This window comes from Stigmatopora argus, chromosome 6 (genome assembly GCF_051989625.1).
Source record: "Stigmatopora argus isolate UIUO_Sarg chromosome 6, RoL_Sarg_1.0, whole genome shotgun sequence".
In the NCBI taxonomy this organism is placed as follows: Eukaryota; Metazoa; Chordata; class Actinopteri; order Syngnathiformes; family Syngnathidae; genus Stigmatopora; species Stigmatopora argus.
The window spans coordinates 15,469,562-15,530,509 of record NC_135392.1 but is presented as its reverse complement, the minus strand read 5'-3'; the positions used below and the strand labels follow the sequence as shown (position 1 = coordinate 15,530,509).

At 39.9% G+C, this 60,948-nt stretch overlaps 2 protein-coding genes across 3 annotated transcripts in view; one reads left to right on the top strand and one right to left on the bottom strand.

The window, feature by feature from the left end:
- The first annotated feature begins 693 nt into the window (after window positions 1-693).
- Window positions 694-53,661, top strand: erc2 (ELKS/RAB6-interacting/CAST family member 2). 2 transcript variants are annotated; one of them, XM_077602338.1, is made up of 22 exons: window positions 694-838; window positions 6,871-7,706; window positions 17,896-17,919; window positions 20,780-21,214; window positions 22,314-22,388; window positions 25,244-25,399; window positions 26,915-27,082; window positions 27,518-27,685; window positions 28,806-28,943; window positions 30,823-30,963; window positions 31,057-31,197; window positions 36,060-36,095; window positions 38,772-38,974; window positions 40,646-40,765; window positions 44,529-44,540; window positions 44,857-44,980; window positions 46,142-46,302; window positions 48,539-48,686; window positions 48,766-49,476; window positions 50,168-50,235; window positions 50,300-50,473; window positions 51,753-53,661. In XM_077602338.1, the coding sequence occupies exons 2-20, from the start codon at window positions 7,026-7,028 to the stop codon at window positions 50,192-50,194; spliced, it is 3,669 nt and encodes a 1,222-aa protein (XP_077458464.1). In that variant the 5' UTR covers window positions 694-838; window positions 6,871-7,025; the 3' UTR covers window positions 50,195-50,235; window positions 50,300-50,473; window positions 51,753-53,661. The 2 variants fall into 2 exon arrangements, with proteins under 2 accessions (XP_077458464.1, XP_077458463.1); XM_077602337.1 differs by lacking the exon at window positions 694-838 and adding an exon at window positions 4,723-4,956.
- Window positions 53,662-58,875: 5,214 nt separating this feature from the next.
- Window positions 58,876-60,948, bottom strand: part of il17rc (interleukin 17 receptor C) — a 12,166-nt gene continuing 10,093 nt past the window's right edge. Inside the window, exons 11-13 of the mRNA XM_077603714.1 lie at window positions 60,925-60,948; window positions 60,759-60,839; window positions 58,876-60,594 (exon numbers count right to left, since the gene is read on the bottom strand). The exon at window positions 60,925-60,948 is cut by the window's right edge and continues 28 nt beyond it. Of these exons, the coding sequence (XP_077459840.1) occupies window positions 59,945-60,594; window positions 60,759-60,839; window positions 60,925-60,948 (755 nt within the window). The 3' untranslated portion in view covers window positions 58,876-59,944. The remainder of the gene's footprint in view (window positions 60,595-60,758; window positions 60,840-60,924) is intronic.

The window sequence follows — 60,948 nt, the reverse complement described above, 5'->3', positions numbered from 1 at the left end:
GTTAGCGTGTCGGCCTCACAGTGGGGGACCTGGGTTCAAATCCAGGTTGGTCCTCCTGTGTGGAGTTTGCATGTTCTCCCCGGGCCCGCGTGGGTTTTCTCCAGGTACTCCGGTTTCCTCCCATATTCCAAAGACATGCATGGTAGGCTGATTGGACAGTCTCAATTACCCCATAGGTATGGGCTTGAATGGTTGTTTGTGTCCTTGTGCCCTGCGATTGGCTGGCCACCAATTCAGGGTGTCCCCCGCCTCTGGCCTGAAGTCAGCTGGGATAGGCTCCAGCTCCCCCTGCAACCCTAGTGAGGATAAAGCGGTTGAGAAAATGAGAGATGAGATGAGTGTTGGGCAGTGTTAGGTAAATGTAGTTAGCATAAGAGGAAAAGACGACCCCTAGGAGGGCAGCAAAGCATCAAGAAATGATTAATGGTGAGTGGACTCCATCTTTCACCAGGATTAGCAGCCTCCATGCCTTTGTGGTAAGGAAAGATGCCATTAGCCATCTTTCAGCACTTTAGGGCGGATCAGCATGAGAGGAAATGCTGACTGCGTTTGAGGCAACACTCGAGACTATAAACGGTTCGCTTCTTGGTCGAAATGTAGTCAAAGTTAAACCCAATTAAGACTAGTAATTTAGGAATCTACACGCATGCATCCCTCCTCCCACCGTGCATGCAGCTGCCACTTGCGGTAGTGACGACGACGACGATGATGATGATGATGCTGGCGTGCAGAGGTGGACCAATGACAGCCCGGGATGCTTTGGGAGGCTGCTCGGCTGAATGGAAGCGACGGAATCTCGTCCGCGCACCCGCACAAGCGAGGAATTAACATCAGGGAGGTGAGTGTGTTTCTACACTTTCGTCCAACAGCGGTGGCTTGTCTTCGAAATCGCTCGTGCGATCCGCCAAGTGTCCGTTTTGGTCTTCTCTCGTCTTGCCTTTGCGAGCGGCTTAAAGTGGGGGGCGGGGGGCGGTGGAAAGACCCCCTCGGACGGACACGTCCGGTCAATAATGAGAAGAGAACGCTGCTTTGCATCTTGACGCCGGGTTCAAACAATGCGACACTGATGGTGTTTGACAATAACGCTTTTATTAAGCTAGCCAACCCGGTGGTGCGTTCAGGGACTCGCCGGGGCCATCAAACATGGAGGCCCCACGAGCTGTCAGTAGGTCCGTGCTCCATATGCTGCATCACTTATCATTTCCTTGGTGCAACATTCAGCTTTTTAAACAGTCGTGCAGGCAACTAAAAGCCTCAGTTTTGGAACATTTGTGTATTTCTAGTCACGAACCCTCGAACGTTGATTTTCAAAGGGTCTTTTCTGAATGGGATGCGTTTAAGGCTCATAGTAGAATGCGTGATGAGGACTGGAAGCTGCATGTTGCACCACACTTCAAGGGATTGGTGCTCCCTCTCGTGTGAAATGACTCTTATCAACCCATATTGAAGGCTATTTTTAGAAAAATGGCCTTCTTTGTCTGCCTGAGATGGAAGCTCTGACCTCAAAAGGAGCTGGCCGCCGTCTCCTTCCGACCAATTGTCTCCCCTCCCTCCTCGCTGCCGTTTCCTTTTTAGAAAATTGAGATGGTAAAATATGAGGATGGGGACCACCTTTATCGAAAAAAGTCCAAGACACTCAGCTGTGATATGTATATAGGATGTCATCTGTGTCCTCTCCGCAACAGTGCTCACTTAACTAGCTGATTCCTCCCGAGGCCGACTCACTGAGAGATGTTCTGATCTATCATTGAGTCGTAATGTGTTGATTATACCTGTGCTTTTTTGATGTGAATATTTGTGAAGGCAAACGTGTAGTATTTTAAAAAAAAGAAGGCAAATGCAGCTGTTTGGATGTTGAAGGTACTCGTACACAATCTGATGTAGGATGAGCTGGATGCAAAATGGCCTTAACAGCTTTATTAATGATCTGCTTTTATTAACATATTTTATTTACTATGCCCTCTCTCCTTTTGCCACATGAGGTGCTAAATTCTTATATGCATATGTGACAGTTAGTTACTGCAAAATACAATCCCAAACATATGCAAATCATTATATCTGTTTTAATTTTTTAAAACGCAGGTCCTATATTTTTGTACTGTGTGTTGGAAATCTTTTAAATGGAGAAAAAATATAATTTTGGGAAATTATGATATATTCCTTGCCCTGTGATCGGCTAGCCACAGATTCAGGGTGTCCCCCTCTGGTCCGGAGTCAGCTGGGATCGGCTCCAGGACCCCCTGCGACGCTAATGAGGATAAAGTGGTTCAGAAAATGAATGAATGAATATATCCCTTATTCATTTCTCATTAAAACCACTACTTAAAAATGAATTCAATTCAAAATATTCATCTTAAACATATGTCTAAAAGTATATATTCTTCAGAAATGTATACTTAAAAGGTAAAGAGAACAGAGCTTTATTTAAAAACTATATTCACTATATGCAGGATCTAAAAGAGTAAAACTCATTTTTAGGAAAATTCTCAGGGAGCAAATCTGTCATTTCATTCTGCGCTTCCTTTTAAGGTCTTGGTGTAAGTTTCTAATTGAACCACAGACTTTATATTAGAATTGTTAAAATATAAGACATGAGTGAATGCAAACAGTATGGTGTATTGATAAATACAATATATTATATCATAAATTATCAATGTGTTAAATACAAACAGTATGGCGTATTGATAAATACAATATATTATATCATAAATTATCAATGTGTTAAATACAACGTGCTTTAATTGACAACACGTAAACACAAGATGGCTGGCACAATACAGAGAATCAAGAAAGTGCCCCATATTTTTTAAGCTTCTTTTCCCTGTGACAGAAAAAGTGATGGTCAAAATAAGTGATCGATTCTTCATGAATTTGGGTGCTTCTGTGCAACTGATTATTGATAAATCACGCTGTTGATCTTGGGTTCTTTTAACGATATGAAGATTAGCACATTACTGATAGAGAATTTTATCCACATCACTGGGTGCTATCATTCTTTTCAATAATCGCATTAAAACAGGAGTTTAAAACATTCAAAGGAAAATGTTCGCAAAGTACGGTGCAACAATTCATTGATCAAATAATTGTTCTTTTTCCAAGGACATTAGGGAAGGAGACAATGTAGTGACATTTACTTGTGATTTGAACCATTTGATTCAATGACAGTCAAAGGACAACTCACATTATGAACCTCACTTGTCTGGTGAAATATTTGTAGTTCATCCAAAGAGGAGTCTGTTTTGTCTAGACTGCCAATTTCTCTTCAGTTGTTGAAAGCTGACCAGTGAAGATAAGAGCATTTTGTTGTGTGAGCTCAAGTAGGTGAAATTGGAATTTAATTTACATCTTAGCGTGACTGAATTGAATCTGCAAAGGAATGATTACACCATTTTTGTTGAATTAATTTGGAGTTGAATTTTAACTTTGGGAAACAATGTCATTTCCTTTTCCAATTACCGCAAAATAAATTTAAATAAGCCCCCAAAAACTGAAGACCTGATGTTATCCATCCTTGGAAAACCCAACAACACATGGACATGCATGAAGCATGAATTTAAAAATGTCCATCTTCTTTCTCGTCACCTTTGGTAAATGATATCCGGCGACCGAGGCGCTTAATCTCTGTTAGCCCAGACGTCATCGCCATGGCAACTGGGCCTGAACAGTAAGAGTTACCGGAGGGAAAGTACCAAAGCTTCGTCAGAACAGCCCAGTTGTGTGGTGTTTTTCTTCCAGACGGCACAGTATTAATCACCACAAGCGAAAAGATTGATTAAATGCAAATACATGTTAACTTTTTGCAAAATTGAAAAGAAATAAACAGAATTGTACAGACTACAGATATTTTTATATTTCACATTGTAGAAATACGACTATACAGAAGTGAACAAACAAATATACATTTTTTTGCAAATACTTTTATACATATTTACTATTGTCATATATATTACATTTTTAAGTTCTAGAAAATGATATTCATGCACAGAATAAACCCTTTGACCTTTCTACTTTTAAGTCTGGAATTAACAAATGATATAGATAATAACCTTTTAATGTAAAATTGATTTAGATACAACTCCAGATTTAGATTGCAAACCATTAAAAGTATATAGGCTATAAATAGTTTACAGAAGCAATAGCTGTTTCTATTTATGAACTTTAGGTTTGCCCTATTAGATTTGTTTGTTTGGGGTTTTCTGTTGATTTATTGCTGGCTTTTCCCTCTTTGTGTAACTTTTTGTCAAATCAAATCAAAAGCCTTTATTGTCATTATACGCAGCTGCATTTAATGAAATTGGTGGTGCTACTCCACAAAGTGCATTATCCCAGTAAAAGCATAAAAAAAGTAATATAAAAATATAAAAAGTCACATCCGGGCAAGGAAAAATCTAAAATATTGCACAATCTAAGATATTGATTGTCTGTATTGCAGGCTTGTCCAAACTATTCCACAAAGGGCTGCAGTGGGTGCAGGTTTTCATTCCAACTCATAAAGAGGACACATTTTCACCAATCTGGTGTCCTACGAGTATAATCAGTGGATTGCAATCAGGTGCTTCTTGTTTTCTGCAGAAATCACATTGGTCAAAATGCCTGTGCTGGATTGGTTGGAACAAAAACCTGCACCCACAGTGGCCGTCGAGGACCGGTTTGGCCACGCCTACTCTATTGCTTTGACCTATTATCACTCCCCTATGGAGCTCAGTCGATGAGTCCCCCACCTGTTCCCTATGTTTCGTTAACCCTTTTCTGTGTAATTGTTTTTTCATATCATGTTGCACCCTTGTCAGTGTTAGCCCTTCCCTGGTTTTGCTTGCACTTTTTTGTTGTTGCTAACTTTAATTTAACCTTTTGAGTTAGCACCATCCTGCCTGGTCTCCTGATTTTCCTGCTATTGATTCCATTCCAGCTTTCATGTCTTCTTGCAATGCACAACTGCAAATAAGATCCCCAATGGTAAAAGATTACTTTGTTTAATTCCAGTCGATGATACCCTCCCATTATTTTATATGCTTGGCGTTTTAATAAGAGCCAAATCTATTTTCCATGAGGTTTAATGAAGTGTCAAGTATATGTTTTGAAAAAGGATTTCAACCTGAGTCTTATTTTAAGGGCATCCATTATCTTAATAATCACAGATTGCCTTCATGCCTAGCTTTGGTGTTTGTTTGTGCCCTTAATACTGCTTACTTTTGCAAGATTTTAGTTTGTATGGGCACTTTTTTTGAAAGGCTGGTTTTAAACAACAGCATGCATAGAGAAGCTGATTAACAAAGCATTTAACATCACAGTCCATGTGTTAATATACTTTGACTTGACATTGAACTGGAACATCTGTGCTCCCTGTAAAAACTCACACCTGTAATCGGCGGGGTAGTTTGTTTTTGCAGATGACTTATTAAAAAAGGCAAAACAAACATCACATGCATTTTTTAATTGCTCAGTCGTTGTGTTCGCAGCAGTCTGATGAGTGATAAAAGATATTACTGCATGCAGGGCTTTAGTTTGTCAATTAATTATCTGGTTTACTGACGCTTGTAAAGCTCTTCTGTCTGTATCAGCAGCTTTAAGTGGATTTTGATAAATGCCGGCCAGAGGGAAATCCAGCTTGACGCCACTGAGACACTGAATAAAGTCACTACTACTAGTTATGTTGTTCTTTACACTGTGATCCACACAAACATACATCTAAAACAAACTTAAAATATTTTTACTATACTTTATATTAACAGAGAGATGATTTTATCAATTATTATTGAGGCTATGGTGTGTACTGATGTAGAACTGCATTTTTTCACACTGGAAGACTGTTCTATTATGTATTTAAATTAGAGCTGCAAAACAATTAAAATTTCTACCACAACTAATGGCATACAATTTTAGAAATCCAATTTAATCACATTGTTTATCACACAAACCATTGCAAGTTTGGCCCACAACTCATCCTCAGTTTTTTTTTTTTAAATCTAATTTGGATGAAGCAGACAAACTTTTTCTATGCTGGCTGTGATTTTAATGTGTGGTTAAAAATAATTAACTGGGTTAATTAATTGTGAGCTAACCCCTTAATTTGCTGAGTCTGGGTTGTAGTCTGGGTCTGAACTGCATATATCAAAGCTCAGACTCATGCCTCAGATCTTGACTTGCCATTTGTGCTAGCATTCGGCAATATAGGAATAGATTAAACATTCATTCCTTCCCCGTTCTTTTGTCTATTCTGAACCCATAGCGCCATCATCTTTGACCGGGAGCAGTGTCATCCTTAATAGCTGATACAAAATTAACCTCCAAGTAAACGATCGTCCCACTGTCTCGACGTTAGCAAACCTTTGATTAACCTCGGTCTATTTCTATGATGGAGTCAGATGACATTAGTAAACTAAAGACAGAAATGTGACAGGTGAGATGAGATTGATTTGCTCACTGCTTAACAGTTCCTACATGCTCATTTGCCTATTATTTCACGTTTTAGACACTTAAATCTTTTTTCCCTGTATTTACTTTACATTCAATGACCTTCCAAGCAGGAGAGACTGCCAGAGAGCAATCTATTGGGTTGGATTGGATAACTTTATTCATCCCGTATTCGGGAAATTTCATTGTCACAGTAGCAAGAGGGTGAGAATGCAGATACAGGAAAAGACATTTAGACATAAATGGATAGGTAATAAATAAGTTAATAAATAAATATATAAATACATAAATATATAAATAGATACATAAATAAAACAGTGGCGGTCCGCAGAGAGACAAACCATTCACACTTACCATTAATGACTCCATAAATGCCAACATTTTAGTTTTAAAAGCTTTTTTTCTATCAGTTTCAAAAAAGCTATATATATTTACATGCTTTTGTTCCTCTTACAGGCACCTTCCAGTTGTTCGCTTCACGTGCAACGGGCTACACCTCCCAAGATATTAAATAAAGTCACCAATGAGTGGTTCAGCAAGCCTGTGCAGTATCATCCCAGAGCGCCCCCGTTAAGGACCCCCCTGGTGGCCACGCGGCCGACTCACGGGACATGTACGGCAGTGCCAGAGCTGTAGGTCACTTAGAGAGCAGCCCCGCACGCTCCCCGCGCCTGCCTCGGTCCCCCAGACTGGGCCATCGAAGGGCCACCAGCGGGGGCGGGAGCGGCGCGGGGGGCAAAACGCTCTCCATGGAGAACATCCAGTCTCTCAACGCTGCCTACGCCACTTCAGGGCCCATGTACCTGAGCGACCACGAGGCTGTGGGTTCCACGGCCACTTACCCCAAAGGCACCACGACTCTGGGTCGGGCCACCAGCCGGGCCGTGTACGGGGGCCGCGTCACAGCCATGGGCAGTAGTCCCAACATCGCTTCAGTGGGACTGCCCCATGCTGACCTTCTGTCTTACAGTGACCTGGGCTCCATCTCCATGCTGCACGCCCACCACCACCACCACCATCAGGCGGTGCCCTCCGCTCTGCTCAGGCAGGCGGTGCGGAGCAGTGGAGGGGAGCTGCTGGAGATGCAGGCCCAGTTCAGGGATATGCAGAGGGAAAATGAGATTCTGCGCAGGGAGCTGGACCTAAAGGACAGTAAACTGGGCTCTTCCACCAACAGCATCAAGAGCTTTTGGAGCCCTGAGCTGAAGAAGGAGCGCATCATGAGGAAGGAGGAGGCCGCACGTACGTCTATACTGAAAGAGCAGATGAGAGTCACTCATGAGGAGAACCAGGTGAGAACCATCGGCTCAGCCATAATCATTTATTGCAAGAGGGCTCCAAGTTCTTCTTGTAAGACCTTTACCCTGTTTTGGAGACCTTTCTGGAAAGAGCAACTAATAAGGCCACTATTTTTGGTGATCGCACAGCTATATAGAACATACATGTCCGTGAAGATAATGCCAATCAAAATATTGAACCAAATCGAAGAATGTCAACATGCCTAAACTGCACTAATCATGGGTGTCAATGATCCAAATTGCAACTTTAATATACAACTCACAGGCTCATTCTTTCTGCTTTGTAGGGATTTTAAAATGGTAAAAGGTGGTAGTCTTAAACTGAGGGATTATCTTCTTGCTTTTAGTTACAGTGCATCCTCCAGTAGACCTTGATGCAGCCTATTATCCTCCAACACAATGTAGCCCTACACAAAAGGCAGCAGCTCTAAATTTACACTTGCCTGTGTGTGTGTGGTAGGAACCAAGATGTTGCCTTTCTCATGACGTATCAATGAATCACAAGTTTTCAGGCATCATTTTTAATAAGGTGGAGGTCCATCATTGACTTTCCCAAGCGCGGGGGTGTAGACATGGCCCAGTTAAGTCAACTTCTGAGTGGGCACCAGGCTTAGGGATATAAGACACTAAAATCTTCCTGTCTTTTAATTCCTCTGATCATCTGTCCAACTCCATTTAAAAGTGTTTGAAAAAATTTGATCTTTTACAACATGCACAGATGTCTTTTTTCGTTTACTGCCTCATACTTTTTTTAAAATAGGTCTGTACAGACAGAAAATAATGTTGGCTCCAGTTTCCTGTCTGCATTGAGTCATGCTCATTTTGTGGATTGCCATCTCCATTTGCTTATGCAAATTGCTGGTTAAAAATGTAGCCAGAAGAAGTATTCTAGGTTGGCATTTTGCTTATTTGCGTGCAACAGTATTTCCAATCCTTTTATTCTGGGCTATGGCAAGCTTTAAGCTGTTATTGTTCTAGTTGATTGTATTAACATTCAAAGAAACAGACGCTACTCTTTCTCAAAGTGTTTAAGCCATTGTGTGGAAAGCTCAACAACAAAAAATGTATCTTTCTTTTGATTCTTTTACTTCCCTGGAGTTTAAAAAGTCGAACTTTCCTTTGTTGGTTGACCCCTTACAGATTTTTCCACAAGAGACGGGACTCAAAATCTTTTTTTTGTACATCTACTATTGTTCAGAACTGTTAAACACACAATGTGGATCCTTTGGGATGGGGTTAGGGTTTTACCGTATTTGCATATTTATATTTCATTCATCAGAAATATAAAAAGATGTACATATTTAACTTCCTGCTGGATGCAGATGATTTCTTGTACTCTGTGTTAACTCACGCTGTACTCAATTATCTTCACAGGCAGATGTGCTTAGCTGCATTAATTGGTCTTTAGTGTATTGGCCAGACATTGTCTTCAGAAGCAGTATGCCGTTAAATAAAATTGAAAATTGTGAAAAAAGTGTTAGGGTTAGTGTGGGTTTTGGTTGGTTTGTATGCTTTTTATCTATTGTGTCCCTCATGCTTTTCCTTCCCTTACTTTGTAATCAACGCTTGTCTGTCTATTTAAACGCTGAGTGTTAGTGAGTCATTGGCGACCATTCCAGGATGTACCCTATGGAGGGTTGTGTACTTCCTTGGTCTTTGCTTCTACTCAACAATATTGAAATGACTACCTGGTTCTTGTTCAAAGTATAATGAAAATAGCCTTTCTTATACCTACTATAGAAAGACAACCTCATGAAAGTGATCAGAAATGCCTTCCAATTTGCAGAATTATTACATTACCGTGACTGGCGATTAAATACAAGAAAGGTGGTTGGTGACATAATATCTTACACTGCACTGTATGCTCTTTTCACAGCAGGTGCCTGAGGCATTAGCTTGAGCAAATATTGTGCATCATTCATTTATGTATAGTTAATAAGGTGAGGGAATTAGGGTTTGAGTGCACTTTGTAACAACAGCACTCCAATGTTTTACATCAGCACATTTTTCTGTGGTGCTGAAGCTGAGCACAATCTGCCGGTGGCAGATACGTGAGCAGACGCCAGTTATGTCTGACTGTGTCACAACCAGTAACGGCAGTCACACACCCAAGCACCAAAATGGAGGCTGAGCTACATGCTTCGCAGCACTGTGCATGTCTGCTGTGTGTCTCATGCTGTATAGATTTCACCCCTAAAATCAAAAGACCTAAAATGATAAATATAAATAAAATGATATCTCTTTAGGGGGGATTAATTTTTAGAGGGTAGTAAATAAGATTTGAATTATATTTATTCATCTAATTTTTATTCATTCACCTGATTAAATATAAGTTAATAAACATTGTTTAAATGGAAAGAAAACAGTCCAACAAAATATAAAAAATATATTTATTATGTACACTATATATAGATATACATTGTCGCATTGGTCCATTATTCAAAACTGGTACCCTAAAAAAAATCTACAATCTCAGCATTCCACTGACATTCCTTCATTGCCTATCCGAGGCAATTACTGGCCAATCGCAGGGCAGGAGGAGATGGACAACCATTTACGCTCACACTGATACCTCGGTGCAATTTACAGTGTTCAACCATGCATGTTTTGGGGATGTGGGAAGAAACTGGAGCATCTGGAGAAAACATGACATATTAACATTATTTTTCTACAACCTTTTCATCATGTATACCTGTCATTGGAATTAACAGTGGTCACCTGATGGTGTAGTAGTTCACTCTCCTGACTTCGGTGCGGGAAAGCGTGGGAGTGATTCTCACTCGGTGGCCTTATGATTGTGAGTGCAAATGGTTGTCTGTTTCTCTGTATGGCCTACGATTGACTGTTGACCAGTACAGGGTGTAGTCTGCCTTTCACCTGATGTCAGCTGGGATAAGCTCCAGCAACTCCCGCATCCCCGACTAGAATACATGGTACGGATGATGAATAAATGAAATTACAAGAATTCATTTGAATTGACTAATATATCGGTTTCAGAATTTTTTTTTTTAATTGACAGGTAGTTTTGTCATAAGAAATGAAAGATATAGCCATCATTGGAATTGATTTTTTTTAGCTACCATTGGAATACTGGGTTATGATATCCTCTTTGGAATTGTTGGATATAACTGTCATTAGAATTCACAGCTATCAATGTCGTTGGAATAGACAGATATTTGCGTATTGGAATTACTGTATAAGTGTATGTTTTACCTATTGGCGGATGTACCCATTTTTGATTTTTTGGGGGGAATTGTCGTATATTCTCATAACTGGAATTGAGGGACACTCTAGCCCCAACTCAAACCTTATCTTTCTGACCCTTTCGTTCCAAGCCATTTATAAAAGGCTTGAATCCTAAATGACACTGACTAGGGTAAACGGACAACAATATTCAGAAATGAGCCATAACACTTATGATGTAATTAAACCAATGGCACTATATTAATATGAGACTTCATGTGAGGGTCATCTGTCTAGGGTGATATATGTACAGTATTACGACATTACTCAGACAAAAATAGGACCTGGGAGATCCTCCAGGCATCTTGGGTCACGATTTGCGTACGCTCCACTTGTAGCCATATTTTATGGACTGTACTTCATTTAGTCATATTTTTTTCAGTGAATTAAGATCAATGTTCACCATCATCAGAAGACTGGTTAATGTAGGTTTATGTTGATCATATTTCACTCTTTTAGCCAAGCATTTTTTTTAGGAATAAGTTTGTTAAAGTTGTGACACCAGGACAACAAAAACAAACAAAGGCTGAGAAGGATACAATTGTTGTTTGAATGTATGATGCCAATTAGATTAATACAATGTTTATTGCCAAAGCGTGTAGGCAAGTGTTTCTTTAAAGATATGTCTGGCGGTCCCACCTGCTTGTTCAGAACCAAAAGACAATTGTTGCACTATTAAAAAAATTCTCTTTTGAAAAATGGTTGTTTACCAAATAAAAGATTGAGTTTACACACTTAGGGAAGGTGAAGAAATTCAATCACACAGCCGTTTCTGGCCACCATAAAAATTTCAACTCTATGTTGCACGGTTTGGACAAACATGGCAAGAGAATCTTAACATACTCACACACCCATAAATCACGCTTTATAAGAATTATAGATGAATTTGGAAATGATGTATCACTTTAAGTAACTATTGGGTTTTGATTTTCATCTCTACTAAATATTTTTAAAATATTGCTTATCAACTATAACTGAATACAAAATGTGATATCCCTAAAGTGTGGAATCAATAGAAAAATTGATGATAATTTATTACCCACTTTAAAGTTGTAGTCCTTCATACTTATGACTACATTTCAAAATAGAGATGAGAAATTTTATGAGCATTGATTGAACTGCTTGACTGCATGAATGATACTCTCGCCTACACTAACAAACACGTACACCCACTCCTTCAATTGAGTTCACGTTAGTTCCATCTGGGTAAACTACACAGTGCTGCCATCTTTGTTCGCCACTTTGGGCTCATAGGCGGGTTACACCAAGCCAAATTTTGCTAATTTTGGAGAGACAATTGAAAGAGGACCTTTTTGGACCACCCTAGCTTGTATATATTAAACTAGATAATGGCAAACTACCGTAATATCTAACTGTTATTGAATAAGAACTGAACTCTTATTAGTCTGTCCACATTACATAACAGACACTATGGCTTTTAATTCTAGTGTGTTTTTCCCATCTGGTTACCTCTGTGGAAAATTTCTCGAAGCGTAACTGGGTTTGCCTGAATACACTCAACTCCTTTTGCCGTTAATCAGAGCAACTTCTGCTTTTCCCTTTGAATGCGTCCCATTCAAGGTGTCTTTTATCTATTTGCAAAAAAATATAGAATGACCTTTGCATGTCCGAAATATTGTCACAATTTCTTGGTCTGATTCAGTTAAGTGATTTGACATCTCAGTGGGACTTGAAGTGAGCTTACTTGATCAATAAACTAGTGATAAATTCTGGCAACTTAAACGAATCCCCACACCAGATGTTTTTATTCTGACACAGTATAGTTCATCGTGTTCAGTAGAATGATTTAAAAACTGATACCGATAATAATAATCTGTGATTGAATGGCCACCGCGCCACTCACAGTTCTGAGATCAAGGGTTCAATCTCGGGCCCGGGACTTTCTAGCTGGAGTGTTTTCCGTGTTTGTTGGCTAGTCAGGTGACATCCCTCATCCTAAAAACTGGGAAACTGGCATGGTAGGCAGATTTAATTGTTAATTGTTTTTTGTGTGAATGTTTATTTTCTTTGGCTGGCAAAAATGATGAGGTATACTTTGCGTACTGTCCATAGTAAGCTGGGACAGCACCCTTGCGACTGTGAGGATTTGTAACACAAATGATGAATTAATGATAATAATAATAATAATAATAATAATGTATGCATGCATGCAGGCGGTCTGATGAGTGAGGGGTTAGCGCGTCAGCCTCACAGTTCTGAGATCAAAGGTTCAATCCCAGGTTCTGACCTCCTGTGTGGAGTTCACATGTTCTCCCTAGGCTTGTGTGGGTTTTCTCCGGGTACTCCGATTTCCTTCCACCTCCCAAAAAACATGCTTGGTAGGCTGGGTGAACACTCTAAATTGTCGCTAGTTATGAGTGTGCGCGTGAATGGTTGTCCTATGCTCTGCGAGTGGCTGGCCACCAATTCAGGGTGTCCCCCACCTGGTGCCTGTAGTTGGCTGGGATAGGCTCCAGCACCCCCACAACCTTTGTGAAGATAAGCGGTACATAAAATGAAACAATGAATGTATGTACTATGCTTTCACTTATTTTTCAAAGACTTACTTTTATACTATTTATGTTTTTTTTACTGGGAAAATACAATTTGAAAAGCTTGGAGTAGCACCACCAATTTCGTTATACACAGCTGTGTATGATGACAATAAAGGCTTTTGATTGATTGATTGATTGATTGACGTAGTTCAGTTTGTCTGCCTGTCAAATTTAGCAAAATCATGTTAGACTACATCCATTGTTTTCATATGGCTTGATCAAGCTTATCTTTTAGAGATGTCTTAAAACTGGTCCTCGACAACCACTGTGGGTGCAGGTTTTTGTTCCAACCAATCCAACACAAACAGTTAAACCAATGAGGTTTTGCCTGAAAAAAGAAGCACCTGACTGCAATCCACTGATTGCACTTCTGGGATACCAGATTGGTGGAAACTTTTCCTCTAACAGGTTGGAACAAAAAGCCACACCCACTGCGGCCCTTTCAGGAATTGTTTGGGGACCACTATTTTAGACTGAATGTCGACCAATAGAGTGTCCGTCTGCCAGGGATATCTTTTAAAGAAACACTCTTGCCTGGACGCTTACTTTGGCAATAAACATTCTGGCAAATTCATAGGCTATAAAAAGAACTAAACAAACCCTTGGTGACGGCGGTGTTCGCTGGCATCAATAAGCTCTCTACTATTCTGGATGCCTCCATGTTTCCCGCCCGCGTTGGACAAGTAAATACATGGGGGTTTTCAGCGGGTACATTTCACATAGCTATGCTGTGCACAATTTTAAATTTTGGTAAAAATGTCCCTTTGATCAACTTCAAGAACTGTAGTTTAATTTTTAAACAACTACACTGGCAATTCCTGGTATATCAATGTTTTACAACACTTCCTGGGCCCTGTAGTCATTAATTATATAGACTAGAGTGTCCAATTAACATACAAAGCTTATTTTTAAAACGTGTAAGGAAGCATACAGGCACAGGGAAACAGTGACTCACCACTAACCAACAATGAGTGCTAACCTAGTCCGCTCAATTCATGCCACACCGGATAAGCTAAATTCCGCTGCTAAAATTCATGCATTAATTCATATTCTGAATCGCTTGTCCTCACAAGGATCGTGGGAAGTGCTGGAGCCTATCCCAGCGAACTATGGGCATCAGGCGGGGGACACCCTGCTTCGGTGGCCAGCCAATTGCAGGGCCTAAGGAGACGATGAACCATTCACGAGCATATTCATACCTAGGAGCCATTTAGTGTTCAACCAGCCTGCTCTGCATGTTTTTGGGATCTGGGAGTAAACCGGAGTGCCCGAATAAAACCCACGCAAGCCCAGCGAGAACATGCAAACTCCACACAGTGCGGACTGACCTGGGATCGAACCCACAACCCCATAACTGTGAGGCCAATGCGCTAACCACCCGTCACCGGGCCGCTGCTGCCAAAATGAACCCACAAATATGGTTTATATGGTATTTGAAATGATCTCTTTCAGTAGGCTAGCATCACATTATAAATACCTGGTTGGAATGTTTTCTATTACAGTGGTACCTCTACATACGAGCAGCTTGAGATACGAGGAAAATTTCGAGCAAATAATTATCTCTAGATATACGAGAAAAATGTCGAGATGCGAGAAAGCCAGGTGGCCAAGACATGAGAGGCTGTTTATCATTGTAGCGCACTGTCTTTTTTGCCGCATCTCTTTCGTGTATAACAGATATTTACGAGTACTGGGCGGAGCTTGCATTTGGAGGTGTTGCGGGAACTCCGTAGCGAGGAGTAGGTGGAAGAGGGGGGCCGCCTGGCTACAAAGGATATGAAAGACATGCTAGCGAAGTGGCAAGAGTTTTCTGATTTTGTAGAAAAGAGGCACCCTGACAAGCTGGCAAGTGGTCGCGCGTTATCATATTGTGAGGACATTTGTGCGCGTCATTTTCGAAATATTTTGAAGGGAAGGCAAAAACAAACAACTCTTGATGCGTTCCTTTTAAAAACTCCCGCTGAAAGTCCGGGTGGAGTCAACCCGGAGAACAAAGGTAAAAAAAATTAAAACAAAATTAGAATTCAGTTTTGTGTAAAGTTACATTAAACATATGTTTGAGTGTCTGTATATATTAATCCAAGTTAATTTAAATTTGTTTGTTCTGTTACGAGTGCGTTGCCGTGGAAAGTCCCCCCCAGCCTGCGTTTATGTCCCTCTCTGTACCCTCTGCGAAATCCGTCTAATTTTAGTTCTATTAAACACATTTTATTACTATTAAACCACTAGTTATGTGTTACTTGGTTAATAGATGGCAAATTAGAAGAAATAAAAACATTTTTTCCAATCCAATATCCTGTTTTTGGTGTTTTTTCAGAGGGTTGGAACAAATTAATTTGCTTTTAGTTCATTTCAATGGGAAACGTTCGTTCGAGTTTCGAGAAGATCGACATACGAGCTCAGTCCCGGAACGAATTAAGCTCGTATGTAGAGGTACCACTGTATTCCTTTTTTTCTCGCGGGCACAGGGAACACAATAAAATCATGAGCCTCAACTGATTCACAGCCCAGCAAGTGGTACACCTGCTATTGATGGGTGTGTCACAGTTTTTTTTTTATCAGCAAAAGTGCAATTATGCAAATGACATCATTGACTGCACCAAGCACTTTAGCTCCAGGATGGAAAGCTATTGATTAGGGGCAGAACATGAGATGAAGAGGAAGTTGAGATGCAAGAGAGGCACGCTAAGACAGGAAATGCGTCATTATTTTGTTGTTGGTGATTAAATATGTACTTCATTGTTAAGACTTCCGTTTTGTCAATATTATGCTGGCCTGAGAGTTGTAATTCTTCATTTTTACTTGCTGAAACCAACATGATTTTTTTTGTGACAGAAGGATTCAGTGAGATGGAGGCTATGAGTGTGGTTGGTTGATATTGGTAATGGCCCCTCCCTCACGTTTCCATCCTGTGCTAAACGAAACACTGCCGTCCAGTGGTTTTGAAAGACTGACGGACAGAACATTAAGTACACATTTTAACCACAAGGAATTCGTTTGATTGAACCTGCGTATATTTTCTGGAGATAAATTGTAATGGTAGATGAAAGAAAAACACTGACATGTGCCATTTTTGGACAATTGTTCAGTTATCTGCACAATTTAAGGAGATTCAATTAAACAGCTGGACTTTAAAAAAGAATTAAGCTAATTTTTAAAATATCCCCTTTACAAAGACTGAATGTCGCAGTTATAATCAGGAATATGTAGTATATGAAATACAGAACCATTGTATTTTAATGAAACGACTTCTATATTTAATACAGTACATTGGCGTTGGTATTTTAAAAATATAAAATATTTCCTGTGAGACAATATATTCACTCTTGTGGCACTGCATACAATTGCAGCCTGTTATGTCTGCCAATTATGCTCCCACATTTAATTGACCAAAGAATTGACTTTTCTGATAGTCGATAAATCATTTAGTGACATTAAAATTTCTCCAGATCCTTTTTTTGAGGGCACCGTATAGAAATTATTCTGTGATTTTTTTTTATTTGTTTACATTTTTTAATCATTCATCTTCCATATCACTTATCCTTGCGAAGGTCGCGGAGGGAGCTGGAGCCTATCTCAGCTGACTTTGGGCGAAAGGCAGACTACACCCTGATTGCCAGTCAGGCATAGGGCAAGCATAAAATATATGTTTTTGTCTTTTTTTATTCCTCTTTTGATTAAAATGAAAAAAAAACCTGGACATATTCTAGTTCTTATTTATTTATTCACCTTTAAAATAAAGCGGGGAAAGAGTAAACATTTTCCTTTTTATCTTATATCAACATTTTTGATTTTCAAAAATATGTTGGGGAAAAATTAAGGTAATAAAACCCAGAATATTCAGTTTTTACACAAAATATTGAAATGAAAATGATCATTTGAACAACAGCGTTAATCCAGATTGTTGTGACAAGCATCTAGATGACTGGAATGCAGAAATAGTTCACCCAATGACAAACAATTCAGTCCAAAAGACCATCTAAACTCATTTTAGTAACAGTGACACCTCACCTCATAATTAGAACGCAATCTGTTACTCAAGAAAATGATGTACGTAAAACATTGAGAAGTAGATATAGACATCGAAGTACTTACACAAGGTTTGAAGTTGCAATTTCACACCCAATTTTTAGGTTCATGATTTCGGTCATTTCTTTCCAGAAAGGTCAATAAACTTGTGTTTTGTCTGAAGGAATCCTCTGATTTGAATGTGGACAATGAATGTGGATAATCATGAAAATCTGGACAGACAGTCCAGTGGCTTCTTTTTTCAAGATTTAGTCAGGTTTATGTTGCTCATCCATCTGTTGCGTCATGCGCTGACACTGACTGTTTTACCATACATTTGTGTTTTTTTTCCTGTTCACTCTGCCCATGCTGTGCAGCTGCTGGATGCCAGGAGAACAAAGGTTTGTCCCTATGTTTGCACCAAATGTGGTGTGCACAACATAGAGTCACCTACAATGTGATGTGTACTTGCAGAAACCTGGCAATCCCTTTGCTCCTCTCTCCTTATCAAACCCTATGGAAGAAATTGAAATTATTCCCTTGAAAGCCACCGATACCAATTGAGTCATGCCCCAAGCCCAAAAGTATGGTGCTATCAATCACGTAAATGCACCATAGCTTATTAATTCTTCCACTCCGAATGTGTGTTCCTGATGTAGCATTACATTCCTCCCAAAAAGTTTTCTGTTTTCACACCCAAAAGTAAAATTCAGTACACAAGGTTTACTAATTACTAACAACTAATATATATATATATATATATATATATATATATATATATATATATATATATATATATATATATATACATATATACATATATACATATATATATATACATATATACATATATATATATATATACATATATACATATATACATATATATATACATGTATACATATATATATATACATATACATACACATATACATATATATGTACGTACGTGTGTGTATATGTATATATATATATATATATATATGTATGAACAAAATGTACAAACTAACAATCTTTTATTTTAATAAGTGTAAACCACGTTGAATGTTTTGGAATTTGGCAAACAACTCCACTCCGAGACTGAAAGTTGATTCAATGACTTCGTCCATAAAGGTGCAATAATAGTAAGTTCAAATAAGTGTATTAAATAAAAATGGAAAAAAGAATAAGACTCAGTCAGAAACTATTCTTGAATATTCAAACCTATTTGCTTCAGTTGGTTCGCATATGGCATGGTTTTTGATAACCAGCATCTAAATAAAAGTGAATAAATGCTTTTCGATATCAGCGCTTTGCAGCCAGGGTTGATAGTGTTGCAGTTCTTATGTCTCTTGACAATATTATAACAATACGTATTGTAAATAAACCCTATTTTAATTCAAAATAATATTTTCCCACCTTTCTTTAGGCTAAAATGGAAAATGTTTCCCTTGTGCACAGGACCTTGAGAAAATCTGTTATCTGCAATGTTTTTTTCGCTTTTCATGAATGAAAGTCACAGCTGAATTATATTTATTAATGATTATAATTTTAAAATTATTTTAATTTGCAGTTCTCTCAATTTTAAGGAAGCTCAATTAAGTCATCGGGAGTTGCTCATTATAGTGCATTTTTGTTATACATAGTATATCTAGATGGATGGATGGATAGACAGATAGATATAGTTTATATATACTACAGATTTACTTATTATTAAAGGTGAAAAATATTTTTTTGTCAATAGAAATCACAGTACAATCTTGACCATATTTTCCAGATCGGGTTTAAAGTGCTTTGTTTTAAAATTGAAATTGGTCAAAAAAGAAGAAGCATATCTATCTGTCACAAGGAAAAAATTTAAAACACACCAGATTCCATTAACCAGCCCAATTTCTCTCCCCTCGAGGGTCTTTGAAAACATCCCAAGGCACCCAATCTGGCAACGTTAACATTTGAAGGTGAAAAACTGCTTAGCTGCTGTAAGAATTTTCTGTCAGTAGAGGATGCTAAAGGAATATTTATAACACAGTCCATGACTGGCTGGCAGCTCAATGATCTGGAAGTGGCCTTTTGAAGCTGAATTTTTTTAGTTAATTCAATTTTAAGAAGAATATATGTACTTTAGTTTTTAAGATGAAATGCACAAACAATTTACCATTATTTTACGCTGAATTTGTTTGAATGAGAAACTATTTCAGGGTTAGTGATCAATATTTGTATTATATTAATATTTTTGGGAAATGACAAGTCCTGTGCGTAAAATTTTGTGGAGGTCTCTTATTAACTCGGCATGGCTTTAAGTATACTTGCATAATTACATCAAATAAAGGAGCCATTCTCTTCCACTGTAATTCCTTTAATCAATGTCCAATGTCCTATTATTGGAAGATAATTAATTTGATGTACACACACACCATATATATTGGATAAATATATATATATATATATATATATATATATATATATATATATATATATATATATATATATATATATACATATACATGCATATACATATACATACATACATATACATACACACATATACACACACATATACACACATATACACACATATATATACACACACATATATATACACACACATATATACACACATATATACACACATATATACACACATATATACATATATATATACACATATATATATGTATATACGTATATATATGTATGTGTGTATGTATATAAATGTCACTTTTGAATAGCTAAATAAGATCACCAAAGCATTCCTCAGAATATGATTAATCATATTTTTTAATAAGCAGATTTCTAACCATGTCAATAATGCAAATTGTTATACTTTTTATACGCATCATTTTGGATGCAGAGTTTGTATTGCCTGTGATGAAATAGTGCAAGTGTACCTAATTCCTAATTAAATGAACCCTTTTCTGAGATTTAAGCATGATATCATTGAGAATTTTCATTTGTATCATAATTAATAAACGTTTAAGTTTTGAATAAGATATCTGCTGGACCTCTGTCACATTTTCCAAAGTCAGGTTTCTTTGATTGCAGTGTTTACAGTAGGGAGACACTGCGATCAAAGAAAGAAGATTTTTATATTATCTTAAGAAGAAGGTAGGTCCTGCTCCTCATGTTTGTCCACCCACCGCTGTTCTACTTTGAAATCACTCTCCTCAGTGTTCCGCAACATTCCAGCAGTGTGTGTGTGTGACCCTCCTGTTTGTTTATTACCTCTTTACCTAAACGTACTGTTTCCAACACGTGAGCCTGTATGTGTCTGAACCTCGTCAGCATCTCCAGATGACCATCCAGGCTCTCCAGGACGAGCTTCGCACGCAACGCGACCTCAACCACCTGCTGCAGCAGGAGAACGTCAACCGCTCTGGCGCCGATCACTTCACCACCATCGAACTGACGGAGGAGAACTTCCGTCGCCTGCAGGCCGAGCACGACCGGCAGGCCAAGGAGCTCTTCCTGTTGAGGAAAACTCTGGAGGAGATGGAGCTGAGGATCGAAACCCAAAAGCAGACGCTGGGAGCCAGAGACGAGTCCATCAAGAAGCTGTTGGAGATGCTGCAAAGTAAAGGGCTGCCCTCGGGGCCCGGCAGGATTTCTGAGGAGGAGGAGCAGGAGAGGAACCGACGCATCGCTGAGGCTGAGGCCCAGCTTGGACACTTGGAGGTCATTCTAGACCAGAAAGAGAAGGAAAATATCCACCTGAGAGAGGTATGTATGTTATACCTTGGTTTATTAGGGTATCGCGCCACCCGATAGTGTAGTGGTTCACGTGCCTGGCTGCTGCGCGGGCAAGCATGGGATCAATTCCCACTCAGGCTGTGTGATAGTGAGTACGAATGGTTTTCTGTATTTATGTGTTCCCTAGGGCTAACTAGTGACCAGTCTATGGTGTAGTCAGCCTTTTGCCCAAAGTCTGTTGGGATAGGCTCCAGGACCCCCGCAACCCTGACCAGTATTGAAAATGAATGAATGAATTGTATTTCAAAGAGCTATGTTAAATGAGGGATTCTATACATTTGTTTGCTCTAACATCAATGCATTGTTCCAACTATATCGTCACAATCAAATTAAGACGGGATTGCTTGTAAGAATTACTATGACGAAGCAATTTCTTTTCCTGTTCATGGTTTTCATAATAGCACTCTATTAACCTTAAAATTGCCAATGTGACAGCTTTTTTTAGACTTTAACTTTGTAATGCTAAATGTAATTCCATTCACCAAGTTCTTCCTTAAGCCTCTACACCAGTGGTGGAGAACAATTTTGACAGAAAGAGCAAGCATTTTAAACTGAGAGTCAAAGACGCAATTAAAACCATATCCACCACCATAACACTTTCTTCCCCTTACTTTTTTATTTCTTTTTAATGGGCCCTGATGGATTTGAGTGTGTTTTAAGAGAGAGAGAAAAATAAGAGAAACCTGAAACAAGGGAAAGAGTATGATAAGAAGCAAAGAGCCGCATTCATTTTTGCCAGGAGCCATGTTCACCACCCCTGCACTACACTATTATTAGTTTTTGTTCACTTGCTCAGACAGCTATAACGCTCCTTAAAAAATGAAATTGAGTAATCTAATAGAGATCAGTAGTCCCCACCTTGTGGACTTCCTGTGTGTGGCTCCAGTTTTTTACCGATTTCCCGAATACGGGATGAAATAAAGTTCTAAACTAACCTGAGAATGGGGATTATTTATACTTCTTATACTAAATTCTGTGGTGGCACATTGAAATAATGGTTATCTAGCCTTTATGTTCAACATGTTTTTTTTCCTTTGTTATTAAATAGTGGTTTTGTGTCTATTTCCAGGAGCTTCACCGAAGAAATCAACTGCACCAGGATCCCAGCAAAACCAAGGCCCTGCAAACTATCATAGAGATGAAAGTAAGGACATTTTACCGCCTTACACTCACTTTTAAAGCCACATAAGTAACCAAGTAAATAAAGAATAAACCAGGCGAACAACTTACTTGCGTACAGAAAACTAAAAATTATAATTAAGCGCTCTGGGGATTTTAAATCATTTTAATACTTGAATATTGTGGTTGTTTAGGGAAGTGGTACTGTCCGGTGCCTAGGCCTGGTATACCCCTCACTACGTTGATACAGGGTCAGACTCTAGGCTCTATTTCAGTAGAAAATGCTGAAGCATAAAAAAAATAAAAATACTTCCATTCATTTCGTTCATGTGAAGTGAATGCATCACATGTAGAAGGAATGAGAAGAGCCAATTTAATTGACTGGCAACAGAATTTACAAGTCAATCTCCACAATAGCGTAAATCACCTTCTTTCAAATACGCCCGCTTGCACGTCTTGGAAATTACAGATACTCCATCAAGCAAAAAAAAGTAAAAAAATATCACCTCTTTGCCTTAGATCTTCACAGGATACAAAAATAAGAGTGTCCAATGTGTCACGCCTTTTAATTTGATCCTCTGCTGTTTCAATACACTGAATTTCCCTGTAACTGTGTGATAAGCGAGTGTATATATGCGCCCAAAACGCTGTGTCAACATCAAAATTGAATAATAACAGCTTGTACTGGCACAAATGTGCAGTCATAAACAAACAATATTAATTACCAATTCAGACGAGCAACTTGAACGCAAGTTGAACTTGTTTTGTGCACAAGAGGCCTTGTTGTACAAACGTTGAGAATACTCGATGTCATTTGAATTCTCTCCATTTTAACCCTCAGATGCATAAAGTAGGTGAAAACTAATCCAGTGAAATTGTTTTCTTTAAACATCTTTGTAATTTAAAATTGATATGGTTACATATTCCAAGAGCTCAAAAAAACAACAACAAAATGTTTGAGATTTTTTTAAAGATAGAGATGAGGAAAACCAGCAACCATGCTGCCCATTTTAGAACATTAACAACATTAACAAAAACATGGGAGTGAACAGCGAACAGACTTTAGACACAATAAATGTAAAGGAATAAAACCTATTAAAAAACATCTCCATAGAAATGTCATGGAAATAAAATAGAAAATGCATGCAGGTAATTTTAAACTCACTCATGGAAAAAAGTGTAAGGTCCAGTGACACATCTAAAGCTTGATATCAGATCTTCAAATAAATGTTCAAACTCTGAATGATATTAATTAGTTACACAACATCCATATTAGGTCTGTTGCAGACACAAACTTTACCATAGATGTGAATGTTTGTTTGCCTGTATATTTTTGCCTACTTTTCTAGACTTCTTAAGTCATTTAAAAGAGTCTGTTATTGTATAGCTTTATAACATCCAAAGATCAGAGATGATTTCAAAAGTAATCTGACACCAAATAGATCTGACAAGCAGACAAATTCACGCCACGCAGCGAGCGAATCGCTGTCGTCACCAGCATCCCCACTGCAGAGGCCTGACATCACTTCCTCAAAATAAATCATGACATCATCGGCGAGCAGACACGGCCGAACCCCCGCCCAACCCTTTCGCCTTCCACGGAGCTCCCGTCATGTGGTGAGCAAATGAAAAAAAAAAAGCTATCCTTGTTGATCAGCACAGCGAGCTCGGCGAAGACCAGCCTCCTTTTCCCATGTGCAGGAAGTCCCCGAGCCGCTCCCCTCTTCCCTCTTCTGTACTGTGATGCTCATGGAAGCGCCAATAATCCTCCCTCCCCTTGTCTCTTACACCCTCTCCTCCTCGCCGAGCCGAGAACATGTACAGCATATAGCCTGCCTGCTGCTGCCATGGAAACAGGTGTGGTTGTTTATGACAGTCAGGGGCCAGCGTGCAAGCAGTCAGAACCGAAGGGAGAAAGGGAAAACATTTGGTGAGCAAATGGTTGAACTGGCGATGACTTGTGCAAGGAATAAAATCTCTCGCTCTTAAAGGTACGGCGACCCGCGTCTTATGCTGAAATGACGATGTCCATGTGAGGTGAGGTGTAATATGCATGCGCGACGCTTCGTAGAGACTCCCTGAGGGTCTCGCCTACCTCCCGTGATGAGGTATGACCCCCGATCCCACTCGACGGTCCCCTGGAAAAGCGTCCATAGTTCAGGAGTTCACTCGCAGGAAAGAAAGTGACCAGAGAAAGGGGAGAAGGTTGTGTGGGAGGGGTAGGCAGATCACGGCCAAACCGAAAAATGTTGTTTTATTTATTTGGAAAGCGAGGTATACCTTCACATTCGGATTCTGGAGCCTGGAATTTGCGTGGATCTACAAAATCTGCAGTGGCGTACTTTTCTTCCATTTTCCGCCGCAGATAACTGGAGTCTACTCATGCTGGTTGTTGGCGCAACATTTCCCGATGGTGGTTAGTTCTCTGTGCTGTAGCGCAGCCGAGCCGAGCAAGCTTTTCAGATCATTGGCAGACGCAGGCGCCTGAAGGCAACACATTCACTCAGTTTTTCTTTTTCTGGTTTCAGACCCTTTCTACGGCTTCTTTAAGGCTCTGAACTTACATTAGCATGACACACAATCCCTTTTGTGCAATAACTTCGGGGTGTGCAATAACAATGGGCAATATTTTAGAATATTCAAAGTTTTTTTCTGTTATCTTGCCCAGACGTGACTTTTTAAAATTACTCATTAATGTTTTTGTTGTGGGTAGCACCACTAATTTCGTTATATGCAGTTGTTGTATAATGACAATAAAGGCTTTTGACTTTGACTTGACTGTTTGGTCTGGACTTGAGTTCAGTTGTAATGAAATGTGTCCGGCTTGTGAACATGTCCGTGCAGATTCTGAATCGTGTCTCTCCTTATGTGTGTGTGCAGGACACCAAAATTGCCTCCCTGGAGCGCAACATTCGAGACCTGGAGGATGAGATCCAAATGTTGAAAGCAAACGGCTTGCTGAACACAGAGGACCGTGAGGAGGAGATTAAACAGATGGAGGTCTACAAGAACCACTCCAAGTTTATGAAGACCAAGGTAGTGCACGTGTTCTGTCATAGCTTAACACTTGCCCCAAGTGGAACGTGATTGATCCATGCACAGGGGGAATACAGCTAATATGTTATGTATTTAACATTGTCAGCAAAGTGTCACGTTGACTTTAATCTTTGAGATGCTGGTCTGCTGTTTTCTTTATTTATGCGTCTGCTTTAGAATTCTAACCATACAGAAAAAAATGTGTTCCCTGAATTTATGTAGCTGATTTATTTAGATTACTTATGTATATTTTCTGACTTATTTCAGTCAGGGCCGGTTTTTGCTATGAGCAATATGGGCGACTGCCCAGGGCAAATCTATTTGGAGGCACACGAGCGCTCCCCAAAAATCTATTTTTTTCATTTATATTACCAGTTGTCTAGATGATTATTCCTCATTTAATTTTTTTTTCTAACTGTGACAAATTTCTTGTGATGTTGATGATTCAAGTGAAGTTTTAGGTTCAGTTACAATCACCCAGAACACACTTTAATAAAAGGGTGACCAACATCTCAAAAAAATCTGCTACACTATGAGCACTAAATTTAGATTACGTTAATTCTTTTAAATATTTTATTGTTTTAATTTATTCCATTTTATTTTTGTGTCTGTGTTTGCACAATTTACATTGGTGTTCATATTTTGGCACATTTGTACTCTTAGATTTTTTGGGCTACAGTGATAGTATATGAATGAAGTTCTCTGTTTATATCCAAGCGCATATTTGATAACTATAAATCACATGTGGCGGCCCGGGGGCCAAATCTTGCCCGCCGCATCATTTTGTGTGGCCCGGGAAAGTAAATCATGAGTGCCAACTTTCTGTTTTAGGATCAACTTAAAATGAAGAGTATAGATGTATATTAAATTTCCAGATTTTCACCCTTTTAAATCAAAAATTGTAATTTTTTAATCAATTTTTTCTGTGTTTTTAGTTCAAAAATCATTTTGTAAAATCTAAAAAACATATAAAAAAAAAGCTAAAATAAACATTGTTTTAGATCTATAAAAACTGAATATTCAGGTCTTTTAATCCATTTATTTAAAAAAATCTAAATATTATATCTAAAATTGTCCGGCCCATGTGAAATCAAGTTGACGTTCAAGCGGCCTGCGAATCAACCCGAGTCTGACACCCCTGCTATAAATGATCCAATTAGTTAATTACTGGAAGAACAACGCTAGAAATTTCTCAACCGAATTAAAGCCTCTGCATCGTTCACCTGCTGCCACACCTATGTTACATTGACATTCTGTTTACTCACTGAGTCTTCCTTTATTGAACCAGGCCCAGCCCAGGCCACAGTTTTGTTTTGCTATTTTTAGACCTCTTTTCATCCATCATGAATAGGAACGATGTATAATACATGATGAATGCCGAGGGGGAGTCAGCCCCAAATGCATTTTTAATGATCGCAATGTGCATTGATGAAAATAGCGTCAATGCTGTCTGTACTCAATATGTCGAGCATGGTGATTTCAGTGTTGAGCGTGTGCTGGCTTGCGTGTGTGCAGATTGATCAACTCAAGCAGGAGTTGTCCAAGAAGGAGTCCGAGCTGCTAGCTCTGCAGACAAAGTTGGAGACCCTTAACAACCAGAACTCAGACTGCAAACAACACATCGAAGTGCTCAAAGAGTCTCTCACTGCCAAAGAGCAACGGGCAGCCATCCTGCAAACAGAGGTAATGGGAAACCTGTTGTGAAACAAGATAATACAAGCATCTTATGCCTTCTCGTGAAGCTAAATGAAAATGCTAGTCAGTCTCCCAGCAATCTATTGTAAAATGCACTATCCGTATTATTCTATCCCAGCTTACTTGGCGCGAAAGGCAGACTACCATCTAGACTGGTCGCTAGTCAGCTGTAGAGCACATAGAGACCATTCGCATTCACAATCATACCTCCACCAGTGGGAATCGAGCCACCGCCTACCCCCACCGAAGTAGAGTGAACCCTGATACTCTCAGGCGGCGTGTATAGTGTACTATAGAGTAAAAATGATTTGCAGACACATTAGGACCAATGGTCAGGAGTCTTCAGTTGACTTCCATGCTTTTGGGGAAATGTAAGTACCCATAAAAACCCATAAACTCTCTTTAATTTGGCTTGTGGCTTAGGTGGATGCTCTACGTCTACGTTTAGAAGAGAAAGAGTCATTCTTAAACAAGAAAACCAAGCAACTGCAGGACCTGACAGAAGAGAAAGGCACTCTTGCTGGAGAAATAAGGGACATGAAAGACATGTTGGAGGTTAAAGAACGGAAAATCAATGTCCTCCAGAAAAAGGTAATAATGACAATTATAATCATTCACGAGTGACTTATTAGACAAATGTGTGATGAGTAGAATTTGGCTTACAGGATATATTGGTTATGTATGTAAAGCCTTGTGATTTAACAAAGGAAAGCTATTTTTTTAGTAAGTGGAGTCGTATTTGTTTGTTTAGACCACAGGTGTCAAATCTGGCCCGCCGCATCATTTTGTGCGATCCAAGAAAATAAATCATGAGTGCCAACTTTCTGTATTTAGGATCAAATTAAAATGAAGAGTATAGATGTATATTACATTTCCTGATTTTGCCCCTTTTAAATCAATAATTGTAATTTTTTAATCATTTTTTTCTGTTTTTAGTTCAAAAATCATTTTGTAAAATCTAAAAATATATTTAAAAAAAGCTAGATCTTTATATCTATAAAAAACTGAATATTCAGGGATTTTAATCCAGTTCTTTTAATCCATTTATTAAAAAAACATCTAAATATTATATCTAAAATGGTCCGGCGCACATAAAATTGAGTTGACGTTAATGCGGCCCGCAAACCAACCCGAGTCTGACACCCTTGGTTTAGACCTCTTATTCATTCAATTTCCGTACTGCTCATCCTCACAAGGGCCGTGGGGGGTGCTGGAGCCAATGCCAACCAACTATGGGCACCAGGACACCCTGAGTTGGTGGCCAGCCATTCGCAGGGCAGAAGGAGATGGACAACCATTCAGACTCATGAGGGGCAATTTAGAGCGTTTAACTAGGCTACCATGCATGTTTTTGGGATGTGGGAGGAAACCAGAGAACACGGAGAAAACCCACGCAACTCCGGGGAGAACATGCAAACGCCACACAGGAAGGGCCGAACCTGGGATTGAATCCATAACTATTGCTTACATCTAATGTATATTTTATTATACTGACACTGATACAATAAATTGCATTATTAGTGACATACCACGTTTCTCTCAAAGTCTAAAGGCTATGAGCTGTTTTTATCTTACTGCCACTAGTTTGTGTTTGCATGTTCGAAACATTGTTTGCTTTCTTGTTGTGTCCTGCTACAGTTAGTGGATGTTAATGGGCATATTGTTCTTCCTAAAATTAGGGCCATAGTTAATGTTTTCTCTTGCTTCTCAGATCGAAAACCTACAGGAGCAACTAAGAGACAAAGACAAGCAACTAAGCAACCTGAAGGATCGAGTCAAGTCTCTGCAGACAGACTCCACCAATACGGACACTGCCTTGGCCACACTAGAAGAGGCGCTTTCAGAAAAGGTAAAGCACAATCATAGGATTATAATATTACACGTGTGGCAAGCCTGGAATATGGATATTACCAAAAGATAGGTTTTATCAGATGAAAATGTTTATTGAAACAGAACACAATAAATGTTCATCTATAAAGATGAACTTTACTAGCACAGTTAATAGCAGCCAAAGATACAACAATATGTACAGTACAGTACAGCAATTTGTACTCCAAGTACATCTTTTGTGTGTACTTAAACCCCATGTATGTGTGCTTTTTGGCACTTGTACTAGCGAATGTTTACTTGTGTGTTCTTGTACTACAAGTGTGCGTCCTTGCATGTACTGTATTTGTGCTACAAGTATAACAACCAGACATCCAATCCATCTTGGCTGGAAGTGGTGAATGACCATTCATTCATTTATTTTGTCTGAAATTGAAATGGATAGATCAAAATTTACTTTATTTATTGTTATTTTTTGGGCCGTCCGGTGGGGAGTGGTTAGCACTTGGGCCTCACATTTCTGAGATCAAGGCTTCGATCCGAGGTCCGGACCTTCCTGTGTAGAGTTTGCATGTTCTTCCCCGGGTTGTGTGGGTTTTCTCTGGGTACTCCGGTTTCCTCCCACATCCCCAAAATATGCACGGGAAGATGATTGAGCACTCTAAATTCAGTGTGAATGGTTGTCTGTCTCCTTGTGCCCTGCGATTGGCTGGCCACCAATTCAGGGTGTCCCCTGCATGGCGCCCAAAATCAGTTGGTATAGGCTCCAGCAACCCCGTGAACCTTGTGAGCAATGTTCCCTCTAAGCTGCGCTCGTGCGCAATTGCACACTACTCTTGTCTTCTGCGCACAGCAAATCATATGGAGCGCACAAAATAAAATCACATTTTTTTTTAGCTGTGAGGCCGACGCGCGAACCACTCATCCGCCGGGCCGCCCATTCATAGATATTAATCATTACATTTTATTATTACCAAATCATTTATGTGTAGTAGACATACACCTGCTTATGGCAGGTGTGATACTGGTGTGTGCCCATAGCGAGCAATGATGATGTTGCTCACACCGGTACTCAGTGTGCTCAGGGAGGTTGTCTTAAATGCCCAGACAAACAAAAAATTAGAGGGAACATTGCTTGTGAGGATAAGCGGTTCAGACATTCATCTTCCATACCGCGCATCCTCGAAAGGGTTGCGGGGGTTGCTGGAGCCTAACCCAGCTGACTTTGGGCGAAAGGCAGAAATTGAATGAATATTATTGTTTACTGTGCAAAGTTAAGTTACATTACCATACAAATTGAGAGTAAGCAGACGGCAAAAAAATTATAAAACAAACACCAGTGGAGGCAAAGACTGATGCGACACAAGCCGAGCTCAGTACTCCCTTATATAATGCATAGCGTCAGCCCTAGTCTCCAATGTAACAAAACAAGTTTACCAAGCAATTTTGCATTCCTAACACAATAGAGGTGACAGTTTTTTTCAAATCTCATTATACTTGTATAATGACAATAAAAGCATTCATCTCATCTCATCTGATTTTCTTCCGCTTTATCCACGACCCAATTCAATTCAGTTGAATAAAAAGTTTGTTCTGATGTAACATTCTTTAATTTGCCCCCGTGAGTCAAAATGGATTAGACGTCTAGTGCCGTCAATGGCAGCCTATGAGTTAAATGTGTTCCCTGTATGGGTTAGTAATAATCATTATCATTCACGTATGAAAGGTTTGGATACAACCATATGGGTACTTTTTACATACCCATGATGAATGTAAAAGTTACTATAGCAACAAACTACATTGCTTTTGCTAAACTCTTCATGGGACTAGGCCAATGACGCAGATAGTTTTCTAATGCCACGTGATGATTAAATTCTTCCAAATTGTTTTTATGTCGGCAGGAGAGAATCATCGAGCGTCTAAAGGACCAAAGGGAGCGTGAAGATAGAGAACGTCTGGAGGAAGTGGACGCTTACAAGAAGGAGAACAAAGATCTAAAGGAGAAAGTCAACAGCCTGCAGATTGAGTTAACAGACAAAGAGGTTTGTGAGCCATTGAGCCTGAACGCTATACGCATTGTGTCTGTGTTACTGTCTGTTTGTCTCAAACTATCAATATCCTGTGTGCAACTTCAGTCCAGCTTTATTGATCTAAAGGAGCATGCGTCTTCTCTGGCATCTTCTGGCCTCAAGAAGGACTCAAAGCTCAAGTCCCTGGAGATCGCTATTGAGCATAAAAAAGAAGAGTGCAGTAAGTTGGAGACACAATTACAAAAGGTAGGTGTGTCTCTAAGTGTACTTTTTGTTCCTGCGAAAAGTCTTGGTTGTTATAATGAGATTAGATTAGATAACTTTATTCATCCCATATTTGGGAAATTTCACTTTCACAGTAGCAAGAGGGTGAGCATACAGACATTTTAAAGACATTTTAGACATGAATAAATAGTATATATAATATCAGTGGCGGTCCGTGCATTTCCTAGTGACGCCTTCAGCAAAAACTATTTTATAGCTGTAAAACCTCTACTGCAGCTACAGCTGCGACACATAAAAAATAATCAATGAATCAATACACAAAAATGGGGTAAAATCCACTTCCTAGCAGCATTTAATGATTAAATACAAATACTGGAGCTTTTCAGACATTACAACCGGGCCAGGGGGGTGATTTTCCCGGGAAAAGACAGCGATGAACGTCAATGGCGTACCGGCAAACATTGCCCGAAAATGGGGTAAAATCTAGCCGATAACAGCATTTATTGATTAAATACAAATACTGGAGCTTTTTAGACATCAGAACCTGGCCCGGAGTACCATTTCCCCGGGAAAAGGACAGCGATGAACGTCGATTATGTCCATATACATCCATACGCGAAACGGCAAAAATTGCAATAAAATGGGGTAAAATCCACTTCCTAGCAGCATTTATTGATTAAATACAAATGCTGGAGCTTTTTAGACATTACAACCGGGCCAAGGGGTCGATTTCCCCGGGAAAAGACAGCCATGGACGTCAATGGCGAAACGGCAAAAAATGTACTAAAATGGGGTAAAATCCACTTCCTAGCAGCATTTAGTGATTAAATACAAACACTGGAGCTTTTCAGATATCAGAACCGGGCCCACAATTGAAAAATTATTTAGGAATATAGCCATATTTTACTCACCAAAAATCCTTTTTAACTGTACACAATATCCATCCTCCTTTCTTTCTTCCTTCTTTTCTATCGCCATCGAAGCTAATGCAGAAAGTCGAGCCTGTCCTGTCGTATTTCTGGCATAGTCCGTCTTGAAAATGGCTTTAAATCAACACAACAATATATTTGCTTGTGCAGCTCGCTCCAGATACAGTTTGGTAGCAGAGAAGACCTTGAAGGCCCTATATATATATAATAATGTATATAACAACAGCTGCGTATAACGAAATTGGTGGTGCTACTTCACAAAGTGCGTCTTTCCCATTAAAAACATGAATATGTAATTTAAAAGTTACGTAAGTTAATTCTAAAATATTGCACATTTAAGTCTATTCTGAGGGGTTCCTGGTAGTTTCCGATATAATGGTGTATATCAATATAGTGGAATATAACTTGCTGACTTTTCGTTCATTTTTCAATTCATTTTTTTAAAATTAAACAGAAGATAATTATTTCATACTGATTGGATATCTTTGGAATATATTTCAGAATGTCCACCCTGACCTCATTTTATACAAATAATTTAGATTTTTTTTTCTTATTCATTACATGGTAAATATAGTGTTTGGATTGCCTTCAAGATAAAGGAAAAAATAAACAGATTCATAATAAATAGGTTTTTCATCCTTATTTTTTTTTTTTTTAAACTGGGCTTCTGAAATTCCAAGAAATTCAAATTCATCGAGGGGCACCTAAGCATACACTTTGTAAAAGCTAATTATGTTTACAGTACTTCGAATTGTTTGTATCTTGATATTAACATAATAGTCCCTGTCAAGTAAAAGTGTTAAACGGCACGATACATCTGAATGTTGAATTCCAATTGACAAGTATATCAAATGTAGCTTCATTTTGTGAAAAAATGATCCATTATCTCCCTTTTCCCAACTACAACAAGAATTACTATCACATTAAAAATGGATGCCCTTTATAAGCATAAAATATTTTTCGCATTTAAAGTAAACTTACAATCCTTTCCCAAATTCATTCAAATTGACAGAGTAAATCATAATCCAGTACACTTTATCTTGAATTTGACTTGTACTTAATGACCTAAAACCCATTTTGCTGGAGAATAACTGTATCATACTGCTTCAGTAAAGTGCTCATGGCACACATTTATCTTTCACCAAACCTATAAATAGAACAATGAGATAAATAAGTAACTTAATAAAACAATTGTGCTTTTGTGCTTTATTATCCGGTTCCCAAAATAGTATAGGAATATATATAGTAATAATTAGGACATTTTATTATGCCCACTACTTATTTGAGGTGTGAAAATACATCCACTTAATGCCTCTGGCGACTTGAATACATCCCACCCAGTTGTCACAAGGTTTTTCCACACTTCGAGAATGAGGCCTTTGTCCACCTGCTAGTGTCAAGTTGCACTTTCCTATGATAAGTGGCCTTTTGACAGGAGCCACCAAAGGCAATTAATCAAATACTATGAAATTGACCAGCTGTGGAACCTGGCTTAATCACAAATATTACAAATCTCCAAATAATAAAAAGCCATCATTTTTCCATTTGTTTTTTTCACCCAAAATTATTGAATAACCAGAACATGTATAACTAAGCACTACACCCCCCCCAAAAAAATAAAAATAAATGTCTCATCAGCCAAGAAACATGAAAATCAAAATCAAGAAGCAAACCATGCACCCTTGTATTTAATTCAGAACCTACAGGCAATGATAAGTCTGCAATTAATTAATGTAAATCAGGGATGTCAAACCCAGTTTGGTTCACAGGCCAACCAAATCTCATGTGGGTGGACCACTTTATTTTGGGCCGAAAAAGTGAACTTCCTGGAGGAATGAATGAACGCATTTCCTCTTATTCAAAATGGATTGAACGTCTATTGCCGTCAATGGCATTGATAGATGAACATCCTCAGCCAGTTTACGTGAATAGGACATCTATCATTGTCAATGTAAAGCAATTATTTATTTTTACGTCACGTGCGTAACTTTAGGGTACTTGCAGGTCACTTCCTATGAAGTTTGGATCGTTTTTCATTGGCTTTTGGGAAATTTCCGGCCTCCTTCCTGTTCATTGGTCGCTTTCTGCTGATTTTTGGTTCCTTTTTACCTCGTTGGCTGCCATTGACGCTGCCGTTTTGACCGGAGGGGTTGAAAGAACTAATATAATTGAGTATAAGAAATTGAGAAAATGCAGTAGTGCCTTGCATTCACATAAAACTAGTTTTACAGTATTTGTGTTGAAAAAATTAAAAGTGCTTTGTTCTGTGTGTACAATATGAATTAGCTAAAAAGGGCAAGTCAGGCAAAACACGGCTCGGACGGACCCCGTAGGAGGCCGCTTCTGGCCTGTGGGCCATATGTTTACCATCTCTGTTATAATTAGGTAATAAACTACGAAACAGACAATTAACGATCAGGCTACGTGGATCAATGTGTATGCATTCCTTGAATATATCTGGCAAATTACATTCTGCGCAGAAGTGGAAATTCTAATTTCGCAATTACTTTAATTAATCAGCCCTGAGAATAGTGAAGTGCGTGATTTTTTTTTTTCTTCAAAACGATCCTATTTCCACAGTAGCGTACCGTATTTTCACGACTATACAGCGCATCGTATTTTTAGCCGCAGTGTCAGTAACAAGTGCTATTTCTGTATTTTAAACACACAAAGGACGCACCGTTTTTATAGACGCATTCAGGCATGGCAAAACATACACCAGCTCAAACATACACCAGCTTAAACATGCACGCTACACCCACACGCTAAAAACACGTTTTTAAAAAGGCAACGGAAGCAAAACTGAGTTCGGTTGTACTTTATTTAGCCATTTTACAATGTACTCACGTCATCATTTCATTTTCATGACTTGGTCGCAAATCAAAAGTGACGGCGAGCCGTGAAAAAAGCCATCCGGTCGCTTGACATATACCTCACGTAGCCATAATCTCATGTTGCGGTTCGATATTCATCCATATATAATATATATATAGTTTGCGGTCTAGCTTTGAATACTCTGTTGACGCCAACATCTAGCGGCAGGATTTCTTTTGTAAATACAGCCGAAATGACAGTGAGCACCAAATTAGTGTGTTCGCCGTCATACTGGGTGTATTGACAAAAGAACTATATATCCCAGCGGTCACTGCGCAGTACTTTTTCTATGGGAAAAATAGTAGAGTCGGGGGCTGCTTGCCGTAGTTGTGAGAGCTGTAGAGGATGGTGTACCCTATCGACTGATTTATTTTATTTTATCGTGATAACATTTTTAGTATTGGTCCATATATAAAGCGCACTGGATTATAAGGCACAGTGTCTATTTTGGAGAACATTTAAGACTTCTGTGCGCCTTATAGTCGTGAAAATACGGTACTACTTGCAGGAGTTTTCAGCAATTATCCTCAAATACTGTATGCATCCAATATTTACAATCAAATATCTGAATTCACTCTGCAGCAGCGGTGTGAAAAGGACACCTTTTCCTATGCGATCAGTAAATTGCAGACAGGTTTTACCTATTTTAGAAGACACCTCATTGACCATTTTTCTGTTGGCGCTAGATCGGTTGTAACAAACTACTGTGGCCCTTTTGCGGGAACTGTTTAAGACCCCTCTTTTACAGGCTGTAATAATTAAACAAGAATACACTCACATGTAGGTACGGTAAATGCCAAAAGGAGCAAGTTGGACGCAAATAAGCGACAACTAACAGTTGGAAACAGTAACTAATGGAATGCAGCGTATTCCTAAAGGAAGCGGTGCGAAGATGTTGTTGCTTAAGCATTCCCTTTGCTTCCTGCCACCGTCGCCTCGTCTGGTCTTCTGTATTGTCTGCATCGCCGTGTTGAGATGTAACCATGTATAAGAAAATGCTGCTGTTGTCTCCAGCCTCACACTGACTCCTAACACGTACTCTTCCATCCCCTCCTCCCCCTTCCTCCTGTTGCAACGTAGCAAGCTGAGCAGCTTTTCAGTCACGTGAACAATCCTGTAAGTTTGTCTCTTTGAGCCACGACACGGAACGCATGAAGAAACTGAAACCCCTTAGCAAATGGTGCTCATATTGGCCCCCTGAGCACACGTGGCGCTGCTTCAAACCCTCACTCAGATGCATGTCAATCGTGGCACTGTACATTGCACTGATGGAGCTTCACATTGGGCAGCCTTCTATAAGTGTTTGCGCTTGTCATAACCATACTGAATTCGTTTTAGATTTCAACAGGAGGCTTATTTTACTTTAGTAAAGGCTGCATATTCGGTTCTGCTCATCGAGCTCTGCTTACATAACAAACTTAAGGACGGAAAATTGATAATGTTTTTGTTGGTTTGAAAAAGTAAGAATTTTCTCATTCTTGAGGCCCTTGGAAAATGGTGATCGAGGGTGAAAAAAGTACAAAAAAGTTGGGAAATGTCATGAAAATATCAGGAAAAATTTCTAGAGCGTCTGGAATGTGGATTGAGTTAATCAAATTAATGTCTATTCGTGCGTGTGTGTGTTATTGCTGGTTTAGGATGAATTTGAATGGAGCTAGTTAAATTTTTGGACTGCATCAGGTTTTACGGGTGAGAGTGTCCTATTAATAGTAAAGAATGATTTATGTTTGGCCGATTTAGATCTACAGTAAAGTTGATATTACATTTAATGGGAACGACGACATTACCAACCACTGAGGTCATTAGTGAAGGAATACAAAAAGCAGGCAGGTAAACAATGGAATCGAAAAGACAATTTAAATAGTGCCGTTTGTTTTCTGAGGTGGTCTCTTTCACAGTTTGAAATATTTCACTTTTTTAATCGTTCAGCCTTATTGTATTATCTTGTTTTATTCCTCGCTCTTAAACATTAGATTAGATTAGAACTTTATTTCATCCCGTATTCAGGAAATTTCCTGGTTGCAGTAGCAAGACAGACACACAAGACATTGTAGACCTAGGTAAAAAAACTGGAGCCACACACAGGAAGTCCACAAGGTGGGGACCTTCTGCAGTCTGAGACTGAGGTTACCCCACAGGTTACCACACCCACAACATGTGGAGTATGATATTTCGAGCAGAAAATTAGGATGCTCCCTTGGGTTTGCATGACACGGTTGAATTTTTTGCATGTTGTCGCTCAGTGTCGCCAAGCTTCTTGACTGTCATGTGGTAATCCGCAAGCAGAGTAGGCCTTAATGCAGTGATTTGCTGGAGGCTGTTGTTGTGTCTAACATGTGTCGATGTGGCTGTTCTGTCCCATGTACTGTAGAGTCATGTGGCTTTATTTGTATTTGTGTGCTGATTAATATACAAACATAGCCCATTCTATGGTGTGAGGAAGAAAACAAATATATAATTATTTATTATTATCATAGTTAGAATTTCTTACATTTCTGCAACGGTTAGTAATGCTATAAGAGATGGTCAGATCTTTATCAAAATCATATAGCTTAAACAAATGCCAACAACTATTCTTACTATTTATTCATTTTCCATGCCGCTTAGCCTCACAAGGGTCGCGGGGGGATGCTGGAGACTATCCCAGATGAGTTCAGGCATCCTGAATTGCAGTATCCTTACTATTGTGTTTTAAAAAAAAAATTAAATCATACAATACACACTGGAGGTCAAATCTGATTTCATGGCCATATGTGACACATATATCAGATTTTTTTTTCTTTCTTATGTGGATAACACCTATGCAATATGAATGTGACTCATCAACAGGTAGAATACATCACTACTGGTCGTCAAAACAAACAACAGAAACACACGAGCAAATGCGTACAAAAGCAAAAAACATAACTTTAAAAAAAAGTTGTGGATTAGATGTGCACAACCGTCAGGGTGACTTTTAAATCATCATTTATTGTGAAAGTATTGGAAATTCTGAACAGGTTCTGAAGGTATAAAACACACCCATATCATGATGCTCCGTCCACCATTCTTAAAAGCAAGGATACATTTTTGTTGAAGTTTTTGTTCTGTACAATTTTTATTCTACATGTTGGTCCCAAACAATTCAACTTTAGCTTTATTTATAGTTAAATATTATGCCTATAGTGGTGTGGAATTATAAAGTGATCTTTGCCTCTTTGTCCTGTGAATGTTTACAGATATACCGTATTTTCACGACTATAAGGCGCACCGCATTATAAGGCGCATCATCAATGAATGATATATTTTTTCCATATATAAATCACACTGGATTATAAGGCGCCCTGTCTATTTTGGAGAAAATTTAAGACTTTTAAGTGTGCCTTATCGTCGTGAAAATACGGTAATTAAATAATAAATTAAATACTAAATGTAGATTTTTTTTTATTTCCGGATAACTCGATTAAGTCTTGTGATTTAGATAAAGATGAGACCATATTTTATCAAGAGTTCAAGCAGAAATGTTTGAAAATTCCCAAGGGTTGACAATCTTCCTCCCATTCTACCTGCGTGTGCAAAGTGACTGGGAGTTTCACATGGACATTAAGTTGAGCTAATTTATTTCTCTGTTTAAGTTCATGAACAGCACCAATAATGGTGCCATTGTACTTGGTAAACTTCAACTTGCATTCAGGAATAATATGCATTGAAAACAATCAACAAGAATAGATTCTATCACAAATGTTTGAACATTGTTTGTGGTGAAGTCGTAAAGTTAACCGTTGTTTTTTCCTTTTTTTCTGTGGGATGCAGAAGGTCCACGAAGTGGATCATCAGACGGGTTCTCGGGGCAATCCAGAGTACATAGACCGAGTAAAACTGTTAGAGAAGGAGGTGGGCTACTACAAAGACGAGGCCAACAAGGCTCAAACGGAGGTGGAGAGACTTTTAGACATCCTGCGTGAGGTGGAGACTGAGAAGAATGACAAAGACAAGAAGATTGCAGAGTTGGAGAGGTAAAATACAGCCGCATTTACACTTGCCTCGAGTATTGTCTGCCAATGACACAGTAGGATAAGAATATTAGCACACATGTTTTCCATTTTTGTTGGTTACAAAGGAGGAATAAACATGTTTGATGTTGTTTACCCAGGTTTCATCAGTTCTATCTTTTACATTTATTTAAAGGTAGGGTACTGTGTATATATAGTTTTAAGTTGCTTGCAATATTTGAATGCAGCTCTATTTTCACTTGGATCATTCTTTGTATTTTAATTTTAATGGGAATCCATTGTCAGTTAAAAATATAGAGGGGAAAACATGTTTGTTTCATTTTTCCCATTCGAATGTCTGACACGTTTTAGAAAGAAAATTGTCAAAATCATCCAAATGCGATATTATTTTTATTTCGATTGGTGAATAACTGATTATGGTGAATGTGCACATGATATCGTATTTTTCGTTGCTAACCACAGTTTAATAATCTGTTTAAGAAGCTATAATAGTCTTTTTTTCATGAAATTTGAGCAAAAAATCTGCTCATATTTAGTCATACATTCTTTTCTGGAATGTTTGATTGGCTAGTTCTCCTCACACCAAAACAGTCTTAAAACTAGCGGAACTTCGGAGATGGAAGACAAAATTCAATTTGGTCCTGTGACTTTTGGTATTTAAGGCCAAAATATAATCTTCTTTCGTTTTGTATTACAAACATTCTGCATGTTTTATAATAATGTGTCACTTTATTCTAAAAATTACCTTGAACACAAACATCCGGCCAGATAAAAAGACATATAAAAAGATAATGAAACCAAAATCGATATTTTGCAGTTCTGTAGGCTCCTGGTAATTATGATTAAAATTATAGGCATCATAGAAGTATGAGATGAACTATCAAGTTGTGGAAAATGGAAAATACAAAAACAGTTTAAACTTTAATTTCAACTTTAATTGACCAGAAACAATGCTGTGCAATCCAATACAAGAGCGTTGTCGAGTATACCTCGTTTATGACACGTATAGTTCGGTTACAAATAATTTTTGTGTGAAAGGTTTATGTAGGTGAATATTTACTCGTAGTACTAATTTAATCTGCTCTTTCAGTACATAACTTAATACAGTATTTTTTTTAAAACACTTTTTGAGGGGCTTATAAGTTTTTCCAAGTTTATCAAGGGTTTCAGTTTTAGGAACGGTTTGTGTAGATTGGTGAGTTGCATATTTAATGAGTATGATTCACATTTTGTGATGTGACTGTATATCTTAACTGTGATCTCATGTATTGTACATTATACAATACTACACTTGGTTAATGGTTAGCCGTTAGTTCATAATAATGAGACGCAACAAAAAATGCTGCTCAGACTTTATTCATTTTTGTTGTGCAAGCGGACAAGTTGAGAACAGCCTGATTTATAGGACAGCAAGAAAATAATCACTTTCTGCTGAAAACATCCACTTAATCTACTTGTCACATTCATTTTGTTAGATGCATTTGATTAATTGAGTGCTCTTTTTTACCACCTTTACCCACTTCTCTGCACTATCTCCACACCTCTCGCTCTCTTTCTTGATCACACTTCCACTTTTGATCACTTGTATATTTTCATGCCCTTTTACCCTATTCACTCATTTTCAATTCCATTTTCCTTCAAATTCTGTGTGGCCTCCACCCGGTCCAAATGCAGCCCCCCTCACACGGTCCCTCGCCCCAGCCCCCGTCCTGGTGGCAGAGCCCCCCCTGACCCGCTCCCCTCATCCGCCGCCCCTCAGCAGATAGGGGGCATGGTGTGGGACTTCCTGGGAAAGTGAGTGCTCTGCCCTGGCACTCGAGCTCGGTGGTGCTGTCTAAGGAATGAGTTATGAGTGTTGGCATCAAAGTGATGCTCGTAGTCACGTGGCGCAAACATCCCTGCGACGTGGTTTGCTTTGACTTTTTTTTCCGGTACGATATGTTTTGCTGCCTTGCATTGGTTTTTGAATGCTTGACCGAGGCTAATTTATTAATCGCTAGATTTTCTCATAAATTGGCCTGCACAATGTGTTCATTTTGATTTGAATTTTGCATGTTGGCTTTCCAAATTGCAAAGTGTTTTTTCTCCATTTAATCAGCTTGAAATTTTATTCTACATGAATATATTGGACATGTTGGGCCCTATTTTCAGACGTAGTGCCAGTTTAAAACATGAGAAAAATGGATTTGCATGCTATTGCAAATCACTCTAATGTTATTTGGATTGGATTGGATAACTTTATTCGTCCCGTATTCGGGAAATTTCATTGTGACAGTAGCAAGAAAAGGCGTAGTTATAAGTTAGACAGTACAGTCGCAAAGGCCGCAGAACAACAAAGCAAAAGCACAAAGTACAAAGCAAATCAAAGTAAATGGGATCATTAAGAATCACCAAATCAAATCATTAAGACAGAAAAGCAGCAAAAACAGAAAACGAGCAAGAGTGGACGGAGCTACCACCACCGGCTGCCACTTGAACGGCGCCATTTTGGTTGCGGTAGCAAAAACGGATACAGACTCAAAAGACGTAAAGTTGGACAAAAACTGGAACCTCAGACAGGAAGTCTTCCACAACATGGGGAACTTCTGAAGACTGTGACCGAGGTAGAGAATATGCAGAGTCACTCTTCCAAGCTTATCCGCACAGTTCCTCAGTAGTCTGGAGCTGAAGACAACAGTAGCAGAGTAGAGCCCCTCGACTCCGTTGCTGGTAAGCGCCGACAGCTCTTCCATCTTATCCCATGATGGAATGGTTGGTCAGAAGCGTTGCCTCTTATCCCGGCACATTGTCCAGCTCCGAATTTCCAGTGGTAATTGAGGTGTTGCTCCTTCTGCTGCGTATTGTAACAGCTAGTCCCATGTGTTTGACAGCGTAGGCATGGCTGAATGGTTCCAAAAAAGAGGTTGCCGAAAGAAGCCAGGCTAACAGAACAAGGAAAGTTGTAAAAACATTAAAGTTTACAGTACAAAGTAAAGTAAAAAGGAATGTATTAAGAAATATTAAAATGTAATTTAAAAAAGATAGAAGGGCTGTAAAACACGAAAAGCATAAGAGTGGACAGCGCTACTGCCACTGGCTCCCGGGTGAACAGCGCCATCTTGGGAAAGAAAAGGCCAGACTGGTCTGTGTTAAGTTGCCCGGACTGGTGAATCTGTACTGATTCACCAGTCCGGGCAAATTTGGTGGACGAGGCACATTTTGACTCCACCATCAAAGAGCGAAAAGTAAACGGCTAGTCCCAGATGATTTTAGTGAGCTTGCAATCTTGCCTTAGGTGCAATCAGATAAACAGCTCCTTGACATGAGATGAACTTGCTTCATTTCATATTTACAGTATGTGAACCACAGCTAAAAACCTCAGTTTTTTTAGTCAATTACCAAATGGAACAATTTATTGAGCAATATATATTTTATATTTTTTAAATCCACTGGCGGGACATACAACAATAAGAGTGAAAGCCCATTTTTACAATCTGCCCTTAAGGTCCGCTTGCCTCTGAGGTCCCCAAGGATGCATTGATCTTCCACTGAGCAAACCAGTTTCTCTTTTTTAAACAGAGAGCCAGCTTGGCCAAAAAGCCCCCCATCTGCTGGTCCATCCAGAAGCCTGCTTGTTTACCCCTATACTGGAGCCCATTTCTAAAGAACCTGTGTCCAAAACATCACCACGAAATGGTCAAATACTTCACTTTATTTAGCAAAGACATGCGCTAGGTTTGAACTAGGATTGAAAATATGGCCCTCTGTGTTTGAAAGTCTTGGGACATAGTATTATTCATTCACCTCCTCCTCATATGGTAACATTGGACGTTATCGTCTACATTGCCAATTTTTTGTGATCTCATCAAGGACCTTTAGGATGAACGTAACCATTGAAAGTGATTGTAGCAGTAACAGAGGTGGAAAAAAGGAGAGGAGACAAATGTCCCAAAACTTTTCTCAATATATGGTATCTTAGGTCCGGATTGGCATCTAGTAATTACAAAATGCATATTTAGAATAAATGAAGGGATATGATGTAGCAGCAGTCAAAAAAATCCACACCAAGTTTTATACAACCATATCACTTGCTTGACTATTAGTGTAAAATTCAAAGGTGTACGTTTAAAAAACGATAAAATGACCTAAGGGTCCGCAATTACAGAATTAGTAGTCCATCACGCTGTTAGATTGGTGTGATTTTATTGACTTCTTGCTACGACCTTTCAACCTCTTAGCAGACTTGCTTTTTTTCGTGTTCCTGTTTTAATTTCCATCCGTCCATCATTTCATTTGACAACCCACAACTTTCGCCACCCTAGGCCCTCATTACCATTCCAAAAATATCACCCACACTCTTCTTCCAAGTGCTACCCAGCTTCCCACTTGCTCCCTAGCAGATACTGAGGTAAATGCTCGGCCCAGTGGCCTGCATGCAGTGGGGCTGCTGTGCATCAGCTCTACGTGCTCATGAGTAAGGGCCTCTCGTAGGTACGGTCCAGATTCAACTCCTCGTCCCCTCAAACGTCAGGTCACCTGTGTCCGACTGACCGTGCATTCCTAATGTGGTCTCTCCCTACTTCTCTCCAGTCTGGCTCTCATGTAGCGTCCCTTTCCTCTTCACCCAAACACCCTCTTATTTTACCCAGCTGAATTTGCTCTCTGACTGCATGTCTGCTCCCTTAGTCTTAGCAACAGATGCACATGAAAGTACATCATGCATTTGCCACGCCCAGTCACAAATACAATGCTCTCACAGACGTCGTGATGGTCTCCCGTGTTGTTTGTCAATGAACTTAAGTGATTTTTCTACCAAGCAGTACAGCCTAATTTGCGCATTTTTTTTGTGTATTGTCAAATCTTGGTGAATATAGCCGTTTGACCAAAGTCACAATGACACTAAATGGTGGAGCTTGAATTTCTGCTATCCATTGATTGGCCAATAGCCCGATGGTGAGTTTGATTTAGTTGTAATGTGAAATTTAGTTAAGGAATTTGAATTGTGAATAAGGCAAAATGTTTTTTTGCTATAATTCCAAGTAATGGATTAACAAGAAAATGTCAAAACATGACATGAAAAAATTTATGCAAGTGTTGTAAAATGTGTACAGTGCACACAGTACATCGTGTACGCACTGGTTTTTCATGTGATAGTCTTATATTTAGAGTGTAGAAGTGTTTTACCATTCAAAAAATGTTCATGTAAGATGGCTTTACATTGGCTATGGAATATAGGTCATTCCTATATTCCAATTTGCAAAACAAAGCTCTATGGAAAATGCCATTTCACATTTTTTGAAAAAGAAATGTTGCCACTACTAGAATGGAAAGAAAACAAAAGGCACCTCACGCAAAGCCCGTGATTTTGCTCAATGCTGTTGAGATGGAACCTAAAACGCTGTTAATACGTTTTCTTATACTGTCACTGCTGGGTGGAAACATGTCTTGTTTTCATTAAGTTCTGAGTCTAATTTCTTGTCTTTATGTTATTTTATGTTTTATTTTATTTACTGCTTCCAATGTTTTCCACTTGTGCCATCGTCCTTTTTCTTCTACCATTCCTTTCCCCTGTCTGCAGTCTAGCTCCCAGGTAGGTGACAGACATCCTAATCCCCTACCTAATCCCAGGTCTAACTTTGTTGCTCCAATTTGCAAACCTCCTCTCATTGCTAACATGAAACCATCAAGTCATGTGTGACTGGCAGCATTCAGAAACCACAAGAAAATGTATTCTAAATAACCCATGCTTGGTTGTGTGAATGGTTTTGCCCAATGAGTGACTAAACCAAGCTCCCCTCCCATATGTACTTACCTTTGATCTAACTCGTTAAGAATGTGTTTCGTGTAGTAGATTAGGGCAGAGGTAATTGGCAAAGAGCTGGCCTTAATCACAAGTGCTTTTACAGACAAGGAGGTAAAGACCTGACCAAGAAAGGCACAAACATCAAACTGGGACCCCAAGGGGACAAGAAAGGCTTGGGACAGGATATCCGTAAAGATAGCTCCTTGGAGGGTGGCCACCACTCAAAGGTGTGTCTAAATCACTAGTATTACCACACCATATTGCAGTTCTTCATTTGTGCCATTGCTACTGTATTTTCCGGTCTATAAGTCGCACTTTAACTTCATAGTTTGGCAGGTCCTGGGACCAATACTCAAAGTGTGACTAATTAATGTATTTATTTTTTCTCTGACCTCCGACAACCTGTTATGTTTTTTTCACTTTTTTTTAATAAGTTCTTATATAGTTATTTGAAAAACTGTTATGGTAACAGCTGCCTGTTTAGCCTCTTGTTACTTTGACATGTCTGTTGTTGGTTTATACTCCAGTGCAATTTATATACATATATATTCTCTCTTCATTGTGCTTTGTTTATGGGGTGTGGGAGGAAACCGGAGTACCTGGAGAAAACCCACACAAGCCCAGGGGGAAAATGCTACATACCCTGTGTGTACTTTCAGTAATTCATTCATCCTCGTTAGGTTTGCGGGGGATGCTGGAGCCTGTCCCAGCTCACTTCTGGTGGAAGGCAGACTACACCCTAGCCTGATCACCAGTCAGCTGTAGGGTACACCGAGAGACAAAAGACTATTCCCACTCACAATCATACCACCAGCAGGAATTCAGCCCTCGCCTGCCCACACAGTCAGGGGATTGAACCGCTACACCATGAGGCGGCCCTGTGTATACAAAAAGTATTAATTATAAAACAGACTTGGGGATCATGTCGGACAGTCTTGTAGACTACATATAAATATTGGGACTTACAAAACCTGACCCTCAATGTGTTGAGGTCTTAATGAGGTTACTTTTTTTTAAGATACCAAAAGAGAAAAGAATTTTAAGTAGCCCTGTCTTACTACAGTGTTCCCTCGACTATCGTGACTTCACTTATCGCGAATTCAATTTTTTTGTTTTTTAAGTTCATGAAAATGTGAAAATCCACACTGAAACTCGCAAGCAGAAGCCACTCCCCTCTCTTCCGCTTGCTAATAGGACTCAGCACTGAAGAAAAAAAAATGTAGTTATAATAGGGGTGATCCTACTCGGCGATTTTTCGATTATCGCGGCCATGCCTGGTCTACATTAACCGCGATATTCGAGGAATTACTGTATAATACAAATACTGCATTCACATTGACGTTGTTGTGAATGAGTGCCCGTGATTAACTAATTATGTTTGTCAACAGCTGGAGGACCTAATGAACACACTTGAGAGGACGAGGCAAGAACTGGATTCCACCAAGCAGCGTCTCTCGTCAACGCAGCAATCACTGCAGGAGCGAGACAGCCACCTCACCAATATGAGGCAAGAGCGCAGAAAACAACTAGAGGAGATTCTAGAAATGAAGTGAGTGTCATCACCTTGCACCTCACACCTTCACCCGATAGGTTTGCGAATTGGAACGCAAATAAAGTTTACTCATGGCACTGTTTAAAACAATCTAACATATATCGTGGGTCTACATAGTGTTTTGCCAAATAAAATAAATAATGGACGGGCAGCAGAGAATAGCTCCTGTGCTGCTTTTATAGCTTATATCACTGTGCTGCTCATTTCAACAACCCAAAACTTTTACAGACAACATACTGTACCTAGTTGCTAGGCAACCAACAGAGGCACAAAAAAGCAACTGCATATGAGCAGATTTAAATGCTGTTATTAATCATAACTGTGAGAAATAATTTAACAGCACAGTCGAGGGGTTCTGGGTGCGTCAACTCAAGCTTTGGGTGGCGTTTGTAGATTCCCCATGTTTTGTAAGGCATTTACTCTAGGTAAATCACACTACACAAAAAGCTGATTGTCTAGTTCAACTCCAATTGTAATGACAATGTTTCATTTACAGCAAACGGTCGATTGCTGAATTGACTCCCACAGAATGGATTTGACCAGTTTCTTATAATGAAATACAGTGGGGCAAAAAAGTATTTAGTCAACCACCAATTGTGCAAGTTATCCTACTTGAAAAGATTAGAGAGGCCTGTGATTGTCAACATGGGTAAAACTCAACCATGAGACACAGAATGTGGAAAAAAAACAGAAAATCACATTGTTTGATTTTTAAAGAATTTATTTGCAAATCATGGTGGAAAATAAGTATTTGGTCAATACCAAAAGTTCATCTCAATACTTTATGTACCCTTTGTTGGCAATAACAGAGGCCAAAGGTTTTCTGTAATTTCACACATTGTTGCTGGTTCCTCCATGCACATCTCCTCTAGAGCAGTGATGTTTTGGGGCTGTCGTTGGGCAACACAGACTTTCAACTTACTCCACAGATTTTCTATGGGGTTGAGATCTGGAGACTGGCTAGGCCACTCCAGGACCAAGCGTTTTACCTATTGCGGATTCAGTCTTCCCAGCCTGGTGCAGGTCTACAATTTTGTCTCTGGTGTTTTTCGACAGCTCTTTGGTCTTGGACAGGTGTCTTTCATACCGATAATGAGTTAAAACAGATGCTATTAATACAGGTGGAGACCTCATTAGAAGAAGTTAGACGTCTTTGACAGCCAGAATTCTTGCTTGTTTGTAGGTGACCAAATACTTATTTTCCAGTCTACTTTGAAATAAATTCTTTAGAAATCAAACAGTGATTTTCTGTTTTTTTTCCCACATTCTGTCTCTCATGGTTGAGGTTTACCCATGTTGACAATTACAGGCCTCTCTAATCTTTTCAAGTAGGAGAACTTGCACAATTGGTGGTTGACTAAATACTTATTTGCCCCACTGTATATATAGATAGATAAATGAAGACTTTTAAAATAGTTCCAATATTTAACACTGGGAGAGTACACTTTTTAGCTACCTTAGGAGTTAGTAATTGCATTGCCATCGATTTTCAACACTGGTTATTTGGTTGCCCTTTTCTCCTCAGTGGATCATCACTTGAGGTTGGCAAGGCAGTGCTGTATGATGTATTAATCTTGCTTGCAAGGCTAGTGTAATTAAGTAACTTCATAAAAAAAGCATTGGTTTGACTATAAATAACTCCAATATTGTTTGAAACACATTCATTAGGTTTTACTTAATAAGTGATACTTATGATTAAAATATGATAGGTTTTCAGTTGTGCACCACATCTCTACCTTTGAGTTAATCTTTTTCTCACAACTGGAAGGGAAGGAGAGGGTTACCAGATTTTATTGAGTACTTTTTTTTAATGAAATATGATCCGGTGGATGGCCCAGTGAGGGAGTGGTTAGCGCATCGCTGCACAGTTTCGGGGTCGTTGCTTGCTCTGTGGAATTCGCTTGTTCTCCGCAGGCTTTTATGGGTTTTCTCCAGGTACCCCGGTTTCCTCCCCAATCCCATAAACATGCAGGGTAGGCTGGTTGGAGACTCAAAATTTCCCCTAGGTATGAGTGTGAGCGTGGATGATTGTCCGTGTCCTAGTGCCCTGCAATTGGCTGTTCACCGATTAAGGGTATGCTCGACAGCTACCCATAGTTAGGAAACGGACAATGGATAGGGGCCCTAGAGAAGCAGAGTGGTTGTATTTGGTTGGCAGATTCACCATTTGACTCAGAAGACAGATCACATTGAATAAGAAGAATTAAATGATCCTCTCGTCTTTATTTTCCAGACAGCAAGCTCTGCTAGCTGCCATCAGTGAGAAAGATGCAAATATTGCACTGCTGGAACTGTCTGCCTCCAACAAAAAGAAGACCCAAGAGGAGGTGATGTCCTTGAAGAGGGAGCGGGACAAACTGATGCACCAACTTAAACAGCACGTTCGTATAAAAGCACACACCTAGCCTGATATATTCTCCAAATAAACCTGCCCTTGTGACTTGATTTCTCTTCATGTAGACTCAGAGCAGAATGAAACTGATTGCTGATAACTACGAAGATGAACAATATCATGCCCACGGTCCGCACCACCCCCACCCCCAGCCTCAGGCCCCCCACCCTCAAGCTCAACCTCAGACCCAGTACACCCATCCTCCGCACGCCCAGCAACTCCCGTATGCACATGGCCCTCACATGCAGCACCCACAACACTCGCAACCTACACCACAGCACGCTCACCCACAGCAAGCACAGCTCCAGTACCCACACACTCAACACCCGCAGCATCCTCAACAGCACTCGCAACAGCACTCGCAACAGCACTCGCAACAGCACTCGCAACAGCACTCACAACACCCCCAGCCGCCTCCCCAGCACTCCCAGCACCCCCGTCCTCCGCAACCACAGCACCCGCTCCAGCAGCACCTCCAGCATCCTCCGCAGCATCCACATGGGCATCCCGTGCCACAACACCCGCATCCTCAGCATCCCCAGCACCCGCATGGCCCACTCCAACAAGGGCCTCAACCTCAGCACCCGCATGCCCAGCACCCACAGCATATCCAGCACCCTCAGCATCCCCAGCATCCCCAGCACCCACAACACCTTCAGCATCCTCAGCATCCCCAACCACAACACCACGGGCAGCATCCACGACACCCGTCGCCACACCATCGTGGCGGTCCGGGCCGAGGACCCCCGCACGCTGGTCACCGCCCTTCCCCGGATCAGGTACAGGAAGTCTTATTTTGTTATTTGATGCATCCATACTTGTGTTTCCTGTCTACCAATAACATTTTTTACAGGGACTGGCATTGATTAGTCACCACGCCACTGTAGTTTAAACCATAATGTTACTAGAAACTCTATAAATCAGGGGTCACCAACTTGGGTCTTCCCCAATTTGGTGTTCAACCAGCCTACCATGCATGTTTTTGGAATGTGGGAGGAAACCAGAGTACCTGGGAAAAACCCACGTAAGCCCGGCAAGAACATGCAAGCTCCACAAAGGCGGACCTACCTGGAATCGAACCCCGGACCCCAGAACTGTGAGGCCGACGCACTAACCACTCATCTGCCGGCCCGCCTGAATACACTAATATGTATAAGAAATAGCATTTTCTACTATTTTAGAGCTGCAGCTTACTTGCTTGATTCTTTTATTAACCACTCAAATTCGGCAGGGTGGATAGAAAGACTTTTCTGCCATCTGTAGACTTTATAAGCACTTTAATTCCACTTTTTGTGGGCTTTGAGTTCTATACTACAGCAGTAATTTTGTCAAATAGGTTCTGAATATTTTGTTTGCTCAAAATGATTGCAGCATTAGATTGTGTGTCACTACTACATGTCAAGAGATGGAAATGTAATATGTTGATTTTGTATTTTTCTCTAATTCATGCCATTTCTCCTCCAACAACAGGATGACGAGGAAGGCATCTGGGCATAATCATTGTGATGACAACCAAAGTTCTATAGCTGTTTTGAGGGGTGAGCTCATTGAACTATTCATATCTTTAATAATGTTAATGAATGAAATTGTTTTCTTGTCCAGATCACTCAGTCACTTGAGGGGAGAGCAACCACGCAAAGATGTTGAAATATGGAGACACTGACAAAAAACATTTTACCTTCACTCAGCAAGGAGACCTTTGGTATTTTATGTTTTTGTTTAAGGGGGTTCACTGAGGTGTGCAAGTCAGGCACCGGGAGACTGACAGCAGAGCGGGTAAGTTTCAAACATAAATTATGCTGTTCATTGTTTTTATACATTAAGTCACACAATTTGACAGGATAAATACAAATGCTTTATCAATAATTCTTCCATATTAATGATTTTCCCTCCGTCATTTGGCAACCGATCAACTTGAAACATGGTAGCTACTCTAAATTGCCCCTTGGTATGGGTGTGAGTGTGCATGGTTGTCCGTCTCCTTGTGCCCTGCGATCAGCTGGTCACCGATTTAGGGTGTCCCCCGCCCCATATACACATATATCATACCTGTCAACCTCTGCCAATAACTGCCCTTATAAATGATTATGATTCCCCTTACAAACCCCCCAAAAAACCTTACAAACACCGTACGACTCGTACGGTGTTTGTAAGGTTTTTTTGGTGGTTTGTAAGGGGAATCATAATCATTTATAAGGGCAGTTATCGGCAGAGGTTGACAGGTATGATATATACACATACACATATATACGTATATATACACATACACATACACATTTATATACACATACAGTGGTACCTCGAGATACGAGCTTAATTCGTTCCGGGACTGAGCTCGTCAATATTCTCGTAACTCGAGTTGGGGGAGATTTTTTGCACCGGTGAATCGTAATATAAATTAAAAAAAAAATAAATGAACTTGGATTACGATGCAAACACACTCAAAAATAAGTTTAATCTAACCTTACACTAAACTTAATTCTTATTTTGTTTTACATTTTTATACCTTTTGTTCTCCTGGCCAGGTTGGCTGTTTGCCCCGCCTCCGCCCTCACTTTCACTATCAATGGGCTGTTTGCTTTTGTATTCCCTTCAAAATATTGCGAAAATGATGCACACAAATGTCCTCACAATAGGATAACGGACGACCACTTGCCAACGAGAAGTAGTCTTGTATTAGCGATCGTTCCGCCAATTGGAGCTAACAGGCTAAGGGGGAAAAACACTGAAAAAATGCAACGCTCCGCCCAGTGCTCGCAGAGACACTACAAAGAGGGAGTTGCGACCAGGGACATTACACGAGGGAGTTGCGGGGAGAGAGCCAATGTCCCTGATGTTCTATATATATATATACATATACATACTTGCATGCATGCATGCATGCATACATGCATACATGCATATATATATTCATATAGGTGTTCTTCAGAGGGAATCCTCATGTATTACCATGATCCGGTTAACTGACAATCTATACAGATATCTTGTATGGAAGCCTAAATGCATGATTGCCTGATTACAATGACTATTGTTTGACTTTCCCACTGTTCTACAGGTGACCTTGAAGCAGACCTTCTTAGTTTCCTCAGTACAAAAGCAAAAATACAGGAGATAATGGGCATTGAGTGGGAAAACAAACTACTCCTTTTCACGCAGTTCTTCATGAGATCGCAAAAGGGTTCTCCATCTGGTCAAAGGTGCACAATCTCCCTCTACATGGTAGCTTCAAGGCCAGCTTTTCTGTCTGCTCCCCTAGCCTGACTGTATCGATCATGTCTTCAAAGCCACTGCGCACCCTAAATATTGGCGACAACACACACAGACGGACCTCTTTTTTTACCTTTTTACTTTTGTCACTTTCTTAGAGGAGCTCATGTTCAACATGTGGCCTACCAAATGTAAGCATAGTGTGCCACCAACGGAGATTTTAATAATACTTTTTGGTTCTTTTGGGGTCATTTTAAGAAGAGGTGCCTTGAAATGAACATGTTGGCCCTCCAGCTTTTTTTGCCATAGGTTTGCCATTATTTTAATGTTACCTCACTTTAATTCAAGTTAATGGGGGAAACGGCTATCTATGCAGGTGCCAGTGTTGCATGAATGAATTTAACTCGCTATCTGTATTCAAGGTGTAATTATGCAGCCAGTCAGGGTGAAGAGCATAAGAACACAAGAATCTGCCAGCTTGTGAAAAGAGACTATGCATCCACGCAGCGCACCTTGTCGCAGGATGTTTTTGTTGTTCAATTCATGGTGCTCCTGCTGCAGGTGCTTGATATTAATGGCATCAGTGGGTCAATTGAGTCTGCTCTCTAGCTTCTACAAAAAAAAACTTTGTACATAAGTCAAATGGGGTACTTTATGATCAACTGGAAAACCCCCCAAAGAGACTGAAGAATAGGATAAAAAAAAAAAAACGATAGGTGGAGGTGTACTGTAAGTAGATGTTTAGCCTTCAAATCCCGTTCCCAATCTCCCTGAATCCACCTCATCATGAAAAGGTAGTTTGCAACACGTCCCTAAATGTAGTGACCTGTTTCAATCCCTCAAAACAAGGTGGCCTCCTTTAAAAAAAAGATGTACACAAGTGATAGATATGCATATATTATACATTGATAGAAATCTATAAATTGTGTCAATATATGGTCAGAAGATTGTTTAAAAATGACAAGATTAAAGAACATTTTTTTTCTTTATCTTTACTTTTTTTAAATGAATGGTGGGCTGAAAGGTATTTTAAGTGTTTTTTGTACAACTGGAGGAAAACCCTGTAGGAGAAAAATATTCCCAGTCTGAAAATACACAGAAAGGAAAATAAGAAAGGAAAAGTGGCGCAAGAAGAGCTCGCGCGTGGAGACGCTCATTTAAATCTTCGTGGAGAACAATTTGACATTCCTTTTTCCTCATTTTACATTCCGACCTCTGTATAGTCCAGAGATTTTCAATAGACAGAGGACTTCAGGGGTGTCGAGAAGATTTAAAAAAGAAGTTTTGTACCCTGAAGAGTTACTGTATGTACAGATAGCAGCAAGATTTTTTAAATATAAAAATGCATATATTTTTAATTGTTTTTGTTGGTACTGCATGAATCTGGCAAGCAGGAAATTTAAATTTGGCAAAAAAAATGGTGATGCTAGAAGCAACCTGGACATTTGACAATCTTGAGATAACCCCAAAAATGCAGGACATTAGTTTCTGAAGTCACATTATTGTACAATAATTTGATTGGTTTTGGTAGGAATGTAAGACGTGTCTTTAATTCATTATAGTAATTAAAAAAATCTAATGTACTCTTCCGTGGTCTAATTTACACAGTAAAATCCCCAAAAATCAAATAATTGGCAAATAATTTCACTCCTTTTTCTGACTATACTGCATCAACACATACCGTGGGGCAAATAAGTATTTCGTCAACCACCAATTGTGAGAGTTCTCCTACTTGAAAAGATTAGAGAGGCCTGTAATTGTCAACGTGGGTAAACCTCAACCATGAGAGACAGAATGTGGGAAAACAAACCCATAAATCACTGTTTGATTTTTAAAGAATTTATTTCCAAATTAGAGTGGAAAATAAGTATTTGGTCACCTACAAACAAGCAAGATTTCTGGCCGTCAAAGAGGTCTAACTTCTTCTAACAAAGTCTAACGAGGTCTCCACTCGTTACCTGTATTAATAGCATCTGTTTTAACTCATTATCGGTATAAAAGACACCTGTCCACAACCTCAGTCTCTCACACTCCAAACTCCACTATTGCCAAGACCAGAGAGCTGTCGAAGGACACCAGAGACAAAATTGTAGACCTGCACCAGGCTGGGAAGACAATCTGCAATAGGTAAAACACTTGGTGTAAAGAAATCAACTGTCGGAGCAATTATTAGAAAATGGAAGACAAACAAGACCACTGATACTCTCCCACGATCTGGGGCTCCATGCAAGATCTCACCCCGTGGCGTCAAAATGATAACAAGAACGGTGACCTAGTGAATGACCTACAGAGAGCTATCAGTAACAATGCGCCACCAGGGACTCAAATCCTGCACTGCCAGACGTCTCCCCCTGCTGAAGCCAGTACACATCCAGGCCCGTCTTCGGTTTGCTAGAGAACATTTGGATGATCCAGAAGAGTACTGGGAGAATGTGTCATGGTCAGATGAAACCAAAATAGAACTTATTGGTAGAAACACAGTTTCTTGTGTTTGGAGGAGAAAGAATACTAAATTGCATCCAAAGAACACCATATCCACTGTGAAGAAAGGGGGGTGAAAACATCATGCTTTGGGGCTGTTTTTCTGCAAAGGGACCAGGACGACTGATCTGTGTAAAGGAACGAATGAATGGGGCCAAGTATCGAGAGATTTTGAAAATCTTCTATCAGCAAGGACATTGAAGATGAAACGTGGCTGGGTCTTTCAGCATGACAATGATCCCAAACACACAGCCAGGACAACAAAGGAGTGGCTTCATAAGAAGCATTTCAAGGTCCTGGAGTGGCCTAGCCAGTCTCCAGATCTCAACCCCATAGAAAATCTGTGGAGGGAGTTGAAAGTCCGTGTTGCCCAATGACAGCCCCAAAACATCACTGCTCTAGAGGAGATCTGCATGGAGGAATGGGCCAAAATACCAGCAACAGTGTGAAAGGCTTATGAAGAGTTACAGAAAACGTTTGGCCTCCGTTATTGCCTACAAAGGGTACATAACAAAGTATTGAGGATAACTTTTGGTATTGTCCAAATACTTATTTTCCACCATGATTTGCAAATAAATTCTTTAAAAAATCAAACAATTTGATTTTCAGGATTTTTTTTCCCACATTCTGTCTCTCATGGTTGAGGTTTACCCATGTTGACAATTTCAGGCCTCTCTAATCTTTTCAAGTAGGATAACTTGCACAATTGGTGTTTGACTAAATACATATTTGCTCCACTGCATTTTTAGTGGTGTGAAAAAGTTGGGCACCCTTAATGATTTTCAAGATTCACCTGAATGAATCATTGGTTGTACAGGTAAGCAATTTCAGTTAAATATGTAAAATAGCAGAAAACACTGTAATATTCAAGACGTGAAAATCATTTATGGGGTTAGAGACATGGTGCAATAATTGCAGAATTTGATTAAAAGTGGCTGTTACAAATGTGGGCAACCTCAATAGCAAAATTAAATCAATATATCCATTTTTAAGATAGGTTCTACATTGTAGGGTGCTGCAGCCTATCTTGAACATCCCCAACTGCACCCTAAGCTAGTTGCTGGTCAGTTGTAAGGTCCACACAGACAACCTTGCATGCGCTGAAGTCACGCGAATGTAACATTGCCCTGTCAGTGACAGTCCTTTTTCAAAAAGGACATGTCTTAAAACGCTTTCAACTGTATACCTTCCAACGAGGGTCTGGAGTCCCGATGAAGGTGGTTTCTGAGCATGGATGGCTCGCTTTAAATCAAACACGTTGCAGCCCCAAGGTGACTCAAACTGTCTCTGATTCTTGAACGTTGTTCTCAAGAATAGGTGGATGCTAAATGACTTTAACCTTGAACAACATTGCTAGTACTTTCACTGGCCACAGAGCTCCACAGCATGTTGGAATTCTATCAAATTTTGTAGTGCAGGGGTGGCCAAGTCCGGTCCTCGAGAGCCCCTATCCAGTCTGTTTTGCATAGCTCCCTCCTCTAGCACACCTGAATCATATGATCAACTCATAAGCAAGCTGTCTAGAAGCTTCATACCGATCCAGATTATTTGATTCAGGTGTGTTGGTGGAAGGAGATATGGAAAACAGACCGGATTGGGGCTCTCGATGACCGGACTTGGCCACCCCTTTGTAGTGCATAGCATGTCTTAGTCTTACAACATCTTGTTCTTTGCAGACCACTGCTTGTTATGGCCAAATAACTCAATTTCGGTTTCATCTATCCATACTTTCTAATTCCAAAATTAAAATGGCTCATCCAAATGTGCTTTAGCATACCACAGGGGACTCTGTTTATGGCATGCATGGCAAAAAGGCTTCTTCAGCATCTCCTTTGTGCAAAGTTTGAACTGTGAACGAGGATCTCATATGAGGCAACATCCTGTTTATGGTCTTTGAAACTCTTGCACTTGTCAATGGCCACTATAAAAACGCTTAATGATTATTGGTTTTACCTGTTTATGTAGGTTATGGGTCAGCGAGCAAACGAGTGGCTAAATGTTTACACCTGGTTTATTTTGTTGAAATAATTATTAACACCTTGTGAGGCCGATAAGTTTTTTCACCTTGAAAAGAACAGTTTTTCTTTGCAGTTTTTTAGATTATTTGAAATCGCTCATCTGAACTAACAATTATTTGCAAAGGAGAATCCTGAAAATAGTTAAGGGTGCCCAAACCTTTTTTACATCATGCTATTTCTGTTCAGTAATTGGAGAAGATTTGCAGTTCCATACTTTGAAATCCTCTGTCTTGGATCATGAGTTCGCACTTGGTCGGCCTGTAGCGACAAATCCGAGCAAGAAAAATCAAAGAAATCACCAATTCCTTTAAAGCCCGGTTCCGACTTGCACTTGTGAATGGCGATATCACTATAAAGACGTGTATGTGGAGTGACTGTCAGGATTGACATTTTCTTCCTTCTTCTCCTTGTGTTGTTGTCTTGTCAAACAAAGTGGTGACGTGTTACAGTTAGGTGGAAACTGAATTAGACTGTTACTTAACCTCTCCATTTCTTTTCCCCACACGGTGTCTCCTTTCCATTGGCCAAATGTTGGATGGTGTATATAAATATATAAATATAAATGTATTTTTCCAAGTCTGCTTCCAAAGTGAAGCCTTCATCACGTGTTACAGACCAAGAGTCTTCAGATTGTGTTTGTGTTTACAGTTATGGGGGAAAAAAATCATCCTGATGAGGTTGTATTTTATAGAAGACAATGCAAACAGAAAGAGAATGGAGGGGAAAAGTTAAAGGAAAATCTAATCTTTCTCTTTACCATCCGGAGGGCTGAGTATGAACCCTCCCTTTTCAGGTCCTTATCCACTGAATACTTGAAGTAGGGCATTCTCCTACCATGAAATCTATCATTTGCATTTTCAAAAGGTGCCCATTTGTGCCGATTTTTTTTTTGTAATTTTAACATTATGTGCCAATAATGTGTGCTAATGGAAGCAAGGATGATGTGCTGTTCTCAATGCAGCCAAAAAACTGTGTTTTTGTGGGAAGAAATAACTACAGAGCCTAAAAACATACTCACCTTTTTTTTAAATTGTACAAAAACCTTATATTGAAAAGAAAAATAATCACTGTGACCAATGGCAGAAATCTTTGGTTTTTATATTCATTTTTATATTAAGTTAGCTTTATTTTATTTTATTTTTTTATCGTTTCCGCTTGTTGCAGATGCTAGTCGGACACTGTACTATTTGTAAAAGTCAATGTTCTGAGCTGTACAGTGCTGAACTATAGGAGCAAGTTTAATGTGAGTGTCCAGCATGCCGAATGACTACTTGTGTGAACATGGGGCATCATTCCTCACTTTTGCGTCGTGGCGGTGTGATGTCAGTGTTTGAGAGCAGTAATGTGTACCTCAATCTCACTGTGCCCCCTTCCACTTCCCCCTTCAGTAGACAGCCTGTTCAATTTTGTTAGCGTGCAGCATGTTTTTGAGATTGCTGGTATAAAAATCACTACGGGGGAAAAAAAGAATGTGCGCGTGGGGAAATTTCTTATTTTACCGCTATGAGTGTGTCTGTAAGTGCGTGTGTGCGTTCTGAAATACAAAAGAAAAATGATGTAAAACATTCTATTAAGGGAAGAACCTATAAAAGAAAAACTAGGGGGGAAGTGTTGCTAGAAGCATGGATCCTCTGTGATGTTTCCTGTTTTTAAAAGTTAGGAGGCTGTCCTCTGTGCCCCAGTTTGCTATTGTATGTGCTGTAACCGAATATTACTATTGAGTGTTGGCCAGCTTGTTTATATCCATCAAATAAAAGTGACTTTCTTTCTGTCAACCAACTCTGTTATCCTCATCAAGGTTCTTACTTGATTCACTTTCCTCTGGTACTCGGACGTTTCGTCGAAAGACGTTTGGTCCCCGGACGTTTGGTCGACCGGACGTTTAGTAGAACGGACGTTTGGTAGAACGGACGTTTGGTAGACCGGACGTTTGGTAGAACGGACGTTTGGTCGACCGGACGTTTGGTCGACCGGACGTTTGGTAGAACAGACTTTTGGTCGCCGGGTTGTTACTGTTGAAACCAGCTCTCAAAATTATAATCATGAGAGTGAGTTTAATATCTAAATATCTAATATCAAAATATCAACAGTAAACTCTGTCATAATTTGACAGCGAGCGAATCCGGCGACCAAACGTCCGGTCGACCAAACGTCCGGTCGACCAAACGTCCGGTCGACCAAACGTCCGGTCGACCAAACGTCCGGTCGACCAAACGTCCGGTCGACCAAACGTCCGGTCGACCAAACGTCCGGTCGACCAAACGTCCGGTCGACCAAACGTCCGGTCGACCAAACGTCCGGTCGACCAAACGTCCGGTCGACCAAACGTCCGGTCGACCAAACGTCCGGTCGACCAAACGTCCGGTCGACCAAACGTCCGGTCGACCAAACGTCCGGTCGACCAAACGTCCGGTCGACCAAACGTCCGGTCGACCAAACGTCCGGTCACGCTTTCCTCCTTCGATGAAATTGTTAAATTGCCCAGTGTGAAAATGATACTGTTCTTGAATTGAAACCTACCGTTAAAAATAATTTGCCATTCCTAATCTCAAATCCACTGTTCCACCTTCATGCAGACCTATTCAGGATCTATGGATAGAATATTCTGTCTTGACAGCACCTTGATGAGCTCGAGGGTGGCTCATTACAGTAGGGCTAAGTTAAAGATCTATGACTGTGATTGTGAGGCTGATTTTTAAATCACTAGTTCAACAGTTGTGACAAAATTTGTCTGACATCAGATGGAGAGACAGTCAAGGACTGAATAGAATGAAAATATTGTGTAATTGTCTTACTCCTGTTGCTGTAGTTTGATTCAAAACAGACATGGTAGATATGACACGCGAGAGGTTTCACACTGGATGCGCTTTCTGACCACAAGATGTTTACTCACTATGCTAAAACACCACAGCTGCCAATATTTCACCATATGTTTTACTTCTAGTTTTTTTTTTCCATTATTTTTATTTACATTATATATGGTGGACAGGGAGTTGACACTGTTTTTGCATTGAAATTGTGCAGCGAGGTAAGTCTTGTCATAAATTGCATCGTCCACTGCTGCTTTCTCTGAACTCATATCCTCTCATCTCCCATCACATTTTCTGAACGGCTTTATCCTCAATAGGAACCTGGGGGGTGCTGGAGCCTATCCCAGCTGACTCCAGCCCAGAGGCGGGGGACACCCTGAATTGGTAGCCAGCCAACCACAGGGCACAAGGAGACAAAGAACCATTCATGCTCACACTCATACCTAGGGGCAATTTAGAGTGTCCATCAGCCTACAATGCATGTCTTTGGAATGTGGGAGGAAACCGGAGTACCCGGAGAAAACCGACGCAGGTCTGGGGAAAACATGCAAACTCCACACAGATGGACGTGACCTGGATTTGAACCCAAGACCCCAGAGCTGTGAGGCCAACGTGCTAACCACTCGCTCCACCGGGCCGTCCCTTTTTCTGAACTCTCCCATATTATTTACTGTCAAACTATGGGAGTGTAGAGTTAACAATCAGCACCAGTAATATTGGTAAAATATTAATCAGGCATCTAGCATGATTTGTTTTGTTTCCTGGCTGCGTGTATCTTCAGTCTTCAATTTCCATCCAGCTTTCATCCTTCCAACCTGGCCCTTCCCTTTTCCTCCCGCCGCTAGCTCACTTAAGAGAGTTTTCATCTGGGAGGGAAGTTGGAACAAATGAAGGCCATGAAATAGCTCAGGAAAACTACAAGAAGGCTCCACACTGTCATGGTCGAACATGACCAGAAGAAAACGTTCTCCAATCCTGCCCTGCTGCTTGTCCCAGAGGATGAGGTTCAACGAGGCCACGAACACATCCGAGTACGGAGACGGAGGCACGCTCCTGTCAACTCTTCCCGTTAGGAGTTGCTGCCGGCTCCACTCATACACCAGTCCCATGGCCCTGCGTGTCAAGACCAGCACTGCACGGCCACCCAGGTTTTTCACCTGTAGTAGCTGGGAGTGAAGCCACGGCAGGGGCCCCAGGTTGCATTGTTCCGTCCTGCTCCACTGGTCCACAGAAACACTGAATCCGTGGCTGATGAGCAGGGAGCCCAGGCTAGAAACTTCGGAAACGCCATCTTCACCGTCTGGAGGACTGAGGAGCACCACGTGACCTTTACAGACCACTTCAAAAAAAAGAAAGTCAGTCTGGATTTTCTTTTTTAAATCTCAAAGCAAATATGAAATCTTACACTTTTTTTCACCTTTTTGGAAAGAACAGCATGCCAATTCTGTAAATTAAAATTCAAGCACAGTTGGTATTTTTGCAGGTATCATGTAATATGCCTGAAATTGCAAAAGGAGGGGAAAAACCTACTTGTGACCATGCCACGTAGGACACAATATATCATTGCTGTCAAGGCGATGACCAGCAAAACAGCCACAATTAGCAAAGTCCAGTGCCATTTCTCTGCTGCAATGCCGAACCAAAAGAAAAAAAACATCATTCATTTAGTCAATTTGCTATAGTCAATATTTTACAAGATTGCTAAACCTACTGTCTTGACAACAAATTGGTCCAA

What these genes read in the sequence shown, in the direction of transcription:
- erc2 (XM_077602338.1), top strand. Translation starts at nt 7,026, where the DNA reads ATGTACGGCAGTGCCAGAGCTGTAGGTCACTTAGAGAGCAGCCCCGCA. An exon ending in AAACTATCATAGAGATGAAA is followed by an intron (nt 22,389 to 25,243) that starts GTAAGGACATTT and finishes GTGTGTGTGCAG; the next exon opens with GACACCAAAATTGCCTCCCT. An exon ending in ACCGCCCTTCCCCGGATCAG is followed by an intron (nt 49,477 to 50,167) that starts GTACAGGAAGTC and finishes CTCCAACAACAG; the next exon opens with GATGACGAGGAAGGCATCTG.